The sequence below is a fragment of the Merops nubicus genome, unplaced genomic scaffold (assembly GCF_000691845.1).
Source record: "Merops nubicus isolate BGI_N331 unplaced genomic scaffold, ASM69184v1 scaffold48, whole genome shotgun sequence".
NCBI classification, from domain to species: Eukaryota; Metazoa; Chordata; class Aves; order Coraciiformes; family Meropidae; genus Merops; species Merops nubicus.
In genome coordinates, this window is record NW_008624876.1 from 10767 (window position 1) to 72600 (window position 61834).

The following is a 61834-nucleotide window of genomic DNA, read 5'->3' on the forward strand; positions in this document are numbered from 1 at the left end:
TCTTTTCAATAGAACCGAACTATGGTGTGATGTGAATTTTAATAGGAGCCCTCAGAAAATGAAAATGTGACCAGCAAAAAAAGTCCATGCACAAAGAGAAGGATTTCACAGCCACAGCCTGGACAGCAAATACCAAGAGGTGAAATACTTGTATTAAAGGGAGTATCCTTCATACCATAGCTTTATTTAACAGACTATCCCTTGCCACATCCTCTCAGTCTCTAGCTTACCAAGTTGACTATGGCACAGGGTCACATATTTACCTAAAATATGGATTTCACATTGTTTTATAGATTCAGAGTGAGAATCAAAGGTCAGCAGTTTTAAACTACAGAAAGCAGATCTAAAAATTGTTCTTTTGCTTGACTGAAGAAGATCGAACTGGAGTAGTTTTGCATTGCTTCACTCTCTTTTCCAACTATTCCTTCCTCACACTTCAACTCAAATTTCTATCTGCTCCTTATAATTATTTACTTAGTTACTGACATAGATTTTTCTGCATGGTGTCTCCAGAGGATGTTTAAATAATCTCTAAAAACATATCAAAATGCACTATTTCACACGTTTCTTTCAGAAGGTAGCAAGAGTATCCTGTAAAAATATCTGACTTAAAACTGGTCTGCTTTTTTCACTGCTTTTTTAAGAAGAGAGAGTGGGGCTGCTCATGTGAGAAGTTACCCTGGCACCAGGGGTCCCAATTAACCCTAAGAACTACTTGCGCCTCAGGCTGGCAAGAAAGCTTAATCAGGTATCAAAAAGAACACCATTTTGACAAATTATATATTCTAGGAGTGTATATGCACAGCATGCTCTGTTCCGTGTTTTGTCTTCCCCAGGTGTGAATGAAGAGTGAATTGCCCTTGCCACGGGTCACCCCCATCTATTCCTATGTCTTGCTCAGCACTGCAAGTTAGCAATGCAGCCTAACTGCAAGGAGGTTGACAGCTGGCAAGCACAGTCCGGGGGGATCTCCTGCCTGTTTGATGTAACTCCTGCCCACCTGAAGGCAGAATGAGAGAGTAAGTTGTGTAGCCTCCCAGGAGCTCAGCTGTGGCAACTTCAGGTGTCCTCACTGGAAGAACCTAGCAGGGTGCTGGACCTACACCACTATTTAGTGAGCTATTTGCAGAACAGGGGAATGCAGCACAGAGATGTGCAAATGATGAGCCATGAGAGACTGGTGACAAAAGGTGAAGCAATTAAAAAAGCTAAATTAGAGGAGAGACGTGAACTACTGTCTGAACATAACCAGGAATAAGTCCTGAGCATAACTGTATACGAATGGACAATTTTCAAGTTTCAGCACAGATATTTCTCTTGCTGTCTTAGAGCTGTCAATTTAACAGAAAAATGAGTAACTCTCATCCTTTTGTGTCTTGAAGAGACCAACAGTGTTATAACATTAAGGAAGTTGAAGTGAGGCACTAGTTCATGGAAAGCAGAGGTGAGCTGAGTCTGTAGCAGCTGCTAGGGCACAAGGATATGTCAATGACCTCGCTGTTCAAGAGTATATTAGCCCGATGCTGAAAAACTAGTTTAACTTATTACTTTAATTTGCAGTAGACTCTCTTTCAGTGTGCTTTGGCTGGGCATATTGCTCCTTGTGAGGTCAATGCAGTTTTGCTTGGGTAGCCAGCTGTGGAGGATAATCCCATGTTTATAAAAGGATGTTCCACCAGAGACATTGGTATGAGTTCCTGGAAACCAAACAACTTTTTTGTTTTATAAATTATGACATAAACCTACAAAACATTGTTCAGATTTCTTCTGTGTCACTAAAGAATTTCAGCGAATGTGGAGGCTGGAAGGTAACCTCTCTGTAAATCTATGGACCAGGTTCACCTGAGAGTAGAGGTGCTCTGTCACCACGCAGACATGTTGTACAATGGGATGAGTGGCTGTGAAGCCTTCCAACTGCCTAATAAGCTGCACCAAACCAAACTGCAACCCTGCAACCTTCTCTTCCTCCTCCTCCATCCCCCATCCCCGTTTCAAACTCTTTCTTTTTTTTTTTTTTTAACCTGTACCAATGCTTACTCCCCTACACAGGTTTGTCTCCATCCCATCCAAGTTTTGTGTGTGCATTGGTGAGGAAATAACAGCCCTGATCATCATGGGCTTAACCTGGGACCTGTGATGATAATTGCTTCATGCTCTTGGCTGTGTCCACAATACAATCTGGGAAGGAAAAAAAAAAAAAAACCAAAAGAAATTAAAGCAGGGTTTAGGCAGTCTCTGAATATGCCAGGCAAGACCCAGCAAGACCAGGATTTGCATATGCTCAGGCTGTTACCACAGAGAAGACAACAAAGGAAAGTTGGTGGGATGAAGAAGCATGTGGATTTGCGTGGGTAACAGCACTGAAAAGGTATGAGCTGGGCATGGTGAAGATGGTAGCAGTATGGGCAGGTCAAAAAGCAGCTCCTTCTCCTGAGCATTTGCCTTCCAGTCAGCACTGAAATACTTTCTAGTCAAAAATCAAATTACAAAAATGGAGCTGAAATGTGGCCAAATGCTTGTAGGTAGCCCTTTTCCTATTGAAAACAGCTGTGTGTTGATCAGTGGAACAGCAGATGAACATTTGGGAGGAAAATTTAATGCAAAATGACATTTTGATGCTGGCAACAGAGGGAATTAGGTATTAACCAACCATCAACATCTGAAATGGTGGCAAAAGAGATGCGAATAGCTAGGATGCAACCTGTGGATCCAGAATATCTAACCTCTTCTTGCAGGTTTGCTGCAGTGTTTGCACTGGTGTTAACAATAACTGTGGACTGGATTACTTTGCAGTGAACTACATGCTTTTGGTTTCCCAAGAGTGACCCAACAACAGCGATGCTGTTATTGAAATAAATGGTGACTAGTTCCACTAGTCATGACAAAGTGTGGGCTATTATTCGTTATTGCAAAGCTGTCGATGACATGTAAATCTTTGCACTGTGTCTTGTGGTTCTTCAGTGAAGTTGTGCAGTGCTCCTCAGGTGAGCAAAGACCTCGGAGCTGTGTTTGCTATTTGGCCCACAGAACTGCTCAGGGTCATGCTAGCAGCACGCGGCCCTCCCTTGAAGAGGGATTTTTATAAGAAATGTATCCCTACTATAGCTCCAGAAACGCAATGAAGAAGAATGACAAGGAAATAATTTGTATTGACCCTTTTCCAGCCACAAGGGTGTGAAAGCCCCTAATTCTCAGCCTCCTCCCCTCTCCAGAAACTGGGAGGAGGTCCCACAAAAGAAATGGGGTGAGAGTGCAGGCTGAAAGTAAGCCTGGCTCAGACAGGAAGATTAAAGGCAACTTGTTATTCACATCAAAATAGCTTTGGAGAAATATTCTATAAATATTAGAAATTTAACCAGTTTATTTTTATCATATGTAAGCATATTCCTTCTCCTTCCTGAACGTAAATGAACTGGCTTAATCCCACTCTTTTCATTTAATAGAATTATTATTCCTTTTGCATCTCCCCTGCTGCTTTATATCACTGCTGAGTATTTATTAAGAACCAGTAAAATTCATGGATTTTTCCTGCTGGTCAGGTACAGAAAAATACAGAAATCAGGCAAATGGCAAACTTCCGTGCCTACTCAACAGGGAATGTTATGGCTATAACACACTGTTAGATTATATTAAAAACATAGTAAAGTTGTTGAAATGAAGCAACAATTTTCACATCTCACAACCCGGTGTTACAAAGTACTGATGCTGCAGTTTTCACCAAAAAAATGAGATGATAAACATGAAGATGATGGTCATTTCAGCTGCACAATACCACATTATGGGAAACACTCAGGACCAGAAAACATAAATTTTCAATCATCTATTTCAGTATGGAGATAAGTCTAACAAATTTTCTTTGGAAAACAGACTTTGCATTGAAAATTGAAGCCCTTAGGCAACAGGCTCTCCTTAATCTGCCCCATGTCTGACACCAATTTCCTTTCCTTTTTTTTTAGTTTTTCTTTTTCCCCATTTTCTCATGATGTCCCCCCAAATTATTCACTGACCCCAGGGTCCTACTTGCTAAAACTCTGTTTTCTGAAAGGGGATACAGAGATCTTAGCTTCCTGAAGAAATCTGTACATTTAATTGTCATTTAAAAGTTGTGAGCATGTTTTATATTTTTAACTTCAGAATTTATAATGCAAAACTACTCTGAAAATAAATTGTACTCGTTGTGTATGAAAAATTATCAGTTCATATTACTAGTAAACATTTCTTGCAAACCAGTAGATTTTGATAATTTTGTTTCAGGTTTATGACTACATCTCAATCCTAATAAGTAACTACCTATATAAATTCTTTAACACATTAAAAAAAATCCTATTTTGATTTTTTTTTAAAACTTTTGATGAAATGCAAGAGCCATCTAAATTGTGAAAAATGTGCAGGGAGGTCTTCCATTTCAGAAATCATTAAGCATGTTTTATTCAGGTGTTAGTAACGTAAGTGAGTCAAAAGGTGTAAATCACTTGTTCAGCCTGGCTTGGTACTGCGATTACACTCTCAAACCTAGTCTCTGATCCAGAAAAAGGCTACTTTTGTCTCTCACAAAAATATTAAACTGCTGCATCAGGAAAGATAATGCTGACACAGATTACTTGAAAGATTTCTCACTGCTTCCAAAAATGCTAAGCCTCACTGTGTGCACTGTGAGCATTTTCTAAAGAGAAAGGCATCAGGTTCCTTATCCTACATGATTCCAGCAGAAATAAAGCTGCAAAAATGAATACAAGGTACTTCATGCTCGAGGAAAGATATAATTGTATCATTATGAAATGATATCCCACTGGCTCAGGAAAAAGCCTCCAAAATTACAGAAATAACAAAAGCAGAGTGAAACTCTCTAACAATAGGCTTTATGGCTCTATACTTTATTTCATATGAGTACTTTATAAGTATAAACAAGTAAATTGGCATTTTGTGCCTCAAAGTGTCTCTTTGAATCCATAATATAGGATTACTTAAAGATTCTTGCATATATTCTCGGCCTGCGTGTTTGTGTGTTTGTCTCTATGTACACATATATAAACTTATGCTACACATACACACTACATATGTATGTGCATCCACAGATATTTAAGTTCTTCCTGCCCCTAGCTTTGTGGAATGCACTGAGTATTCTTTCTTTTTCTTAGAAAACCATAAGGAGCTAGAAAGCAATGTGCAAGTCCAGACATCATATACAACATTGAATTTAAAATAGTGATCGGTCACAAAAAGAGGGAGAATGTGTATGCATGCGCAAAGTGTGACTGGCAAATTAACACTGATTCAGTGTTAACATTATTTCCATCAATTATAAGGTAGTATAATTTGTAATCTGGCACTGGTGAAAACCGATTCAAGATACTTAACAGCACAGGACATTGTGTAAGAACTCTTGATGAGTCACAGAGAGAAATTACAAGCACCACCACACTGATGGCCTAGAAAGACCCTGTAGATCTGCAGGACTCAGAGAAGATGGAAGGATGCCCTGGAAGGAAGAAGAACAACCCACATTGCAGACTGATTTAGTTTAATCCAACTGGTAGTACAAAAGTTTAAATGCCTCTTCAGTTGATGCAGAATGCATAATTACAGTATTTACCACTCTGGATGTAAACTTTTAGGAACAACCTGAGTAAGACGACTGTAGGACTAATAAACTAGCTTTTTGGAGATCATAAAAAATTAATTGTGGAGGAAAATAAGGAGAGGTTGTTGTGACATGACCCTCTCTTGCTCACCACTTGTACAGGTTATATACAAACCTATACTAGGACGTATGGTCCCCAGCAAATGTTTGTTTGGAAGGACAAAGCCTGAACACTTGTGGACTTCTCAGACTTGAATTTGTCTCACTAACTCATCACAATAACACTATGGGTTATCTGAATTGGAGCAGCAGCTGAAATACTATTTCACAAGGTAGTAAGGAAGAAGAGTGCAGGTTACAGTTGGTGTTGTGCTTATGCCTGCCTTAACTCTTCACCTAACTATTCATGGTCACAGGTGAGCATGAGGAAAGAAAACAAATTGTACAAAACCTAATCTGCCTCCTGCCAATTATTATACTAATAATCATCCTGAGAAATACCACTGGAAGTAGAAAAGGTATAGTGAAAAGTGTTTATGGGCAACTATAAAAGTGGAAACTTTATACAGAGACTTTTAAGCAAGGACTTTGAATTTGAATACTCTTGGGAACTAAGGAAGAGAACCAGAGGTGAGGTAGCAGGAAGTTGTGCCAGTCACATTTTGGTCAATCTGGAAGAATAGACATCAGAGAGGCAGATAACTCAACTCCCATAGAGGAAGGCCTTGTCACTGACAGTGCTGGAGGTGAGAGGAGCAGAGACAGTTTCAGGGGTAGCCACAAACACTGTTATGACAGGTGGATCCCAAAGTCATGGACTGCATGAACACAATAATTTTACAGGGATGGTCCATAGACTGCAGGAATGATATCAGAAGTTGATACAGAGGTTACGATGGCAGCCAACCCAAGGCGAAACAAAGAGAAGGAGAAATGAGCCTGAGAGCATGCAGATGCAGCAGAGTGAGAAGTAAATCTGAGAACACTGATACATCCAAATGGATGAATTCACTCAACAATAAGGAGTAGACTAGAGGAAGATGACAACCACAGGCAAAAAACTTGCATCACATTTACCCAGTGTGCATGGTCATAGGCAGTTAACAAAATGAGGAGCATCATGGAAATTTAATAAAAACTAGGTCATTCTCACTGTGTGAACTTAGAAAGCTTACTGCAAACTTTCATGCAGTCAGAAGTATGATATTTGTCTGGAAAATGCATATGGGAACATACCTGGCATTGCCCAAAACTTGATGCTGAAGTAACTGCTTTCCTGATTTTCTCAGGACGGATTCTTTGAAGCACCGGCATTTTATTACACTTTCTATTTCCACCAGGCATTTAAGAGTAAACAATTCACCACATGATCTCTGGTGAATATCAAAGTCTCATTTGTAATGAAGTGAATTAAAACTGCCAAAAGTTAAAAAAGCAAATGTGTAAGACAAACCTTTGCCTTTGAAATTAACTAGTTTCAAAACATATCTTACACCAAAGCAGAGCAAAGAAGGGAAGCAAAGCAAACAAGGAACCTGGAGAGACACAAGAGGATGGAACCAGACCAAAAAACAGATCACAAACCTGAGGAATCAAGTAATATGCAAATACTTGTAATCAACAAGGATAACAGGAAAAGCATGATCAAAGCTAAACTCTTCTGATATGAATGACTCCTATGGCATGTTAGAAGTGCATTAGCACCGTGTATTCACAATAAAAGAGCCCAACAAAGTAATTCGTATCAAAGAGCAGTGTGCAGAAAGAAAGAATACATAATAAAGTAACACATGGCAAGCAGATTCCACCTCTTGCCTACAATTAAGAAAGTGAAAAATGGTCTCACTGAGATGCATGACATTAAAGCAAAAATTAAGGTAAAAAAAAAAACAGCAACAACAACAAAAAATCAAACCAGCCGCCAACATTCTGCATAAAAGAGCTGAAAACATCTGAAGAGATGAAAACGTCATGAAGCATAGCAAGCTTCTCAGGAGCCATGGAACTAATCAAGTCACATTTCCTAGGGATCCTCTGTATTCCTTACCTGGGAATAATAATAAGCCCATCTCTCCAGGTTCTTATGAGTCTCGCCGCCAACATCTGTTATGTCCCCTTTACAGTATTTCGAGTCCTATCCACACTGCAATTCCCACGGTACTCTTATAGTCCTACTTCACTTACAGACCCACAGTACACTAACAACCCCTGACAACAGCCTCTCATGTTTCCCCAGCTACCTTCCATGTTCCTTACATCTTTCAGCAATACAATCCAGCATGTCCTACGCTCCTGGCATCCCCACTTGAATAAACTGTTCTTGCTCCCATGTGCCCTGTACTTCACAGTCACAGAATTCCAGACGCTGGAAGGACCTTTGAATGTGTCCAGTCCAATTCCCACTGCCAAGCAGAGTCAAGTAGAAGAGGTTGCTCAGTGCCATGCTCACTTGTGCTTTGAATACTTCCAGGGATGGCTATTGGATCGAATACCTCTTGAGGCAACCTGTGGCAGTGTTTGGCCACCTTCATAGTGAAATAGGTTTTTTCTTATTTTTAAGGGAAAGTAACCATACAGTATCTAGTTTTGTCCTGTGACTGCAATATGTCCCCCAGTGTGTTCACCTCTGAACCATACCACATTTACCTGCTGAGAGTACCCTTAACCCAAAGTCTACATGCCTTGCACCTGCATGCAGAGGCTGACATCTCCCATGCTTTCTACCAAATGTGCTTTTCTTGATGGCCAGGCACAGGCTGGAAAACACTCTGCCCCTGTTCAGGGTGTGACTGGACATAGGCATAGACAGCTGGCAGCCTTCTGGTTGCTAGACAGACAAAATATGACCATCAGGGCTGAGGTCTCTATCTTCCCTCCATGACTGGCTTAATAAGGTCTTGTCCTCTACACAATCATCTCCTCACATCTCTCTGGCATGTAATTGTCTCCTAACTTGTCTCAAAACTGGCAGTGGGTTCAAGAACTTTTGACAGCAGCTAACAAAGCAAGCCCAAACATAGATGAGAGTGTTTAGACCTTCCCATTGACAATGCTTTTAAAGTAGTCTCTGAAGCTACTAAAATCAGGTGGGAGAAATTAGGCCTAAAAGTAACATAAGCATCTGGCTATAGATTGCATTGAGAATAAAGAAAAGAGACTGGAGATGTTCTGGTGACCCAAAGAGACATTTCAGATATTCATGAAGGATATTATCACCACCTCTCTTCAGCCAGGGAAAATACTTGAGGGCAAATAATAACATCATTTCTAAAAAAAAAAAAAAGCATAGTTCAAAAATCTTTAACCATGTAATCTATTCCGTAAAGAATACAGGAGCTATATCCCTGGGCATTGATCCTTTTAATGAAGCTTTCAAGAAGCAGCATGAGATTTGAGCAAGAGAAAAAAGTGTGATGCCAAATTCACTTGATAGATCAGTGAACAGCATTGAGCACCCCTTAACTTAAGCTTAGAGACCATTTTTCCTCCTCTCAAGGAAACTGCAGAACAAAATTCATATAAAAATAGCTCATAATAAAAAAACAGATTGACTGTGGAAAAGAGAAAAACTGTTCTAAAATAGCATGTGAATCTGTGAATGGAACGAACTAATTTAATAACACTGAAAAATATTGCAGAAAACAGCTTCCAGCTGAGACAAGTTTAGTAAAGCTCCTCCTGGCTTAGTATTTTGGCTCACCTGGTGAAAATGCTGTGAGGGTCTCATCTGGAGCCTCAGCTGTGCTAATGTGCAGGACATACATTGGAAGTCCAGATACCAGATGGGGGATTTTGCTAACTACTTAAATCAGCTCTGGTGGCTGGCCACCAATTGGCAAGCACAGGGACATTTCTAGCATTTCTATCATTATGTTAAAAAGCATGATGGCAATGGGCAAAACTGAAGAGCACGACAACAAAGCTAACCCTGTTACCTGTTATAGAGGTTGTTCCTTCTATGTGATTGTAGGAGTCTTGTATTTGCCATTGAAATCTGGTCTGTAATGATCCTCATTTTAAAGGCACTGTAAATAAAAATATATAGTGCATGCTACATGCACATACATATATACATGGACTCGTAGATAAAATGCTGGAATGCAGTTGAAGCTATTGGTATTTAAGTGTTTTGGAATCCTGACTCTGAGAAATTATGCCTTTTGCTACTTTATTGTTTCAAAGCTATTTTCAAAACTACTTTTCACTGATTTTCAGTGTCCTTGCTGATGGCGAGGGGGTTGGAACTAGGTGATCTTTAAGGTGCCTTCAAACCCAAGCCATTCTGTGATTCCGATTCAGGAGCCAGACATTTAACTATCTTTGAGAAGCTTCAAATTTTTTTTAGCTTAAATTTTCTTCAAGGCTGAGCACATATTTTGCAAGGATACCACTGTATGGTCAGATGAAAACAATTGCACAGCTAAGACTAGATCCACTTCAAGATTCATTACTCATTATTTTATTGTTTCAAATACAGTTCTATGCTCTCCTATCAAAAAAACTCCCAAACCCAAGCTAGAAACCTGAGCAACTCTGAGTGCAAGTAGGGTCAGTCCATGATAGTACATACTCAGATGTCAATTCAGTTGGCTGGTAAGCTGGTAATTTAGGCTACTAAGTCCAACCTCAGTGGCAGTAACAGCAATTTCTGTTGCACTCAGCACAGTGCTGCTGAAAGCCCACTAGTTCTTCTGCAGTCTTTGATGGGAAGACAGATTTTCATTACTTTGAGGGTTTCTGAACATCCCTTGGAGGACCTCATGGACACTTTTGGTCAAGTCACACACAGGAACTAAAAGGAATCTGGTAATTCCAATCAATTTATGTACTCTTATAAGCAGATGATGCATATTGTTATTGTCAAAAAGTAGAAAATGTGATAATATATTAGAAAAATATGCTATACTGGGAAGATAAAAAAAAAAAAGCAAGCTATTTCCACATCTTACCCTTTGTTATATCACTCCATATCACCATACTTTGCTGTCTTTACTATCGTTTGCTTACTTCTATCTACTTACTACTTTACTATCACTTTACTGTATAACTATCCTTTCCAACTCAAGCCCCACGAACAATTTATAATGCGTGTCAGGAGAATTTGGATCAGGAGCCAATGCAGTTGATGTTCAGCCCCCTTTGTAACCATTGGAATAAGAATGATGAATGTCAGTGCCTGAGGCTATGGTGACACGTGGATTGCAGCTATTTCCAAACCTGAACACCAGGTTCAAGATTTTTAGAGCTATCTAGTGATATCTATCACTTCCAACTTTTAGCTTTCAGTTTAACAGAGATTTCTTGTATTCTTAGAACCAAGTTACCTTTCCTGGGAAAGGAAGGGATTTTTAATTTTAAAATTTAAGAGGGTCTTTGTGCCTCTGAAATGGATTAAACTCTTTGCCTGATAAGCAATACACAAATTGTGTAAATTTGAGGCTTAAAACAGCCATATTCTATAAATCATTGAAGAAAGTTAATAAACCAGTGTTTCAGGACAAGAACTCAAAAGAAAATTCTCTCTTTAGGAGAAATTAATAACTTTTGCTTAGAACTAGTTTTGATTTGTGAGCCAAAAGGATATAATCATGAGGAGAAGAGGCAAATAAACCTCAAATGGAAAAATTAAATTCCAGTTGATTGCAACTTAATGACAGAACAATTTTCTAAAGCTCTGGAGGTGCCTACCTTTTCTCTTTATTGAGTAAAGATAATCTACAATTACAGTGTTTAATTATTTGCAGTTGTATTTTCTGTCTCTTTAAAAACTGCTATTCTAAACTGATTTTGCATGATTATTTTTCAAACTTCAAAAGTAAACCTTTTCATGTTTACTCATTTTTATTTTATAAAGCACTTCAGTTACTTTTCCCCATATTCCACAGTTCTTACCACAATTTCATAGTCTGGGTTGGTCTTCATGGACATAGCCAATGTCTCTAAGACTGGGATGATGTTCAAGTTTGTCTTCCTGCTCACTAAAATCACTGTGCAAAGGCAAAATGGCACCACCACTGCATTTTGCCCAAACATTAATGGGACCTGTTTCCTGTACAGGTGTCAATGCAAGGTGCTCATAGTTCCATGTCTTGAAGACTTTATGGTGTTGAGCAGGGGTATGCTTTGTAAATGGAGCTGCAGTAAGGGCATGTACGTGGGTCAGGCACAGATCTGGAGCTAAAAGAGGCTGTAGGCACCCTTAATCTGATTTAAATGAGCTGCATCCCACCTCAAATTGAGTCTGGATCTAAATGGCACTACATATGAGCTTTGTAGTGTACTTCTCAATTCACATAAGCTCTCTGGAGGTGTTGTGTAGTTCTCTTCCTCCCCATGCACCCAAGACTTCCTCCAGAGAAAGTGAGGACTTGGGGGAAGACCATACTCAATAATCCAGGTCTCTTCTCAGCTATCTGTGGAGATCTAGCCCAGCTGTACCACAAAGGATCAGGATCCCAGCACAGACCACACAGCAAATGGACAGGACCCTTATCCACCCTTGGGAAAGGCTTAGCTCTCTCCACTGAGGCTCCTATCCTAAAACTGTACAGTTAAGTGTGATAAATTCAGTCAATCTTTAACTGAAGCCAGCTGGGTACTGCTCACCACCCTGTACTAGGACTAATACAGAATACAATCAGGTTTAACTTGGCCTGCCAGAGCAAATAGCCCATTTTAAAAAAACTCAGAAATTCATTAAGAAACATAGTGAGATTTTATTTAAAATGCTGATGTTTTACAGCCATTTTACACCCTGGGTACACAATTCGCACTTAGCAAAACTACAGTGAACATTGCCTTCGTGTTTACCGGCCATTAAACTGTTGGCATTTATTTATTTATATGTTTGTTTGTTTCTTTGTACAGATTGGGAGGTTTCCCTCTGTTAATCCACACATTTTTCCCTTATGTCAGTACAGATGTTTTTATTTTCAGCTACAAGATAAAAGTCAGTCAGATCATAAAAAAACCTTCAGTATGATGCATGTTTCCAAGAGTACCCAGAAATGAATTTTAATGTATAGAAATATTTGCATTTTTTCTTCCACTAAAGAGTATAATCTCAGCCTTACCCTGATTTATAATTTATGGGACTGTATGTAAAAGAACATAAATACTATTACTGCAATTTTGTACCATATTTCACGTTTGTGTTTTTTTTCTTAGTACTTCTTCCCAGTTTCATCTGCTTACTGCTTTACTCATGAAAGAAATGAGCATGTTGATATAAAATATTGCATCAAATACACCTCTGAACATGCACTCCTGTTTCCTGGATTTTAAAAAATAAAGAGATGTTTCCAAGCTTCTACTTTGCTACAGAGAGAGGGGATAAACAGCTTTGGTTAATATCTTTAAAAGTGCTGATAGACATAAAAATGTGAGCTGCATACCTACATGGTTCATACATTAAAAAAAAAGCTGAAGGGTACTCAGGAACAGAAGGAAATGGAATTAGAGGAACAGGCTTCCTTGGCAGGGTGTCTAGAAAAGTCCTGGGCTTTGGGGTTGGTAATAATACAAGAATTAATGCAACTAGCCATATTGCTATAGTCTGCAACTGTGAAAAGGGTTCTGTAAAAAAGGGAAGGGTGGTGTATGTTTTTTACATATAATGGAAGTTTATTTCCTAAGATTGCTGTTGGATCAGAAACCATATTTCACATTAATATCAGTTAATATGTTATTCATTGCCCTGGGCTCCAGAAATGAGCAGAGAATTAGGTCATGGTGAATAAATACCTATCAGTGTCCATCAAGTGACATTCCTCATCTCTTTTCCCTCTTTCTTCATTTCAGGAGGTATCAAAATCTCATTCTGTTGTTTATCAGGCAGTATATGACAGAGCAAACCTTTCTGGGGGCGGCCATAAATACATAGCTCCCATTATAGCTAGAGTCAACCTTAATACAAATGGCAAGGCTGATGTAAATCCCCCTCATTTTGATGAGGTATGTGCTACATTTGGTCAAATGAGCATGTTTTAAATGACCCTGAACTAATTACCTCTCAATGACATGGCACAAGGCCAAAGCAAGGGCCAGCTGAAGCTGCTGGAGTGGAGGGGGTCTCTGCTGCACCCAGGTCCATTGCTCCTTTTCCCTCTCCTCTCCTACAGGGTGGCCAGGGCCGATTTTAGGAAATGCGAGCTTCCAAACTGCCTTGTGAAGCCGCTCATCAGCAATGTGATAGCTGCACAATCCCTATTCTTTTTAGAAAATGATCCTATTTACTTTTTTATCTCATGTCCTTCACCTCAGACAGTTGTTGATATATTGCTATTTTGATATACATTGACATGTTGCTCCTGAAATACTTAATAAATGATTCAGGCTGTTGCAGCAGTCAATTTATAGTCTGGAGACATGACCTTAGCTCCCAATGGCTGTGGGCAGGTGACACTTCCCACCACTCGAGAGGCAGCTCCTCAGACCTCGGCACTACCCGATAATGGAGGCTTAGCAATCTACCTAATCAAAATCTTCTCAGAGCTTTAAAATTAATGGGATAGTGGAGTCTTTTAATCATCATTAGGGATGTGTAGCATTGTCCAGGTTTTTAAATCATATTTACAGCAATTCTTTTACAATTGCCTGTTACGATCACAAGGGCAAGATTAGTGGCCTGCATTCAGCCATACAGAAGTGTGGCTATATGGCTTTTTTGATGACTGACATCTGTCCTAGGCTCACCACTGGCCCCGTGGCTGCAGTGTTGTGTCCAGTCCAAGCATGGTGTGTGCCCTACACTGACTGCCAGAAATAAAACTCACCGGTGACTGCCGAGGACAGAAGTGAACAGAGGTCACTGTAAAAAGTTTTCTGGGAAAAAAGAAAAACTGTCTTCATTTCTGTGTGGTAATTTGAATTATCTGGTGAGGGGATACTGCCCTTTTGTCGCCTGGCTGGAATGACAACTAGTTTTGGCTGTACAATCTCCCAGCAGGGGAAAATTAATTTTAAATATCTGGTTAGAGACCTGTTACTATTTTAGGGGAAGGCCCTGAAGGTCTCCATCTTGTCCCTTCTATTTATGCATTTATACTGCTTTACTTTAGGCTGTGACGGCACTTCTGTCCTAGCTACTGTATTTTCCAGAGGCCATGGGATCTTTTTCAGTGCTGTAATGTGGTCATAAAAATGTGCCTTGGGCTGCAACCTGTATTACATGATTTGAACCAAAAAACAGACTCTTTTGACCAAATTAAACCTTCCCATCCCAAATAGTTGGGTTTTTTGAAGTTCTACATGTGCAAAGCATGAGTGCATTTACTGACTGGGATAAAATTTTGCTGGGCTACCTTTGAGCAAGAGTTCCCAGCAGTGCAGGGAAATACAGAGGCTCATACATACAGTCACTGAAGAAAGGTGTCTACCTTTCTTTGTTGCCAGGAAAACAGAGATAAAAAACAGCATCATGCTGACAATACAGTGTCACTGAGCACTAAACTAAAAAGCTAAGCTATGATTAACCCAGTGCAAGTATGATGGGAAGAATATTGATGGTGGTGGTATAATTAGACAGGTGAGATCATGGTCTTCCCTATATGTAGGCTTTGTGAGGTATTACAGAAGTGGTCTGTGCTCATGGCATCCATCTTTGCTTTACTTTATTCAGTTGATGCAGACAGTTTCTAGTTGTGCTTCACAGGGTGCACTTAGAAGAATCTCCCTCCCCGAAACCAAGTAAGTCTCTGTATTATTCAGGCAGAACTTTCACTTTTGCTGAGGCAAGAGTTTTAATAAAGCAAGCCAAAATCCTTTTGCCTCAGCCACAAAGGCCCTATTTTTTTAAAGAATGGGTGAGCAAACTGACGAGAAAGCAATGGTCAGGGAAGCTGAAATGAATCAATGGAAGATGTGAAGACAACATGACTAAGCTACAGCACATTAAACCACTATGTGGCTGCTTTCACTCAGAAATAAAATGTCCTTAACTGGATGTGGCTTAATCCTAGAAGATTTTCCATGATGAATACTGACTTTACAAATGAAAATTCATGCTCCTAACCTCCTCTGGGTGCCCTTGCGCAGATGAGCCTTAATGAGCACAGCTAGTGGCTTTTCTTCTGTAAGTTAAGCTCGATCTTTGCAGACGCTTCTGTCAAATGGACACTTCTTTTTATTTAACTTATACTCAGATAAGGACTCAAACTTTCTAACTAGTTGAAGTTCCCACTGAATTTTAAGGAATGACTGATCCAGACTTCAGATCCTAGTCTCCAGAATGAGAGGGGTTTTTTTTTGGGTGGCAGGGAGGAGTCCTACAGTCTCTGGGTCAGTGGCTCTAAGAATGATTAGAAATAGAAATGAGAATATAGACTTAAATAATGGGACTTATAATACTACCTGGTAAAGAAAGTCAGTAGAAAAAGCTGGAACATTGAACTGAAAAGAGCAAGATAAGCGCTCAATGAAAGTTTAAGTTTTGACTATGGCAGGCTAAAATCATTGGATGTTTCTAAAGAATTCTCTCTTTCTTGAACACAGGCAAACACAGTATTAACCAGCAATTATAGTGCCAGGGGGTGTGCTGGAGAGAGCCACCACACCTAAGTCACCTCTGAAAATACACAGCTACTCTTCAAGCCCATCTCCTGCTTGAACAAGGGTGGACTCCCTTGATACCACCCTGAAAGTCTAGAACAGCCCATGGTCAAAACAGGACAGGGAATAAGTGGTAAAGTTAGCCATGAAGCAGAGCAGTAAGTGAAAGGGTGGTTGGTTTAGGGTTCATGTTCACTCAGTACCAGTTACACCAGGTTGCACTATTTAACTTGACACACTGTATAACCACAAGGAGCCTCTCTTTTATTGTGAAAGGGATGCAGGAGATAGCTACATTTATATTTACAATAATTTATGCTAGTGTGTGGCATCTCAGCAGTCTTTTCTACACATCTGAGGATCTGAACATTTTTTTTTAGTGTCTGTAGAATTATCTAGGGTGCATATAAAATACAAGGGAATAGTGATTAAAGCTGGATAGCTGTAGCTGACAAATACATTACAGATAAATTGGTATTACCACCCATTGTTTAAAGCCACTGGACACTAGGTTTGGCAGACTGATTTGACTGTGTTCTTTTGTCTTTTCCCATGGCTAATTTTTATCTCCTCTTGCTTCAAAAGCTAACTCACTTGCTTTGAAGGACAGTAAGCTTGATAGGGTTCAAGCTAAGCTTCTTGAACTTAAATCCAGCATGGCTATCCTCCGACTGAATCAGCTTTAACTTGAATTGTATGCTTTTAATATTACACATCATTTCAATTACACACCACAGCAGCTGAGGACTATGTGAATTCTAGTGCTAAATTTAATCAAGTGTTCCTCCACAGTGGAAGAGAACGTACTTTCAAAATTAATGGAAAGAGACAAATGAAATCAGTCGCTGGGATCTTGGTTCTGTCCACTCTGCACCAGAGGACGTCCCAGAGAAAAGACCTTTGGTAGCAACTGAAGCCTGAAGTCTGATAAAGTGAGAACTTAAAACTGCAAGGTATGAAACCCATGAAGAATGGTACATTTCATCTGGACTGTAGAATCAACAAGAATTTAATAAGTTAATCAGATCATCACCGTTCAAGTGCACATAAATTTGAATTGTTTCTCCATTATGAAGTGCTTGTCTGTAAATTATTGCAGAGAAAGCCATTTTCAAATTAATGTTTGAGCTATTAGAAAATACAAAGGGCATTTTCATTAATTGGAGGCAGCTTTTCTTCCTCTCTCTTTATCATTACCTCTGCTACCCAGAATCAGTTTAGTGCTTAAATTTATTGATGTGTATGATTCAGTGATGTTATTTGTTTAGAATTTGTCCTATACCTGGTGGAATAAACTCATTAAGTGTAAATGAATAGTTATGTAGTCATCATCTAAAATGAGTCACTGCAGTTCTCTGAAGTCATTACAGTGCCTTTGAACACAGCTGGAAAGAAAACCTCTGTGAAGGTTACAGCTTCCCTCTCAGAGTATAACCACCATTAATTTTCATCCCTTCATTGACATGGCTTCTTGTTTACAGACAGTGAGACTCATTCTCCAGTAGAAGACCAAGGGTCCCTTTTCTTCATGAAAATGTATCAAGACTGCTGAAAAACACTGCATATTTCTGCTGCCACAATGCATTTGTTTTCACAGTATGTAGAAGCTGGGATTAAGAAAGAAGAATGTCATTTCAGAAAAGAGCCACTCTAAAATCACCATTTTTGGACATAAATGAGTTACAGCTTCTCAAGGAGCTGATAAACTTCCTGACATTGATGGCTGAAGGAATAAGACAGCTTGCAGATTGCAGGACACATTGTGTAGGACCTCTATTTCTGTAAGACTGCCCACGAGGATGAGTTCCTAATTTCAGGTTAGAAGTCCTGCAAGGGAATGTACTGTATGAAATTAGGGCTGACTTGGGCTTGGGTCTCTCTTTATTGAGAAATAAATACCTCCATAAGCTTTGCCTACCTGGACACTTCATAATATAGGTAAACTGAATTATGTTTTGATAATACTCATACCTTCTTAAGCATCTATTTTGATGTCCAGTGTGAGATTTGTAAGGTGCTAGCAGTAAAGCAATACACCACAAGTGAACAAGCAAAGGATTCATACTCACTTTTCACTGACAACTGGAATATCTCAGTGCACCACCAGCATATTTACATAAACTAATACAACCTGTTCCAAAGTCAAAATGCACCACACTGGGTTCAGCATAAGCCTTTTGAAAATCCTATTGGTTAAGAGCTATTCCACGGACAATGCTGTATGCTAGAAAAACAGTAAGAAAAATTTCCCACTAATACTGACAATATCTTAACATCATGTACACAGCTACGAACTGCTCAGTTACTTGAGGTTTTCATCTAAATATCTTCTATTTAATTTGTAAGCATGCTGTATATGTTTCTCTTCCCTCCTTGGTCAAAGCCTGAGTTTGTTTGTCACAAGGCCAGAGACATCTATGAAGGGAGTATCAGATATTTATGGAATTTGTAATATTGTCCTCAGGCCAGTGCATTCTGAAATACACTGGACTCGCTCCACTTGGTTTTGGAACGGTTGTGGCATGCAGGTGTGGTTGCAACAGTATTCACACAAGACCTGAGCTAATGTCCATTGAACTCAAGTTCCAGGGACTTCAGAACATGCCTAGGGTCATGGTTATTTTACTTATCACAACTTAACAGGAATTAGTTCTAATTTATTTTAGCTTTTTTTGTCTTTTTTTTTTTCCCCCCTTGAACAGGAATATAATTAAAGACTCGGGGAGACATTTGAAATGCAACCAGTGAGACATTTGATATAGCACAAATAATGTTTGCTTTAATTAGGAATGCAGAATTGTGTTACACAGCACATCAAATGGCACATTAACAGATGTAAATGCTTCCATCAAATTAAAAATGGTTAGTTTGTAGTTTGCTTGTTAAATTATTTTTTGTTACAGTAATTGTACTACTAGTTTTCTGGTTTTCAACAGCACACAGAGAAGAACTTTTCCAACTTTTCTTCTCCACTTTTGGATTCTGGAAGAGAATAAATGTAGCTTTTCTGACAGCATATACTGGACCACTGCATGTGAATGACGAATGAAGACCCTATAATCCCAGGAGAAGTGGTATGTGACCCGCTGGATGGGATCCACCCAAGGGTGCTGAGGGAGCTGGCAAAAGTGCTCACCAAGACACTTTCCATCATTTATCAGCTGTTCTGATTAACAGGGCAGGTCCCAGTTGACTGGACGTTAGCAAATGTGGCACCCATCTACATGAAGGGCTGGAATGAGCATCCAGGGAACTGTAAGCCTTTCAGTCCTGTGTAGTAGGACAAGGAGTAATGGGAACAAACTGGAACACAGGAAGTTCCACCTCAACATCTGTAAAAAATTCTTTACTGTGAGGGTGGTGGAGCACTGGAACTGGCTGCCCAAAGGAGGTTGTAAAGTCTCCTTCTCTGGAGACTTTAAAAATGTGCCTCAATGTGTTCCTGTGTAATCTGCTTTAGGTGACCCTGCTGTGGGAGAAGGGTTGGACTAGATGATCTCCAGAGGTCCCTTCCAACCTCTACTATTCTGTGCTTCTGTGATTCAACATGGCCAAGTACCAGGTCCTGCACTTGAGTCACAACTACCCAATGCAGCACTACAGGCTTGGGGAAGAGTCAATGGAAACCTGATTGAAAGAAAGGGAAGCTAGGAGTGTTGATTGACAGTCATGTGAACATGAGCCAGCAGTGTGCCCAGGAGGCCAAGAAGGCAAACAACATCCTGACTGGTATTAGAAATAGTGTGGCCAGCAGGAGTAGAGAAGTGATGCTTTCCCTGTATTCAGCACTGGTGAGGCTGCACCTCAGTACTGTGCTCAGTTTTGGGCCCCTCACTACAAGAAAGACATTGAGGTTCTGGAGCATGTTCAAAGAAGGGCAAATAAGCTGGTGAAGGGTCTAGAGCACAAGTCTTATGAGGAGCAGCTGAGGGAACTGGGGTGTTTTAGCATGGATAAAGGAGACTCTGGGGAGATGTCGTTGCTCTCTACAACTACCCAAAAGGAGGTTGGAGTGAGGTGAGTGTTGGTCTCTTCTCCCAGGTAACAAGTGATAAGACAAGAGCAAATAGCCTCAGGTTGCACCAAGGGAGGTTTAGGTTGGACATCAGGAAAAACTTCTTTACTAAAAGGCTTATTAAGCAGTTGAACAGGCTGTCTAGTTAAGTGGTGGAGTCACCATTCCTGAAGGTATTTAAAAGATGTGTCGATGTGGTGCTTAAGGACATAGTTTGGTGTTGGGCTGAAAGTGTTAGGCCAATGGTTGGACTCAATGATCTTAAAGGTCTTTTTCAAACAAAATGATTCTATGATTCTATGTGATACAGTTCATGTAAAAATTGCACGCATCATTCCCAGAAAAAAATAATTAAACATCTAAAATTCTATCCATTTTAGATACATGGTGCAAACTGCTTCAAATATTACTTCTATACTGATCATCCATATTTGAAAGATTCACCATTTTCTGAAGGTGACAAAATGAAATGCAGAGTGGTTAAAATGGTATTTGCAGGAGAAAGACAGCAATACAAAACAGGTAACCTCAACTTGGTTAAAAAATGCTGAGTTATTCCCCAAAAGGTTTCCTTGAGGAGAAACATTCCCATAGAAAGAGAGCTCTCCAGTGCAGCAGAGCAAAGCAGGAGTCAGGAAACCAGCGCAGAAGGTACTGCTGGAGCAGGAAAGGTTTGTTGCTGTGCCTCCACCTACAACAGATTACCTTGCCAGAGAGGCCAAGAGATTTCTTTGTAGTAAAGCTGCACATCAGGCAAACTAACCCCCCAGAGCTTTTTTGGCCTCCACTAGTGTCACCAGGAGAGTACGGGAAAACAAAACACAAGATACCACTGAGTTATAGAAGTCTATTCTCTGCCCTATAATGGCATTTGGGACACACTTCCCAACCTTCCACCATGGCTCCTCTGTTGAACCTAAATCGGAGCATCTGAACTTAACTTTTCACAGGGTAGAAGCTCAAAATCTGCCAATATGTCAGGTGATAACATTGCACCATGAGCCACTTGAGTTGATTACCTAGACTTTAGCCTCAAGGTCAAGTAAGGCATCTTCTTTCTAACCTCACCCCGACAAAGCTTCTCTTGCTCTTGGAGGTGCAGTTAATTATTGCAATTGCTCAGAAACTCCAGATGTAATCATGGGCCTTGGCAGAACACTGTGTAGCAGAATCTCTGGAGCATTCTTGGGCCTGGAGAAGGCTCCACCACAGATGTCACTGGTCGATCTCCAACAGCAGTGAAGCTCCTTGTCCCCAGGCCAGGCTCACCTGTGGAATAACTCGTATATCTCAGCACTAAGATGTGGAGAGAGTAAAAGCCAAGGCTGAAGCCCGAGGGATGGGTCAGGTACATAACCTCAGTCTCCATTGAATAGGGTGAGTTGGATGGTTATACAGCTCATGGCGGCCAGGACCCTGGGTGACACAGTAGGTCTGCCTTTCTGCAGACCTTGCCCCCCTGAAACATTGGAGCTGTCTTGTAGTTCTCTTAGGTGTCTGAGACAGACATTGGCAGCCCAGAGTAATCTCCTGCCTGAGCTCTGCCACAAAACAGTGCAGCTCTGGCATTACAAAGCACAAGCCCTTGTCTGGAGGACTGAATGGTTTCCTGTCTGCTTGCTGCTTCTCCAGCCCTTCTGCTCCTGCACTGACACCCACACCATGGCCAGCCCCAAGGGGAGCCAGAGAAAGGGCTGTTATACCAGTTTGTGTGAAACAGTCATGAGTCCTCTTGGCTTTTCCATTTACATTTGCATTCCCAGTCCTCCAAGTTTCCTCACACAGCCATGAAATGCTGTAATATTTTCTTTCCAAGTTATTCCGTCAGTCAGTTTTGAATGAACTCACTGCACAAAGCATCTCAGTAATATTCTCCCATTTTCTCGCAACTTTTATGTTCATTTGCCTTGTAGCTAAGTCACTCAGAAATGAGAGATGAAGAGTAAACTCATCTTTCCAGAGTATCGTAAGAGAGTTTTCATTTCCTGATTTGAAGACTTCTGATCTTAAGCAGAGGAAAAGCCCCAGCAAAACCATACCTTTGCTCATACATCTCATTCATCTCAGTGTGCAAAATTAGATCATTACAAGCTACAGCAGCTTAATCGAGCAGCCTTTGAAACACAAAGGCCTCTGACTCAAATGCAGTTAACAGAGGGTTGTTTTTTTTTTTTTTTAACCACTGCTCCCATAATGTTTAAAGTAATTCATGTTTCCACAAAGTGCTTGCTGATTATTATGAGCAGTGAAGCTTTGGATCCAGTTATACCTGTGCTTCCATCTGTTATTGCAGAAACCCATTCTATCACCATTACTTTCTTGATAATGACCTACTTCTTGAACTCATTTAAGATACCTGTTCCCCTGTGCTCTTCATTGATGGTGTCAGTGGAATAGCTGCTTTTATATTCAAATATCCTGAGCATAAAATTTGCCAGCTGAATTATGTCTGTCCTGGGTGTTGAGCTGGAGAGAAGAAAACACATTCATTTTCTACAGCTTGTAATGAACTGATTCTCCAGTTGTTGAGGCACATCATCTGACAGCAACTTCTGGCCTGGGAGGACATTTCTATATTCACTGGCATTAATGACAAACTTATTTACATGTGGATATCTGGGAAAGGTTCCTCTGTTCAGCCAGTTCTTGCTTCACTTGCATATTGCCAGTGAAAATTTTATTTGTTCTAACAATAACACACCCAGCAGGAAACTGTTCAATATCTTTCTCCTTTTTTTATGGTTTTTACAAACTGTGGTTGAGGACTATATGGGAAGATGCTTCCTCCTCTCCTACAGATTGAAGGTTATTTTTAGGTGACTTTGGACATCTTCATGTGAGCTGTAGTGATGCTTCACATTGCCCTATTGCCCAGAGCAGCTCTGTATAACATTTGAAACTCAGAAACCTGTCTCTACTCATCATCAGCAAAACTCATGACCCCATCCTCTCCGAAAGCACAATTCTTCCTCTTTTTTCCCCCCAACAATGTAGTTAAATTACTATTGTCTCTGTATTTTTAACCTCTTTCACTCAGCCTCGGGGTTTGTCCTCCCTACCCTCTCTTTTCTCCTCTGTCCACAGCAGATGAGCTTTTTTTACCTTTTGTCAGTGCTGTGTGCCTTGAACACAGACACCCTGTTACTTGTCCTCACCACTCTGCATGGAGCTTGTTTCTGAAAGTGTCAGAGCAGCGCCCAGAGCCAGGCAGGTGCAGGAACCCTAACAAACATAAATCTGCGGTAGACTCTGGTGAAGAAGGTGGCTTGATGACATTCCTAGTTGGTCAAAAGGGCCCACATATGTGTAAGACAACTCCCCTCCTTATGGCAGATGAATGTGATATGGTGGAATACAGACCTTGCTGCCTCTCACTGCTTCTCCCTTGTGCTGAGCACTGCAGCTCCTGGATCACCACTCTCCATCACGTCATACCACATGATCAAAGATATAGAAAGTAGGCAGGTGTAGGAAGGAAGATCATAGGTATTCACCAACTCCTTCAAACGCAAATGCAGTCTGTTACTTTTACTTTCCCCCCATACTTCCATTAATGTCCTACATCGACTAGAGCAGAAGGGCAATACAATGAGAGAAGAGAGCTGGTGAGCTGTTTTGCGTGGTGAGGGGACTACTGTTACATCCCAATTTACTTCTTGGACGTGTTGATTTGCAGTGCATGCGTAGACAGGAGCTGTCAATACTTTAACATCTGATGGGGGAACTGGAGTGAGCCTCACTGACTGGAATACTGTAATTGGGTAGCTGAAGGCATTTCTCCTCTCCAGGCAATAATGACAGGAGCATTTTATGTGATCTCTCCTCTTTTTGCTTTCTTCAAAGCAAAGAAGATGGCTGAAAGAAATATCTGTGTGTGTGATGGACTATAGTAATGTAGCTAAGGTCTGTAATCAGTTTATATATGCAGTCATGTGCTAGTTGCAGCTAGGTGGAAGTGGTAGTAATGGTGACGTTTTTAATGGACATTTGAAAAAACATTTTGAAATAATAAAACTCAAAAAGCTATTAATGACTGATTATTTCAGTACCATTATTGTACACAAAGTAATGGCTATTACTTTGGTGTTTTCATTGTTTTGCATTTGAAAGCAGATTTTCAATAACAAAGCTGGAATCAGTCCAAGTCAGATCATATGTACCATTAAAAGGCTACAAAATAAAAGGCAGAGATAAGACCTTTCATTGCAGATGTGCAATAGAAAGTCCTAAGGAAAAATGAAAAACTAATTTGATGTCTCTTCCGACCACCTTAATCCCCTTGTGGAGACTGTGCTTGTTTGACCTGATTTAACTAGGTTTAACTCACTTTGTTGTTCCTGGGATGTATTACTCCAAATGCTAATACCGGTACGTTCACTTTATCGATACAACCTGCACCGTGGTGACAAGGACACCAACCTCTCGCATCTGGCAGGTCATTTTTCTGTTTCTTTTTCTTCTAGGTAGGCCTATTGTTTCCTGTTTTGTTATTGTATACTTGGACTTCACAAAAGTATGAGAAAAGCAATTTAGAGTGCGTTGAAATTTCAGCATTAAGCCAAAAAACACTGAATAGGCAATGACATTTTCCTTCTGTACAGCGATGCTATTATTTCAAAGAAGCAATAGTAACAACAAATGAAAAGTGTCTTTAATCTCAGCTAGACCTGTTCTTGTAAGTCTAAAACATACTGAAAAAAGCACTGCTCACATTTCATAGAATCATAGAATCATTAAAGTTGGAAAAGACTTCTAAGATCATCAAGTCCAACTGTCAACCCAAAACTACCATGAGCACTAAAGTATGTCCTGAAGTAACACGTCTACATGTTTTTTTGAACACCTCCAGGGATGGTGACTCTATCACCTCCCTGAGCAGCCTGTTCCAATGCCTCACCACTCTTTCAGTAATAAAATTCTTCCTAATATCCAGTCTAAACCTCCCCTGGCACAACTTAAGCCCATTTCCTCTTGTGCTATCGCTAGTTACTTGGGAGAAGAGACTGATCCCCACCTCGCTACAACTTCCTTTCAGCCTTCTCTTCCCCAGACTAAACAATCCCAGTTCCCCCAGTTGCTCCTCATAAGACATGTTCCCTAGACCCCTTACCAGCTTCACTGCCCTTCTCTGGACCCACTCAAGCACCTCAATATCTTTCTTATACTGTGGCACCCAAAACTGAACAGAGTACTCAAGCTGTTGCCACACCAGTTCCAAGTATAGGGTCACGATCATCTCCCTACTCCTGCTGGCCACACTATTTCTGATACCAGTCAGGATGCTGTTGGCCTTCCTGGCCTCCTGGGCACACTCCTGGCTCATGTTCACATGGCTGTCAATCAACAGCCCCAGGTCCCTTTCTGCTGGGCAGCTTTCCATCGACTCTTCCCCAAGCCTGTAGTGCTGCATTGGGTAGTTATGACTCAAGTGCAGGACCCAGCACCCGGCCTTGTTAAACCTCATACAATTGACCTCAGCCTATCAATCCAACCTGTCCACATCCCTCTCCACTGCCTCCTGACCCCTGAGCAGATCAACACTCCCACTCAGCTTGGTGTAATCTGAAAACTTACTGAGGGTGCACTTGATGCCCTCATATAGATCATTGAAAAAGATATTAAACAAGACTGGCCCCAAAACTAATCCCTAGGGAACACCATATGTGGCTGGCCACCAATTGGATTTAGCTCCATTCACCACAACTCTCTGTGCTTGGCCATCCAACCAGTTTTTAACTGAGAGAAGATCCCACCTGTCTATGCCATGAGGCACCAGCTTCTCTAGCAGAATGCCGTGGGAGATGGTGTCAAAGGCCTTGCTAAAGTCCAGGTAGACAACATCCACAGCCTTCTACTCATCCACTAGGCAGGTAACCTGGTCACAAAAGGAGATCAGGTTGGTCAAACAGGACCTGACTTTTATGAACCCATGCTGGCTGGGGCTGATCCCATGGCTGTCCTGAATGTGCCATGTCAGCACACTCAGGATGAACCGTTCCATAAACGTCCCCGGTACTGAGGCCAGGCTGAATGGGCCTGTAGTTCCCTGGATCCTCCTTTTAGCCCTTCTTGTAAATGGGCATTGCACTCGCAAGTCTCCAGTCAACTGGGACCTCCTCTGTTAACCAAGACTTCTTAAAAATGATGGAGAGAGGTTTCGCAAGTTCCTCCATCAGCTCCCTCAGCACTCTCAGGTGGATCTGCATTTAAATCATCTCCTATTCCAAAGAAGGGCTTAGCGTCTTTTTTCTTAGGGCCTGAATGATATGGTAATAGCCTGGCAGCCAAGGTTCCTACTCCCTGGGCAGGAGCCATGGCTGCCGAGCCTGTCTTCAGAGGGTAAGTGGCAAGGCTGTGCTTTCTTTCCCAGTGGCCATCTTTTCAAACACAATTTGGGTGACCTGTAAAATCTATCTGCTCCTGTGGTGGGTGAGGTTGGCATCTTTCTTGGAAAGACTCTATGAGATGTTCTTGTCTGCCTAAAGTGGTCACTTATCTCAAAGGTGCACCACTGGCCAGTAAGTTCAACATAGGGTGCACCTGACTTTTCCCTTGGATTAGCTGTTGGATCAGCAAAAAGTGGTCTACAGGCTCCTCCAGAAATGAAGACTTGTGGGTGGGAGGTAAATCTGAACATCTGGCATAGCTCTGGTGCTGCTCAGGACAGACACAAGGAGCCAGTGGGTCAGCACAGAGCAGTCCAGCTGTGTGTAGGGTTCTCCAATCTAGTTCTGAACTGTCTAGTTTCACACAGCAAACTAAAACAACCAACCAAACACTGTTTGGAATAGGATTTGGCTAGACACTTTGCTTATACGCTTCCCAAAGGAGCTAAAACACTTGAAGTAACTGCATGAAAAAAAATCCTTTTTTTTTTTTTCCCAGTTTTTGGCTTGGTTAAGCATGCTGAATTGAATCAAAAGACCAACCGGCACAAATAGATATAGGCATGCATGAGCTCATTTTCATCTTTGTTACTTTTCCAAGGAGAAAATTTGTATCTGCAATGAGTCTGCACCTTTGCACTTCAAAATTAATCTATAGAGAGAAAAACAGTGTGTGGAGAAACAGCAAGGGTCAACTCTGGATTTACATCACTTTTTTTGGTTATGAAATGGCAGAGCAGGTAGTAGTTCACTGCATCTTTGAAGTTACCCAAACCAGAAAGAGCTTTTGCAAGTTTTTTTCTTCACTGAGGATAAAACCCTGTGTTTTCTTTTTCTTAAAAACCTGCTTTATTCAGGTTTCTCCATACTGGTATGTAGCACTTGTAACTCTGCTCAAGTTATTGACCATCTTCATAATATTAATGACTATTAAAAAGAACAAACAGCTGCATTTATTATATTGGGTCACATCGTAAATATGTATATCCAAGAAGGATGTCAGGCAATTTAGTAAACTAATGGTGATTGGGTTAATTTTGCAGTGTTTTCTTCTTTTCTGTTCATCATAATGCTGCACAGCACTACGCATAATTCTCCGTGGAAAGTACCAGGCTTTTAATATTCCCATTTCTTTACTCATTCTTAGTTGTAGACATTTAGTGAAAATAATAATAATAGAAAAACCAGCAATATCCTTCATCACCCCAGTGAACACAAAAATTAATAATCTCAGAAAGTCTGTATTCAACCTGACACAGCGAGTAATGCAAATATGGTATAAAGTCTATCTTTACATTTATTTGCAAATGTGTATAGATATGCTTCATATAAATTAATCCTCTATTTCATTATAAAGAAGGAATTATGTCTGTGGTCAAAAGGGTGGGGTACAGTTAATCTGATTTATCACAGCATGTGAAAAATTAATTGAAAGTCAGAACGCCATAGTGTTTATTATAAAGTAATTTCACACCAGCTCAGGATTAGCATGGTAACAGGTGACAATAGGTCATTACTATGTTAATTGAAAGACAGCATGCTTTTGTAAAATAAAATTAAAAAAAAAAAAGGGAAAAAAAAATAGAAGGAAAAAGAGATAGAGACAAAATGAAACTAAAAGGAAAAAATTATTAAAATGCAGTATTTTATCTAGGATTGGGCTGTAGTTTTGTGGGATGTTTCCTAGGGAGAAATATCTCCTGAAAAGGCCTCACTGGCTTTTTGGTGATAACCTTGCATTGTTCACTGTGCTGTGAAGCAAGACAGATGTTTGTGCATGAGTTAAGCTGTCCATGTCTCTTTCCATGAGAGCAGGCTGCATCTCCAAAACTGTGGCCTGACATTTTCACCTCACTGACAGCGATCTCTGGCCCAAACGTGTGGAGGCAGAGGCAGGCATGGAGGAAGCCAAGCTCATGTATTTACCTGGTTTGCCCAAAAGCAGTGTGGGCTCAGACAAAACCACTGGGAGCTGCAAGATTTTGCAGCAGTATTTAACAAAGAGAAACCCCCCCGTTTTATTCCTTGCCGAGAGGATTAATAAAACGAAAAGACTTTCAAATAAGCAATGGAAAATGGGCTGTCACTTCAGTAGCACGCTGAAGCATGAAGCCAGGGCAGCTCATCCTTCCACTTGAGCTGCAGCTCACACTTTGTCATGGCTCTGAATGGGGGACGGGTGCTCTCCTCCTGTATCTCCTGACAGACACCCACGTGTGGGCTCTTCCCACCTATGCTGTGACCTGAGTAACCGGTCCTGAGGTGCCAGCTTCAGACTGTCAAAAGGAATGAGCAAACTATTTTCCCCATCTTATTTGCATAGTAGCAAAAGATGTTAAACTCATTTTGGGGGCCAAAGGTCATTCTACAGGTCGTCCAGAATAAAAAGGGCACAATATTCACTTGTGTGTAAATGAGCAACGTGGAAAGAACTCTGTTTGAAGAATAACATGCCATTAGCAAAGGTCCTTCTGTGGTGACTGAAGTTAATACAAAGGCCCTTTCTGAAACCAAAATAATATGCCTATGTAATGAAGTTAGCTGCCTTGCCCAAAGTAAATTGAAACACAGAGGCACAGCTGGGACCAGAAAATGGGAAACTCTGATTTTGTTTCCTGGAAAAAGAACTTAGCCTTTTCAGATACCCTCATGCAGCCTGATATATGAGCTGATGAGGAGTGTGACCTTTCTGTTCACCCTGCTTCAGAAAACTTTGCAATCCAGCCTGACACAATCTGTTGTAATATGTTAATTTCGATGCAGTTCTGCCACAAATACTAAGGGTGATCCCTGAGACCTTTACATCCCAGTATAGAATCCTTCCAGACTTCACTCTCCTCTCAAAACATCCCGATTATAGTGCCTACTTATCTAATAAAGGTCAAAAGAAAGTGTAAATGTTCTTTAATTACTTACTACAAAGGAAAGAGCTTAGACAGAAGCCTGTACCCTTGCATTCAGCACACGGTGCAGTGTGATGTGGTCTGTTGAGATCAACAGCAAAATAGAAATGCTGATCCTGATCAGATCACAGGCCATCATCTGCAAATCTAAACTACTGCAGAACTAAGGTAATAAAGCAATACAAGTACCCCTGCGGGTAGATGGGATAAGAATATGCTCAGCAGTCACACAAAAAAGCAATATAATAGAAACATTTGCACATGCCCAGCAGGAAAATCTCTCAGGATAGTTAGGGCGAATCATGGCTTCAGGTCTGAATATGGCCAGGAGATATGATTTTCCTGGTGATAAGACAGAATAGCGAAGTGGAAGATTAAATGATTTGGTTCACCTCTACAAACACATTTTGAAAAGCATATTAGGGCTGGTGGGTTTCTTTTGTGTCTATGATGTAATTATTGTTCAATAGCAGCAGCCAAGCTTATTTTAATGGTTTATCATGTCTTTGCATCTCAGTTACATTAAGTGAAAATCCTGAGTAGCTCACTCAGGGTTCTGCAATAATGTACCTCTGCTCTGAAGCTATTCCCCGACTGCAGCCAGCTGGAGTTGTAAGAAGCTGACTCAGTCCAGCTGAATCATTGGCAGTAGTGCTGCACCCTAAGGCTGTCACTGAGCCACCCACTGCATTCATCTTCCCCTGGGAACTGTCAAGAAGGCCCAAAACTGGCATGTCCCCTCCTCTTTGGTTTGCTACAATGCAAGCTGCTTTCTGGTCAACACGAAGACAACACGCAATTGCTACAGGCAAGAGCCGAGCTGAGGGACTTTGAGACATCAGCACCACTGCTGCTTCAAAGTGCCACTGATTCCTTTTAGCTCTCCATTTAGTTAAAAGAAAACAAAAAAAGAAAATGCCCAAACTCTCAAGCAATAAGGATAGAATGGCAGGAAGAGTGTATTATAAATGTGATAGCAAAACTGATGAGGCAAAATAGGGAAAACTTGAGTATGAAGCTGAAGAAAATGTAATCTCAGAATGTTTCCAAAAGTAATTTTTCCCTATTCATTTGTTCTTGTCTGTGTCTGTTGTTTATTCTGCTGTTCTGTGATCTTCAGCAATACCAGTTCAATTTAAACTCTGTGCAGAAATTACTCTCTTCTCACCTTTCTGTACAGCTCAAGGATAGTTTACACAGTCATGTTATGGCTTTGCCCTTTCTAGATGAGGAATATGTTGATTTGGTTTCAGCTCATTAACTGTCTAAAGAATCTCTTCTATCTTAGCTGTCTGTGAGGCTGGAATCACCCACACTTCAGGACCAGGACTTTTTTTCTCTTCGAATTTCTGCAAGAGTGTCCCAAAAGGTGCAGGCACTACAAGGAGGCCCAAGGACCTGCAGTATTTACTTCTTGGGAAATGAGCATCCTTGCTTAAGATAATGAAATTTTGTGTGTTGCATTTGGTGTTCTGGGATTCATAAAGGTTATCAGTCAGACATTTATAATAAAAGTTCTTCCTGCTTTTCCTGGCATGCATGGGGAAGATGGGAGTGTTATCAGTCTGACATTTCTGTCAGAACTGGTATTTGAACCACTGGATGATTCTGACAAATGCCACCGCTGTCATCTGCTGCTCAGTTTTAATTATATCTGACTGAGGCTTTCAATGGCAGCAAGCAGAAAACTTAATTAGTTGGGTTTAAAGGCTGATCTTCAGCATCTGAAGAGTCCAAACAGCTTTGCAGCATTTCTGCACGTAGGCTTCCGTTTTCAGTCTGATGATGCAAGTCAGAAGAATTAATGGTCCCACTCATAGGAAGTAAAAACAGAGAAAGACTTACAGGAATATATATCAACAGAACCCACAATTTTTGTACATAACATGTCAACGAGGCAACTTCATGTCTAAGAAACTGCTGTGCTGGCTCACAGGTGGATCTCAGACAAATGGTAGCAGAATGCAGGCAAGAGACTGGGCACTCCTGGGAACATACAGAAAATGAACATCTGTTACCTGAAACATTATGGATACGTTTATTTTGCAGTAGATTGCAAGCACTGCACTATTTGGAAAGACTGAAAGGCTGGCATTTTCTCACACACCAATGCACTATTCAAACAAGCTGCTTAAGAGAAGATTGCATTAACAATTTATACCACCTCTGTGTTTGCTTTCAGAGTGTTAATATGATTATATGTCTACGCTATATCCTGGAAAAACAAGCATTAGTAAGATGCAATGCCATACTACTAATATGATGCAATTAAAAGTTAACATTACATTCACATACTAGCTGCAGGTCACCTATGGGGGATAAAAATCCCATCTGAAAATACATTGTTTTGTTCCAGAAACCCCAGCACTGTGGGTTTGGGCTCTTAATTGTGGAGATGTGGACTGGTAGAAAATGGGCTCTGCTTGTTGGTGAGGTCCTATGCACTGGAATGGTGCCGAGGGTATCCTTTAGGATACTGCTGAATTTCACCATTTGAAAGGAATGGGCTGGATTTCGTACATAAAATGCACCAAGAGCTCTGTGTCTGTGAGCTGCATCCAGGAGCTAAAGCGTTTGATGACTTCTGGAGACCACGGGACTGATGAGCTCTCACTGGCTTTGCCTGCACTCACAAGCTCTGTGCTTGTAATTTATCATTGATCACAGTCACTGAGGCTGGAAAGCACCTCTAGAAATCACCTCATTCAACACCCTGATCAAAAGGGGGTCAGCTAGAGCATATTGCTCAGAAATCTGTTCAGTCAGGTTTTGAGTATCTCCAAGGTTGGAGACTCCCCAGCATCACCGGGCAACCTGTGCCAGTGTTGGACCACCCACATAATAAAAAGCTTTCTTATTCTGTTCAGATAGATATTCCTGTATTTCAATTTTTGGTCACTGCCTGTTCTGTTGCTGAGCCCCACTGAGAAGGGTCTGGCTCCATCTTCTTTACTCCCCCTATTAAGTCTTTATACATATTGATTATCCCTCTGAGCCTTCTATTCCCAGGCTGAACTGCTATAGCTGTCTCAGCCTCTCCTCTTATGGCACATGCTCCAGTCCCTTAATAACGTTTGTGGCCCTTCACTAGACATGGTTCAATATGTCCGTGTCTGTTTGGTGTAGAGGAGCTCAGGAGTGGACACAGCACTCTCCACTGATGTGGTCAGGGCACATTGCTTGGCTCATGTTCAACTCCGCATCTACCAAGAAACCAAGGTGTTTTTCAGCAAAGCTGTTTTTCAGCAAAGCTGTTTTCCAGCCAGCTGGCCCCCACCATACACTAGTGCCTGGGGGTAGTCCTTCCCACATGCAAGACTCGGCATTTACCTCTGTTGACCCTCAAGAGATAACTTTTGGCCCATTTCTCCAGCCTGTCCAGGTCCCCCTGAACAGCAGCACAACCAGCTGCTCTGTCAACCAATCTCCCCAGTTTTGTATCATTTCAAGGTGAGGGTGTACTCTGATACATTGGCCAGGTCATGAATAAAAAGGTTAAACAGAGGACAGGACAAAAACACTGTCTGAGGAAATTATATGGCTCCTATCACTGTATTCACAGGGTCACAAATCTGGTTGAGGTCTCCCTGCCTGGATGCTGACCATGCTGATCTGATGAGTCCAAATCTACTGAACCTATACAGGTCCGTGAACCCATGTAGGAGTATGACTGCATGACAAAAAGTGTGCAGCCAGCTCCACTGGTCCTCCTCTATAAGCAGAGGGGACCTTTTGTCCATCTCTCTGCTGCAGTACCAATGGGCAAATGAAAAGATCCTCCTGCTGTGAGAGCAGCCTCTTCTCTCTCTTTCCTGTATCTCTGTGTCCTTGATGGCTCACCCATCAAGGTGAGCATAAATAAATACAATAACATCTCTCCCCATCTTGTACAGGGATTTCATTAAAGAAGCTCATTTTGCCTTGGATAATATTTTAGCCAATGGCCATAAAGGCAGTGTATTTATAGGGTATGTGATAGGGTTTTTTTAATCTTTGACATTATATATCTTAACATTTTCTAGACCACACACAATAAGCAAATACACGTTTTTACTTTCCGTTAGCAGGTGAAAAGTTGGATTACACTACTACTAAGTTTTTTTCCTTGAGTATATATAAGATGGTGACAGAATTCAGTACTCATTTGAGCAGGGGTTTGAATCCATGTAGCAGGTAGCCAGTTTTTCAGAAGCATGCAGTTTTCACAGCCTGAAGGAGTGACAGCTGACACTCCAAAACAATCAGGTCCCAGTGTTAAGTTTAAACTGAAACACATTCAGCAGTAAGCTGCTGTGCCTAACAAAGTCCACAATATTCACCAGGCACAGAACAGCCTGTATGAATTAACAGCCTCCTCAGTGCAAGTGGCACGGGGACTTCAATATGTTGTCATGTTTCCCACCATTTTGCCATCGCCAGAAGCATGTTCTCACTAGCAGGAAACTTACTGCGGTTACAGCAGGTCCCACTGTGGTACGGTGAGGAGCTGAAGTGGTTGTGGGTCTACGCTATCATTATGACAACACGACAACAGTGCTGCTTCTGGACAGCTGTAACCTCCTGCATGTAATGTGGTGTTTTGATACCGAGCTGTGCAGGCCAGCTTCATGGATACAAGAGGATACAAGAAATCGCTTCATGTGTAAGAGCTGGAATTACTACTTCCATCCTCCAGTTGCAAGACACCGCACAGACACTGCACTATGTTTATGCTTTGGCATCCCTGTGAGGGAGAGCGGCCATTACAGTATCCACTGCCCCTCTACATCCATCTATCTCCTACTGCTCATGTCCTGATCTTAGCAGTTCATAGAGCCCTTTCAATAGAGCTCTTCCCCTACCTCTCTGCATGGCTGTCACATAAAAAGCTCTTATAAAAGTTCCTAAGAGGTTTTGTGTTTCAATTCTGTTTCAAAGCCATGTTCATAACTGAAGAACTTTATGCTGTGGCATCCTGCAGAAGGAGAGGAGTAGCTGCAGAGCAGCCATGCAGAAATGGATCTGGGGGTGCTGGCTGACAGCCAGCTCAACATAAGCCAGCTCAGGACAGCTCAACATAAGCCAGCACCGTGCACTGGAAGCTAAGGGGGCAAGCAGCATCCTGAGGTGCATCAAACAGGGGATAAACAGCCAGTCAAAGATAGGATTATCCCACTGCGTTCAGCATCGGTGGGGCCTCACCTTGAATACTGTGTGCAGTGCTGGCCCCCATGATTTAAGAAGGCTGCAAAGGACCTTTCACACATCCAAATGAGAGCAACAAAGCTGGTGAAAGTGCTGGAAGGTATGTCCAACGAGGTGTGGCTAAGATCTCCGGGTTTTCTAGCTTGGAGAAGGGGAGGTAGAGGAGCAACCTCATTGCTCTCTACAGCTTCCTAAAGAGGGGAAACTGAGAGGAAGGTCTGGTTTCTTCACCCTGGTATCCAGTGATAGGAGACATGGGAATAGTCCAAAGTGGCACCAGGGGAGGTTTAGACTGGACATTAGGAAACATTTCTTTACCGAGAGGGTGGTCAAACACTGGAACAGGCTTTCTAGAGAGGTGGCCAATGGGCAAACCCTGTCAGTGTTTAAGGGGCATTTGGACAATGCCTTTTAACTTTTGGTCAGCCTTGAATTGGTCAGGCAGTTGGATTAGATGATCATTCTGTAGGTCCCTTGGGACTGTAAATATTGCATTCTATTATATTCTATTTCTTGTGCCTCGTGGTCCTCAAAAGCTTGTATCCCACCACAGACCAGCTTCTCGGAAGGCCCAGCCATGGAAGCTATCAACTGGAGAGATTCTTTTGCTGACTGCTTGCCCCATGAAGAAGGATATTATCATCAATGAACAGCAGACAAACCATACTCTTCCCTCCAATCTTAAACACCAAGTGTCCGAAGTGGCCAACCACCAGTGGGATGAAAAGGCCCACAAACTCACCCACAATGCTGGATACAGTGAAGGTGGGGACAAATTGAGCAAGGACCCAGGCAATTAATCCAGCACCAACTGTATGGCCAAACATCATTGCTCCTTCCTCTGCTTCCCAGCCGAGTATATGTCCTGCCACCACTGGAGGCTATGTCCACAAGAAGCAGTTACGAGAGGGCCCCTCCCATAACTGATGATCTTACATAGCACACCCACAACATAAATCACCATGAACCCACCCCCTACATGCAGAACCAGCTTTTATGCTATTAACGTGCAGGCAGGACACCTGACATTAATGCCAAAGGTGGGAGCACCTGGTGGTGATCTCCTAGTTGGTTCCCACCCAAGGCTGGCCAGACCCTGGGTGAAAACCAGCCAGGAAGGTCTTCTCTGCCTCGCTGTGGACATTATCCACATGTCAACTGTGATTCAGGGTTTAAAACCCAGCACTTCAGGGATGTCCCTGAAATCCTATTAGCATACATACACTTCACTGCCCACAGCTTGGACATAAATAATCAAGACTTGCTATGTATTCTACAAAACAATGTGGGAAACAGCTTTCTGGACAGGGTGTAAAATGGAGGTTATAGGCCAATCTTGGCTTCCTAAATTTGACAGATCAGAGATTATGCCCCTTGCTTCTTTGACATGGTATTTGAACACCAGCTTTTGTGTTTAGATAGGAGTCTTCAAGAAAAAAAGGGGCTCTGCAGCACCAGATGCCAGAAGCATTAAGGACTTTAAAGATGTACACTAGCTTAAACACACCTTCTTCCAGACCTTAAGATGAATAACCAATCTGGACAAAGCATTAACTCCTTAGGGGCATGTGGTGAGCAACCTAGGAACATTTGGTATTTTAATCTTTTTTTACCTGAAAAAACACATGTGCAGAACATGTTGCTCTAAGATACAGTGCTACATCCCTGGCCTGGTCTTTGGTGAATACGCAGAAAAGCAGGAAATGCTTCACTTGACTTCTGTAATGCCTTCTTCTTGAGATCCTATCCCTACCACACTCTGAACACACATGTATGCATGACCACACACACACACGCACACTGCCCTTCAGGAGAGGACATTCAGCCCTTCTGCAACTTTCCAGTTCCTTTTTTCATAAATTTTTTTGAAATGTCTCAAGAGGAGATGACAGGCTCCTACCAGATGATTTGGTAATGAGGACTGCAGGTCACTTTCAGCTTATTATTTAGAGCACTCAGATCTCAGTGGAAGAACATTAATTTCAAAAATTGTTTGAGCTTTTCTGCTCATGTTTATACTGCTAGAGTTCTTGTGGGAATGTGAACAAAACAGAAAATTCAAATAAGCTGTATATTCAAGATATGTTTTACAGTTTTTAATGACAAGTGCAGGAAATTCCTCACACTGAATTCACAGATTGCTCTTATACAAGATCTCCAGCTCCTCAGGGCCTCACAAGCTATGTGGTTTTTAAGCTTAGTGAGTTTTCTCATAATCCTCCTGCAAGTAAACCAGCAGCATCCTCTCTCAAGGAAGCAGAATTCATTGAGATTAATCATGATAAATCCACATCCTAAAGTGCATCAAGGCTTCCAGAGTGAAATGGCTGCATGGCCCAACTGTCTTGCTGAGGGTCCCAGGATGCAGTGAGTCCACTTTCTTTCTAAACATGCTCATGTAAACAGCAGTGTCCCATTTCTGCAAAAGCCTCTCATAGACCTATTCCTTTGCTTGATGACGGCTACAGCATTTGCCAGTGCAGACCCAGCCTTTTGGCTGAGCCATTGTTCTCCACCATCCAACTAACACAGTTATTTCTGTGTTATAGGCACATTATTTGACGCAGAAGATACTTGGTTAATACATTAGCTAAAGGGGTGCTGAGAACAGCCTGCTGCCTTTAGCAGGGAATATTGGATGCTTTTGTCTTTGAAAAGTCCCACTGGTCTTTCCTTTGTGGATGGTTGTAAATTGCTTACTGGAACTAAAATGCCACTTTTTGTCCAATTCTTTCTTGATTTTACCCAGGAGGTACATAGCAGCCATTGATTAAAATGCTTGGTGTTCCTTTCCGTCTAAAAGAGACATGTGACTCTCTCAGCATATGCATTCAAGAGTCCTAAAAAAAAAACAAACCCAGAAAAAAAAAGATTTTTTCCTACCCAGTTACCTGTTGTTGGTCCCTTTTTAGAAAGGCACTAATGTACTTTAAGAGAGACCTTTTTCACTTTGCTAAAGCTATGTGAAAGGTTAAAGGCACAGTCTGAATTACCTGCACAGCTGTCCTCCAGAGGACACCTCTCCTAAACAGGGAAATTAGCTGTTTTCTGGAGGTGTCTCTTCTCTATTCTTGGAACTAACTTAACCTAGATGATTAATTTAACTAGTAGCCCAACTTTGAGATCATTACAGTTAGGTTACGTGATATCCACTGAAGGCTGCAAAAGCTCTCAATGATTTTCTACCTTTAGGCAAAATCTTCTTTTAATTTTGGAGGCCAGGCAAATGAGGCAGCATCTTCTTGGCTTTAGAAAATCCAGAGGTGATAATAGTGCCAAAGCAAGATAAAAGAAGAGTAACTGTGATTTCCTTTAGAAATTTTATCTTTCCCAGACCTTTCCAAAGTTCACAATAAAGATCCACTTGTTTGGAGTGGGACCCACTTTAATCCACTTAACTCCTCGGTGAATGGGAGTGCAAAAATTAGCATGTACATTCTTCTTCTTCACACCAGCAAAAATGGTGAGGCACTCAACCTTACACTGAAAACTCAGATGCAGTAAAATATGAGACATTCTGTAAATATAAACCCTTTAATGTAAAATGATACAGATGACATAAAAGTATAAAAATTGTTACTGACATGAATAATTCACTTACTATTGCAGGGCATAAGACACCAACTAATGTGTATTACGTGTCATTTAATAGTGGATGTATCTCAAGAAATATGGAAATTGGAATACTTTAATAACTTTCTATATGAAAGATGATGAGACTGCCTAAATGATTAAGAGGAAGATATGTTATAATGAACTAAAGCCACTCGAGTGTAAGGTAATTTTAATTCAAATCTCCATCTGCTTATGTATAATTAAGACTCATTTAACAAGTTAATGCCTAACAGAGAGAACTGATAAGTTTGGTATTAAAGAGCTTAAGAGAAGTAAATTAAACTGTCGAGTTTGAGGAGCTTTCATCTGAATTCCCTGTACCTGAACCAAAACACAGTCTTCCAGGTGTATTTCTTTACCCTGACCATGCATCCAGGTGCCAAACTAGGAGAGAAAAAGGAGGTGACAATACAGAATATCATTTTTATATTTTAATTTTTGATATCATGTCAAGTCAGGAGTTTGACAGTATCTTTGCTGACATGAATATTTATACTGTTCAAGCTGCTCACTATATAGTGTCTATAAGCCATTAAGAAGACACTTTGCATGCCATCAAAAATATTTATGCATCGCAGAGATTGCCAGTGGGGTTAAATAACCTATGAAAATAGACGGGTTGCCTTTGATGTGCAAAAATGTAGTATTTTGATCTGTGGTAAATTTTATGTGATATTCACCCGCTTAACTTTCTATTTCATTCTTTCTTCAAATATCTTTCCTGCAAGGTCCAGTAGTCAAAACAGTGACTTCAACCTTTTTATCTTTCATCATGCAATTTTAATGTTCTTCTTTTGGCTTCTTATCCACTGTCAAGATGAGAGTTTCCTCTATTCACTTCACACTTAAAATTCTCTGTGCTCTCAATTTTTTGTCACTAGAGCCAGACGTCAGCTTTGATTTGTTCCTAATGCTCAGCAGTAAGTTAAACACTTTTGGGAACCTACTGGAAGAACAAAAACCGCAGTATGTCTAATGCTTATTGCATTGCAGATGTTTCCAAATGAAGTAAGGCAAGGAATTAAATCTATGAGGTTTGATGACCAACACCTGATCTCAATAAATGATTGACATCAGACATTGTTTTAGTATTTGAAACTTACCACTTTCTTCCGAGGCCAAAACAGACTTTCCTAATCTGCTTTAGAATCTGTCGAAGAGCACAAAAAGTAGGGACTGAATTGTTTAAAATACATAAAAGGGTAGAACCAATGTCTGACTTCTCAAATAGAGTTTTGCGCAATGGAGGTTCTTAAAGTTGATAAGAAAGTGAAATGTTCCTCTGCATATGCATCCATGTATTAACACAATTTACTTTTTGTAGCAAGTCTCTTCATTATAAAAGCATTTGGGATAATACGAATTTTGTATGTTACTGTGTGTCTCACAAACAAGGGAACATATGTTTTAAAAGGTCTTACTTTCCTCCAAGGCTTAAAAATGCACTCTGTACACAGACATCACCAAAGATGCAGCACTTCAGCAGAATGAGCTTCAAGTGGCATGGGAAATGTACCAAATGAAACAAATCACCTGAAATTGACTACAGATGGAAACCTACAGATACAGTCAGACAAGGGTTTCCATTTGTGTTGATAAGCTGATGTGTCAAAGGAAAAATTGCTTCTTTTAGTGAAATCTCCCTTCTAATATTTATTATCTTTCAAGTTCAGAAAAGTCTTGGCTCTAAAAGAAAGAGGAAAAGAAATAGAGTGAGTGAGGGAGGGAGGTGTTACTTCATCTTGTTTGAAAAATAATTTTTTTTTAAAAAGGGTACTTCTAAATATCTGCCTAACATTGCTCACTGGCCACACTGCATTTGTCAAGTAGTCTTCACCATCTAGACAAACTTTACAGCAGAATAATTTAACTTTCTAACCTCACTAGTATCAATGTTTTGAAGCACTACACAAATGCCATTTTTTCCAGGCTTAGCACCAGATGATTTTGGCCAGGGAAGTCAAGATCCTTAACTGCCAGGAGCAGGAAATGCTTCACATAGCTGAAGGCTCTTGCAGCAAGAGCTGGACCCTTTCCCCAGGAGAACAGGAACCTCAGACTAGCTGCCTTGCCACGTGCATCCTAAATCCCCAGGTTGCATCTTGTCTCTGAGATACCATTCAAAGCCAGCCAGCTGTCCATGTAAGAGTTGACATTAGGGCAAGATTAATGACATCTGAAAACCTGGGCAAAATCTATACGTGATGCGGCTACCTGTATCTACAAAGTGGAGCAAAGTCCTCAGCTTCACAAAAGCAGCAATGGTCATCCAAGGAGAATGCTCTTCTTTAAACAAAGAAACATGCTTCAGAGCAAAGACGTTTAAAGAGAAAAAAACTCAAACTGCTCATGATCCCTCTGCAACATCCTTTCTCCTCCAGCAGGTATTATTCAACCAGCTTCTCTCCAAGAGTAACACCACCAGGTTTATGACAGCTGCTCTGTTTTGCTTCGGCCAAATGCCAGTCCCTATCACGTTCATTTTATTTTGGCTCCTCAAGAGCATGCAACACTCTGAAAAAGCAGCAGGTCCATAAAATGGATATTAATAGAGCACTTAGTACATACATGTTTGTGATTAGCAGCTTAAAGGTTAAAAACTCAAGTAAAACAAAACCTGGAATAATTCCAGCCTTGAGCCAGGAAGCATTTTAGCACTGAAGCTGTGTCATTCACCAAGGGTGCTGTTCTATAATTTCTACCAAGAAATGGGGGTTGGAAATGAACATTAGTTAAATTTTAAAACAGGAAAAAGTCAGGCATCATGGTATTAATGAATAATTCAATCCCCACAAGTTCAGAAAGCCTCATGCTGAAGTTGCTGTATCATCTCTTCTGAGATCCGTGTAGCCCTCTTACAGGGCAACACATCAAGCACAGACCAGATTTCATCTCTGATTGCTCTTGTTCAATTCAAATAGTGTTATCAGTTTCTTTCTTTTGAAAAACATAATAACCCAATACAGTAGGTTTAGTTTATTGTCGTGATCATACCAAAAATATAATTTTCCCTTTAATGACACTTACATTGGAGAGGAAGATCCAGGAATCACACAGCTTTAAAACTTACTGATGCTGAGCAATGCTCTTAAATCAGCTTGCAAGACAGTTGTTAAGTGACACAAGGTAACTCCTTTTACAAGGCCATCTTGCTGGCTTTGTAGGGAAAATTACCTCCCATTGGTCTCAGCTGGGTAGCACTGTTGGTGGAAGGATGAGTGGGACACTAACTCCCTCCCCAGCAGTGATGTGGCCATTACAACTCATCTCTGCAGTTCCTCTCCCCCACCTTTTACTCTTTATCCCAGAGTTGCAAGCAACCCTCTTAAGCAAAATCTGGTCTTGTTCCAGACAGAAAGCAATTTTATCTTTATGTTCCATCCTGTGAAAAAAAAAAAAGTTTTGTAACAAAGCAGAATTTTTTTTTTAAAAGACAACATGAAATTTATTTTGTTTCTTCTCTTTTAATTTGCTTTGGTGCTACAATGTTACTTTTCCTCATTAAAAATTACGACATTTGGCAAAAAGTATATGCAGGAATAAACTGCATGTGGGATGTCAGCCTTGGATTTCCCTGATAAAGAACTCATGGGATGAGGGAGCACAAACCTGAGTCCTGCTTTGCAGAGACACTAGCTGAGAGCAGTGAGCAGCAGAACACTCACCTGCCATTCAGCCCCTCTGCAGCACCACCCCAGCCAGGCAGCCTCACAGCTCCAGTGTTTATTCTCTGTGCTAGCTGGAATGATGGAGGCATTTCACCAGGGCATAATACATGGTTTTCCAACAGACTGCTTAGGGAAGAAGGGAAAATTAAGACAAATAGGAGAGAAACCCATGGGCAGGCAGAAACCCCCCAGATTAAGGACTGGGCAGGGGTGTGCTGATTCCAACAGGCGAAGAAGGAGGGAGACGGTGGCTGGGCTTTAGCAGGTGTGCTGAGCTAGAAACCATGTCATGGTGTGCCACCATCAGTCTTACTGTGTTACTTCTCAGTCTTCTCTTTTTCTTGCACTAGATTTTGACAGATCTCCTTAGATTTGGATACATTTCCATTTACAGCCTATTCATATATCATCGCTATAAATACCGTTTATTTGTTTCTCTAATTATTCTCTATTATGTAACACCCCTACTTCACAAACACACACCCCCACACCCCTGTTAGGTCTTTTCTCTAATTAGACATGGATTTTCCTACTTTTATTTCTCAGTGATGAAATAATGATATTTCATTTTCTGAAGATTCATGTTCTCTGAATTGGGTGTCATAACAGTTTGAGAGAAGCTCTGAGTCATGATTTAATAATGGGAAGAAAATACTACCGTGTTGAAGGGAAAGGTGTAAGAGCAGTCACTATCTAGAGCTGGTGGCAGCTGAACTCTGGTTAGGAATGAGACATTTTTTTACAAGTTTACTTGTTTTAGCATGATGTTTCTGTGGTGAGAATTTTCTGTTTATCAAACTGTGAACTGTCAGTGGCATAATTTTCCTAAGCACTTGGGGAGCAGTGTTCTTACAGTATTTACATGCCTGGAGACGCAGAGAGCACTGCCAATACCTACTGGTGCCAAAAGTAATAGAAAACAAATGATTGACTTCCAGAATTAGATAATTTGGAAATACCATAATGTATCTTTCTTCATCTTTAAGCATATCTTTCAAAGCCTGATGCCAAGTGACTTCAGCACCTAATCCTGCTATCAAAAGCACTTCAGTTAGTTAGGAACTGCTATGAGTCATGCACAAGGACAAGGAAAATGGGGCTACTGGGCAAAGTCTTCAACCCTGCTGACAGCCCAAGACTAGTCATTTTGGTTTGCTGTACGTCACTGGGCTGCCAGCAGCAGGAGCTAAGAGGATGCCCAGTAGCAGCTGAGGTGCTTCTGTTGCATGGAGAGACAAGGGCTCTATCAGGCACCCTATCAGACAGCAAGTTGCCCTTGTTCCTGAGCCCCAGCCAGCTCCCAGCGGAGCTCTTCTAAAAGACTTGGAAGCTCCTCAACAATAAAGTTAAATCCTTAACTCATTTAGTTGCCTTTTTCTCTGTTTTTCCTTCACTCATCTCCTATGAAAATGTCAGTGGCAGCCACTACTAGTTTTTCTTGCATGAGATTTAGCTCCAAGTTAGGCATATGCTCTGTTCATGTTTTCTATGTGTAGAACAAACAGCAAGCTGAGGCAGGTCCTTTCAGACTGTCAGTAGTTAACCTGACAGCATACAGTACAGCAATATATCGATGAATGATCTTTCAATCAACTAACAACAGCCAGTGAGAATATGCCAGAAAGACCCATTCACTCCTATGAGTTCTGCAAAATGAAAAGCTCATTTGTAAGAACTAGTCTATGGAATTGTGTCCTGTGTTCTTGAAATCTCTATATGCAGTAAACAAGCACAGTGAAATGAATAATCATTTAAAGGCAAAGGCTCAATTTAAATCAAAGAACTCTTTTTTTTTTTTTTTCTTAAAGATAAGCAATAATTTATTTCTCTTTCATCTTCACAATTATCACATACTGCCCAGCTACATGACCAATGCCACTACATAACACAGGAGAATTGCCCACCTACACTTAACTTGGACAAATACAATTGCAATTTACAGATTAAATGTACTGTACAATGTGCAGTTGGAAAAATGTCATTGTCTATATGATGGGATGTGGCATACGATTTATAAACAGATGCAATCTAGGATGTATAACTTTAAAACATGTTAAGCCAAGGATACAGTATAAAGCATTTTGGTTTGGTATTGTATTTTTACTAAAGTAGAAAGAAGAAAGCTAGAGAAATAAATCCAGATCTTAACTTACAGGATAAGTATTAGGTTAAGAAATTAATTGGCTTCTCCACTTTTTTTTGTTTTGCTTTTCTTTTTCTTTCTTTTTTTTTTTTTTTTTTTTACAAATGAATAATATGAATATATTGCAAGATAAAGAAAGACTGCCGGATAAAGAAGGTACCATTATATGAAAAACAAATGAAAAATTACCAGGTAATTTTGCTTACAAAAAAGGTCAAACTATAAACAGTCACAAAATATATAAAAATGCCACATTGAACGAGGCAATCGTACTCTACCTAAACTGGTAGTATACTCTCTGAAGGAAGTTGCGTTCATACAGTAGTAACTGATAAAAAGGCATTGTGCACTCTTGTGCCATCTGGAGACTTGGCACCATGTGTCATCAGTTCTTGGATTGTCATCCAGTTGTCCAAGATTTTCTTGTTTCTCTTTTTCATCATCTTTTTGTGACTCAGTTCAATAATATTAATTTCCTTTTTGCCCTCACTGCCACTCTGCGGACTTTCCTTAAGACACTCCAGCCTGCTCCTCATCATGAACTCCCGACGCCTCCTCTGCTCCTTAGCTCTCACCAAATGCTGCTTCCGCTCTTCTTTGCTCCAGTAGCGACCCATCTTCATCTCGCTCATCGTATCATCATCTGTCGTCATCCCACTGCGCTCCTCTTTAATTTTTAAGGCACGTTCCTTCAGGATTCTGTCTCGAACTGGTCTCTTTGTGATGTACCTCGTCCCATCACTCCTTATTTTCACTTTCCACTCCATCTTGGGCTCCGCACACTTCTGCGAGTCTTTGCACATGCTCACCAGGCTGAGCTGGCTTTGGGCGTACTCCACAGCAGACTTCTGCTGGATCAGTTGCATATAGCTTTGATAATGCTTTGCGTGAGCAGGTATATTCCCATACCTGTAAGAAGAGCTGTGATATGGAGACAGGTAGGGAATGTGCTCACTGCTCTGTTTTTCCTGGTCTGTGAATTTGCTGCTTTCTGGTGCCAGCGCTGTGTTCTCAGCAGCACTGTTTTGCTCAGCGGGTTTGGTTTTGGCAGAGGTTGTCTCCCTGTTGCTTTGTCCTGAGGCTGACTGACTAGCCACGATTGTGCTTCTCAGGTTTTTCCTGTTGGTTATGCTGATCATCCTCTGGAGAGAGTTGTCAGGGGATCGCTCCACTGTCAGCGGAGTGCTCCTGCAACTTTCAGCTGTGTTGTAGGCACTGGAGCTGTCCTTGTCAGACTTCTCAGGGTGCTCCATGATGTCATCTAGTTTGCCTCTTTGTACGTCTATGCTGGTGTTATAATTCCTGAACCCTTTGTCATGTAAAGCCCAAATGTCTCCGTACTGATCCCTCACCTTTTGGAGCCGGTGAGCTTGCATAATGTTCTGACATTCGAGTTCAATGTTCCTCAGTTCCTCATTGAGTAGCTGCAGCTCATGCTCGACTCCATCTTGCTCTCTTCTGTTGCACTCTATCATGCTGCTCGAGTAATATAGGTCGTACTCCCCATGGTTTCGAATCTTGCACTTCAGTTCCAACAGCTGCCGGAACCTTTCACATTCCTCCTCTGGGTTTCCTATGAAATCAGATTCAATGTATTCCCCAGAAACAAAGCTTTCATTGCACTGGAGCTCAACACTTCCTAACGTGTCTTGGCTGTGGCCCAGCTCCCGTGTGCCCTGCAGGGTAGCGCTGTTCTGCTCCTCAGGTGCGTTTTCTTGCTCTGAGCTCTCATCGTTACGCAGACTTTCATCTGTAGGTCCCACCCCACTATCCTTCTCATGATTGTTGGATGATGAGGTTGCAGTGTCTGTAGTGCCATCCTCCTCTTCATGTTTCTTTGGCTAAAAAAATGAGCAAACCCAAATGATTATCAAATGCACACTGTAAAACCTGAGAATACTTTCCAGTTCTGTTTTCCTTAAACAGCTGGGATCCGATTTAAGCAAAATTAAAACAGATCACTAAACATCAGTCCTACTGCTCATAGCTTTTAACTATTTCTGAGAGTCATGCTGTGGTGGCCATATGGAGTGAAGTAGATGAATTACAGCACTAGTGACATATCTTCTAAAGTTGGGAAAGAAGTCTCTCCCTTTCTAGCTAAGCCATCTCTTTGCAGTGCTTCAAGATAATGATCACCAGATGGGGCACTGTTTTTGATTCTGGATTATGGCCAGAGACTGGTGAAGCTGAATCTTCTCAAATTTGGCAAAAAGCTTCAGTTCCAGTATCACTTCAGGAAAAAGAGCCATCTAGCAATGACTCGTACAATCTAAGTGGGTGTAAAATTTTTTTTTTTTTTTTTTAACAAGGGAACTCCTTGTTTGCACCACAGAGACAAGCAGGCTCAAAGCCTTCAGAGGGTTAGCCTGTTCCACTACAACCCCCACAGCCCTCTCTCACACTTTCTGTTTTCCAAAAGACTGTTCATTTTCAGTACTATGATGTTGCTCAAGTAGACCTCTCTTCCATTGCATCCCTGGAGACTATTTTGTTCCCTAGTGAGAGTTTATGTTCCTTAGAAATAAAAACAGCCTTTTACCATTAAGCGTAGAACAACACTGAGTGCTCACCATGGGCATAATGTCAAGCTTTTAGGCTGTTGGTTTTTAATTCACACTCCACTCATTGTACCAATCCTATTTATACTCTCAATCTATTTATATTCTCAAAGAATGTGAGATAATACCCCTCTGAAGAGACAGACACTTCTTATTTTTCAAACTGGATAAGCAAAGAAACATACAGAGTGCAATTTATATGGCCTGTCTGCCAAATATATAAGCGTACATAGTACCAATCAAACATTTCTCTTTTAGGAGGTATAATTGCATAATTCTGTGTAATGGCAGTAATAATCAAGGGAGAAAAAAGGTACAGTGCACCTAGTGAAAGGAAATAAACTCAAAGACACACTTGCATAATTCCCTTTTTTTCTGCTTTGACAGACAGGAAAACAGGATGAAAATGTGTCTCCTATCTCATTCTTTCTCCTCTCTTCATGTGCATGTCATGATCACATATCCTTCATCTGGTTTTCTTTCTTCAATTGTTAGGAAAAAATAATGGCCTGGTCTCAGAAATAACAAAACTAACCTGCACCCCTTCCAATGCAATGCAATATCGGAATAAGATAAATATTGAAAAAAACACAACACCAGGAAAATTCAGTGTCTATGACAGACCATATGAAAATATCTGAAAAAATCATCTAGTAATTTATCAGACAACACCTGCAAAGAAAATCTTCTCTTTACAATCACAGCATACATTTTATGCTTATCCTTTTGCACATACAATGTACATTTGATCACAAAATGCACAACAAATACATAATTCTCGTGTAGCTTTGGCAACCCCACAGGCAATGAGCTAATGACTATCTCTCACTCTCCCCAAAAAGGGAGAAGCTCTCCCCATGAATTTAAATGTCATGGGACAAAATACATTCAGTATTATTCAAGGGATCATGCAAAGGTTTGAAGTTTCTTGATGTTGTAGGGCCACAGATTTCTAGAAATTAGATTTTGAAACTGCAAGGGACAAAGAAAGACTTCCATGAAAATTCTGCAAGTTTTAAAAATTCAGTGTCATGTATTTTCCTCATTTGAGATACTCACTCTCAGATCCTTCTACTTATCTGCTTAAAAATCAAGGGTATCTTCTTGTCACTGGAAGAAGCAATAAGAGCAGTACCAATAACACTAAATACTATTGTAGAGTTGTTCTGTAATTATCACTTATCTATATTATCTATATTAGACAATTACCATTACATATTTATTTTTCTTTCATCAGTTTATGCATTGTTGTGAAGATGTATAAAGTATATTGGAAGATTTTGTATTAAAGCTGTTATATTTTCCCAAAGTGGCTGCAACACTTCAGTTCCATTGTCAGGAGTACTGGAAAAGTGGTGGGAATACAATGTTTTTCTACATCACCTGCTTTTTAAGAGTTCAAAAATGTCATATTTCACACAGAGGATAAGCTCCATGTCTAGAGAATTCCACAAGTAACCAGAAAGGAGAGCTCCACAACCAGCCAACTGGCCAGGATGTTCACTAGGAATGCTGGAGTCTTTTTGCATTTCCTATTTCCCTAGTTCACGTCCTCCAGGTGAGTGCCACAGCATGAACTGTTCTGGCCCCTTCTCTCACCTGCTCTGGATCTACTCCAACTTGTATTGACTTCTTCTGCCCCAAAACCTGCCAGCAGAGAAGTGACTCCAGTTTGAGTCACCTACACTGCACCCTGGCTGTTGCACCACGCAATTTAAGTTTTCTCAACACTCTGGAAAATATTTAGCTACTGACATGAGGGAGAACAGATCCACCAGACACTGGGAGGGCTGCACTGCAGAACAAACAGGAATTTGGGTGCCTGTCCCAAACGTAGGGCTCCATTCACATTTGCAAATAAGGAGGGCCTTTGAGGGTGTGACATAGCACAATTTGCATCCACATGACTAAATCCATCTTAATCACCTAAAAAGGGTGGCTTGTCCATAACCTGTTAGCACAGTTAAAAAGCTTACAGAGCTGAGCTCCATGATGCTTCCTCAGATGTTTCCAGTGTGGTGCTGCTCCACCAAAGGATGAACTTTAGCACTTCTGAAAAAACTCCATAATGTATCTATTTGTACAGGTCTTGAAAACAGATTTTAAAGTTTGGGCCCACATAATTAGTACTTTTGGAAATAGTCACTTTTGGTTTCCACACCACTTTTATCAACAATTTAAATATTACTCCTTAAACTTCTACTTGATTTTGACTGAGTTAATATAATAAGCTGCTATCTCCCCAAGTTACGCTATCCATAACTAATATACACGCACAAAAGATGTAAACAAAGCAAATCCCATCTTTTCAGTCTACCAGAAATCAGACGGGTGCAACTGACTTGACCAGATGTAAGAGTCTATTGTACAGGCACCTGAATGCCTGGTAGTCACATTGGGTTCCCTCCCTCTAAGGAAGGAACAAGTGCCTGTATAATCAGAACCTTCTCAACCTAAAGTAGATATCCATATCACGTTAAATCTTTCTCCAGTATGTGAGTACATCCATCTTGTTCAATCAAAAAAATGGAAACACATACAGATGTATTGTACGTCACTTTTTTGAGATGTGTTTTTTAAAAAGTTCACTGTGACTCAAGTAAGGTAGCCCCTGGCATTTCCCTCCTGGACTTGTCATGCTTGCCAGAGCTCCTAAATATGTGCACACTGAGCAGTATTTCACAACTTGAATCACAGAATCATAGAATTGTTAAGGTTGGAATAGACTTCTAAGATCAAGTCCAACCATCAACCCAACACTACCATAGCCACTAAACCATGTCCTGAAGTACCATGCCCACATGTGTTTTGAACACTTCCAGGGATGGTGACTCCAGCACCTCCCTCAGCAGCCTGCTCCAATGCCTCACCACTCTTTCAGTAAAGAAATTCTTCCTAATATCCAATTGAAACCTCCTCTGCCGCAACTTAAGCCCTTTTCCTCTTGTCCTATCGCTAGTAACCTGGGAGAAGAGAGCAACACCCACCTCACTACAACCTGCTTTCAGGTAGTTTTAGAGAGCAATAACGTCTCCCCTCAGCCTCCTCTTCTCCAGACTAAACAACTCAAGTTCCCTCAGCCGCTCCTCATAAGCCATGTTCCCCAGACCCTTCACCAGCTTTGTTGCCCTTCTCTGGACCCACTCAAGCACTCTCTGGACCCACTCAAGCACCTCAGTGTCCTCCTTACACTGTGGTGCCTAAAACTGAACAGAGCACTCAAGCTGTGGCCTCACCAGTGCCAAGTACAGGGGCACAATCACCTCCCTACTGCTGCTGGGCACACTATTTCTGATACAGGCCAGGATGCTGATGGCCTTTTTGGCTACCTGGGCACACTGGTGGCTCATGTGCAGCTGGCTGTCCAGCAGCACCCCCAGATCCTTTTCCCCCAAGCAGCTTTCTGGTGACTCATCACCAAGTCTGTAGCATTGCCCGGGGCTGTTGTGAACAAAAGAGATTATTTTAATTTTAGTTTGAAAGGTAGCAAGCCTAATTCCACGTTAAGTCCCTTCTGAAAAACAAGAGATAGTCTCCAACTGTAAGGGCATTGCTTTTGTCAGTGTTATCTATTCCAAACAAAGTGCTTGTTTTCAAACAAATTGTTGTCAATCTCTTCTACAATTACTTCTGTTTGAAATACCAAAGGGCTCCTTAGGCCTCATCTTTGCAGTGAGAACTCAGATAATGAGAAGGCAAACCTGGTGGTGCATACAATCAAGCAATAAATGAACCTCAAAAGATTCTGCATTTCATCTCCAGCAAGCACTGATGCCTATAAAATGGCTAATCTTGCAGGAATTCAGGCACTTTTCTATTCTCATTTTACAACGTATGATGTATATTGAGACTTAAAACCCAGACGGCTACTAAAGTTTGAAGGCAGTGAGATTCAGTCCAAAGTTTTAGTAAACATAGCAGCTGGGCTCCCCATTCCATTTATGACAACGAGAGGAAAGCTGACCACACTGAGAGGAATCTTCAGTGGCAGGCTAACCACAAAGGACACCAGCCACAAGGGAAGACTGGGATTGTTTTCAGTGGTGAACTAAAAGGGAAAATGCTCTTCTTCAAACAATGGTGTTCTTTTAAAATAGGCCTCCCTCAAAAAAGAATTTCCCCCAGACATTTTCACTGCATTTCAGCTTTGAATGAACTAGAATGATTTTTTTAAATCCAATTCTTTCTCTTCTTAATAGGTTTTGATAATTTCCATGACACTGGTAAGAATTTCTGCATGGCAAATGTATGGTATTCTTCTCAAAGTTATCTCTGCTGCAAAATGAACTGTGATGTTGTAAAGGGAAAGGAACACAATGAGTAATAAAATACGGAGAATTACAAATTTCCTTGAGGTTTATTGGATTGTTCTATACAAAGATGATACAATTCTTGATTGAGTTCTATAAAGTGGGTCAAAAACATGGAAAAGACACATCTACTTCATTCTTCTATTACAAACTGTACCAAATTTTTCTGTGACATCTCACACTACATATTAAATGGCATTCTGTAAAACAGACTCATATTTGGAAGGATATTCTGCTATAGTGTGTATTCATTCCTGAAGCTTGCAAGATTCATGATGACAAATGATTATGAAGCCAGAGGTTTATGTTCTGGTTCACAAAAATCAAGGTTAGTGTTGGAGTGAAATCTCCACGGTCAGCTGGGGAGCTTGAAGATACTCCGTTTGACCACTGGCAGCTGCAATAAGAATGGTTTCACTGCTCCGATGGATTATGTGATACACCTCAGGAAACTGCTAGGTTACCCAGCCTAACAATGAATAAAGAACCAGGCTTCTGACTTGCCGAGTCACTAGATGGAGTCTAAAGAGACAACAGCTGTCACAAATTACTGACACCCCATTACACGCCAAGCTGCATTTGGTTGATTCGATTACTCATCAGAAGGGCAAAGAAATGTCTAGCTGTCCTAGAATTACTTCAAGTAGTCCAATGTCAGATGGAAGAAGAGCAAGTGGCCATGATTTTTTCAAGTGTAATTCTTCTACAGTAATATAAAATTTCAATAAGGGAAAAAATAATTATCCTTAGTATAAGATCCCAACGGGGAATGAACAATCTCAATGGGTTCTGGGAAACCACTTCACACACCACCATTGCTCAATAATTAACACTATCCACAACCCAAATTCAGTGGAAAACCCAAAGCTTGACAAAAACTTCGGAGTGGATGGTCACAACTGTGAAGTGATTTCAGAGGTCCTAACAAGTCGTGTGTGGGGCTAGTAGACTTTTGTAGTGAGGCCGGTAGGCTACATAGGCCTGCTCAAGAATTTCTACCAGAAGCAGGGGTTTGTGTGAAAATGTCACTGTCCAAAGGAAATTGCTTTGTGAAGAACAAGTGTTCTTTCTGACAGGAAATCTTTTACTATCCATGATAAAATTTGTGGTTGAAAAATAAACAAGGAGGCAAGTATCATTTCAAAGTAGCGAGCAGTGCAGTAGTTACCACATAACCTGGGAAACTGAGTTTGGCTCACTGCCTGGAAAAGAGGGTCATAACTAAAAGGCCACTCTAAATTCTGTTGCAAGGCTCCCTTCACCTCTGACCCTGGAGTTATTCCACTTTGTGTAAATAACTAAATGCTTATAAGATCAAGGATTTGTAATCTGATTTATCAGATTCCAGACAATTGACTTAATTATTCTGTCAGTGTCTGTGTCCCAAAGAATATTTATGTGCAGTGTACAGTCTTAATAGGAGCTATCACCTAGTCAATAGCCCAGCATCAGGACTGAAGAGGAGATGAGGAGGAATCAGACCAGATGCATGTTTAGGGCCCCAGTGTGGACCAGGCAGTGAGGTATTCAAAGCCAGGTCTCCTGTTGGCCAGATAAGCTCCCTGGTTTCTAGAAGAAGGAAGCCTCTCCCAGTCTTTCTCCTTCACTTCAAAGGAAAATGTCTCAGCCTCTGCTTCCCAGCAATTCAGAATGGGGAAAAAATTGTAAGTCACATATTTCTGTGGGTGAAAAAAAACATTCCTCCCTAGTTGCATATATGCAGAATCCAAGAGATGGAAGTTGGGTTTTATTTCTTTAGCTCCACACAGGTGTGCATGATGACAGATCACCCAATCTAGGAATAAGGTCACCTACATCTTCCACAATAAAGTACAACTGAGAAGAGCCATCCTCTGACAAAACTGTATGGCTGGTGGTGCACATGCACCTTTGCCACAGTTACACTGCTTCCAGTACATATGGGCAGGTAAAAGTCGGGACAGCAGCAAGCTGAGACTATGCAAACACTATGCTTATTTGTCTCCATTAACGAAACAAATGTCGAGCTGTGCGCTGTTGGTGTAAGAAAAATACACTTGTATTACCCAAACACCTGTTGTTTATTTTAAACACCTCTTCCATCTTGTTTTGCAAGCTCTCTGGTGCAAGGGCTGGCTCATAACTTGCATGCATACAAAGAGAGGGGTATCAATCCCAGCTTGGCGCTCTAGGTGCTACACTGATGCAATTCATTAAAAAAAATCCTTGACATAAAATGTAAGAACATAAAGGCCAAACACTTCAGAATAAAACAAGGAAAGCAATACTATTCTGAGAGTTCAGAGAAAACAAGAAGCCTGCACATATTACAGCCTCCTAAATTGTTTGCTAGCTTGTCATACCATGCCTAAGCATTTATGGTTCTCCTTTTCCTTACATACAGCATGCTGGTGTTTACAGCATTTTAGAGACAGAATTCTATCAAAGCTTTTGACTCCATTTTATAGCACACCATTTCGTCCTCTATTAATGAAAAAGTTTACCGAGCAAAATTTCAAATGATATGTTTAGTAGCAGTCCTACCTGCTCCACCTCATTGGCTGTGTACTGCATGGCTTCATTGTGCTGCTCTTCCAACATTTCCAAATTTAACTCCTCTAAGAATTCATTCCTTTCATCATCCAGCCACCCTTCCTCCAGCTGCAAAGAATACATTAGTACATTATATTATGTTAGCAAGGACATATGCTAAAACAGGGTAAACCCAAATGGCAACAGTTGACTACTTCTTTCTATCATAATGATTCTCTTCAGAAAGCCTGGCGGTAGGAGTTCGCATCTCAAAAAGCGAAGAAGAAAAAGGATGAAAAAAACGGGACTCTTAGGCCTTTTATCCGATCTTGAAACAGTATGACTGATTTTCTCTCATAACGAAGGAGACTGCACAGCACAGACATTATTTCCTTTCAAAAGGTATGAAAGGCACAGCACATAATCCTGAAGCTGTCATGTTCATGACTGCCCATGGCCCCTGCACGGAAGAGCAGCGACGTTACTAATGGGGCCAGGAGGCAACTGGGCTCCTTCCAGGTCACAGCCCCCGCCCCGGCGTGGGGCCCTGCTGCCGACACCTCACCAGAAACCACGTCCTGCGCTTCGGTCACCCTCATTCCATTGATTTCCCAGGAAAGCAAACAAACAGGAGGGTGACAGAAAGATGCAGTGACTTGAAGGAAGGTTATTATTGTTCTCGCAGAGTGCCTGGAAGCATGGCCACCCATTTGTTTGTTTTTTTTTCCCCCAGTTGTAAAATAACAGTTTGACTTTTGGTGAAGCGTTGCAAAAGGACAGGAGGGGATGCTCTTTTCTGTCAAGTGAGTGTACCCTCTTCCTGCACCCACTCTGCACCCTTCCTATCTTTCTAAACTGATAAAACAGGCATGCCTGACCTAAAACGCTATTCCTCCCATTTTGTTCCTTGTGCACATGTGTGCATGTGGCACACACCCATCTGTATCTGTAATCCCTTGCCAGATGGCACACTGCAAAAAGGAAAATACCAGACAGTGGCACTCCTGGCTATAATGATGAGAACTCAGCAGAAGGAGACACTGTTTTGTCATTAGTGAAGGAATCAGAGGAAGAAAGTGACAAGAAGATGTTAAAAGTCTCCCCATTAGGCAATCACAAAAGTACCAACTATTCACATCTCAAGATAGCAAGAGCAATTTAACATGGGCCAACATCTACAGCAGAAGTATCACCACTGCCTCAGAGCCAGGAGAGCAGTGGCCACAGATGCTGGTCAGAAAAGTTAGACCAAACCAGCAAGTAGTAGTTCAAAGCTACACAAGGACTGACTGCTGCTGTGGATACTGGTAGGAAATCACTGTTTCCTTCAAAAACTCTGATGTGGTTTTGCTCATGCCAGTGAAGCTTTTCCTCTTATAAAGAACATAAACCCTTCACAATTTCCCTTGGCACAACCAGCCTCTAGCAGTCCAGGATTAGGAGGCTTTTTTTTTTCTTAAGGACATGTAAACTTTATGTTTGTCTTTAACAGGACTTTCAAACCATTCTCTGAAACATCTGTTAGTGGCCACTCATTTTGTTTACTTGTCCAGTTTGCTTTTTTTCCCCACAGAAAGCATGAACACAGCCTTCTCCTACCATAAAGGACACAGCTGAATTTCCCTCATTTGAGGAAACTGCAGAGATTAACAAACCTGGAGGACAAAAGCTAAATCTCATTTGGGCAAATCTGATGCTTTGATTGTGGCAGACCCAGTACCTAACTAAATGGAATGCTTATGTTATGTTACAGCTTTTAGAATAAAAATAATATATGACTCAGTCTACATGTGTACTACATAGACTGTGTGCATACATAGGTACGTGAATGGGCACACCTATGACATTTGTTTGCACATTAAACATGCTGTGTGCTCCTGTGGAGCTCTGTTTCAAATCTTAATCATTCATGGGTATGCACTGCACAAATAAATGGTCATAAAAAGGTTTTCTTCTCTGTTACCAAATGAATGTGCTCAGCATTCACCCTTCAAGATTGCAATGCTGTCATTACCATTTTCTATCTAGAAATAAAAGCCTGCTTAATCCTGCTGTCTTTTACCAGAATCAAAGTAACACAACTAGCAGAAATCAGTCAGTTTGTGGACAGACTGAATTCTGTCACGCTATGCCTTTTTCTTCAGTTTTGTAAGAGTATGTCCTTAAAATACATAAATTTAACAAAAACCTCCACAACACAAAAGCCCCATACCCAAGCCAAAACAAGATTTATAATTTGAAAGAAGGTTCCATATGGGAAGTTATATTGGTACAGCTAAGTAATTTCTTATCTCATTCTGATATAATTTTTTCATGTTGACCAGTCTAAACAAATACAAAGAATGAACTTTCTCTGGCCATGCATTTTACAAGTGGCTGGGTTTCTGTTCCCTAGTGAAAAACAAAACCTTAGTGAGAACCTGTAAAAATAATATTGAAGCAAGTCTTTCAAAACTTTCATAACTTCCAGTGAGGGCTACAATTCTGCCATATAAACTGATGCATGCCTTTTTTTTTTTTTGTTTTTGTTTTGTTTTTCCTGTATTATGTGACCAGTTTTATAGGAATTTTCTAAATTCTTGAAAAACATAAAGGAAAAGAATACTGAAGTTGTGAATCTTTTATAGCTACTGTATTCAAGTAGAGATTCCAAATGCCATGTTCTGTTCTCAGTCTCGCTAGCTGCATACTCTACATAAATTAAACTGACTAAGAATATCAGATCAATAGCGTGAGAGATAAATGGCAACATAACCTAATCTGAATTGTTGGCAGATGGAAAGAATAGTGACAATATAATGTCTATTTGCTTTGCAATGGTCTATAAACAGAATATAAAGGGAAGTACAAACAGCATTCTTCTTCCTCTCTACCTCTCCTTTAGTCTGATGATCGCACTAACATCTGGCCCCTGTAATGATGTAAAAAATTCTTGGCATGGCAAGTTTCTTGGCATGATTTTACTTTTAAAACCATGGAAATGTCTCTAAAAGCCTTTGAAAATGCACCTCCCAAGATACAATTTGTAACATACAAGCAGGTTTTTGTTACCAGGATGCACTGAAAACAATTAGAACCATGTTTGCTGAATGGTATTGTAGAGAAATTTCCATAACTGGTACTTAAATAAACACTTTACATGCCTGCTTATAAGTGCATCGGACAAAAAGACCCATCAACAATGGCCAACTACAGCTTTGCGTAAATTCGTATAAATGACTGAGTTAAGTACAGGTAATTTATCCCCAGAACAAGTAAGAATCATTAAAAAATAATATATAGTTTTCAAGTTCTACTTCATATTTTACTAATGTGGTGTTAGTGCTGTCAGCTCTATTTGTATACCTGTGCACTCTGTCTGCTGGGAAGGAATTGCTTAGTTTGGGGAAAATAAGCCCTAATACTACCACGTTATTTTCTCTGTTGGTTAAACAGGGGCAAATCTCTGCAACTGACTGTTTCCTCCTTTTGTCAGGAACTTTGGCGTTTCAGTTTCTCATCAGTACACTACTTACAGTGGCCGTGAACGTATGGAATAACCTAGGTTCTGGCCCAGTGCATCTATTTAGTCTAACCTGCATCTCTGGTCTTGCAACCAGCAAGACAATTTTCCTGCATTCTTCGCTGGAGAGCAATGCCACTGCCTCTTCCCGATTCTGGACATCTTGGCCGTTTATCTAGAAAACAAATGAAAGGGGCACATTAGTTTCTATTTCCACAAAGCAACACACAATAAAGGGCAGATATCAGCTCATTTGTGCTGAATGTATGGACAATGAAACTCGCACAACGGGCTCATCTTCAGCCCCTCAGTGGTAAGTGCCTTCACTCAATTATGCGCTTACTGTAAGAGCAGTATCGATCGTTGAAGGATGGTGGACATCAGAGGAAGCAGTTATGTTCATAAATGTCCAACCTGCGCCCTGGTAACATACATCTAGCAACACAATTAACCAGCCCCTGACAGGTGACGTTCATCTTTCTCCGTTCAGAGTAATGGAAGTGTCACTCTGAGATAATAGTGCTGGTGGAAGCAAGACTGGTAATGCTACAGCTGAAATCAGTCACACTGTATGCTGGTAGAGAGCCAATTAGAGAGCTACAGTATTATCTCTCACCAGGCAATACTTACAGGCCACTGCTTATTGCTGCTCCATTTAATCATTTCATATTTGTGTGGACAGCTTAGTATCCAGAACCACACAAAACATATGTATCCCCCGTACAAAGGGATGATCAAAATAAAAGTGATTCTCCAAAGAGAACGTGCTTTTCTGGCTACCTTTCTCCTATTCTGTCAACTAATTAAAACAGCCACGTCCCTGACTACATGGTAACAAGCACATTTTGCCCTGTCCAAAACCCTTTATTGTGGCAATCAAATAGAAATATTATTTTCCATACATGTTTGGTTTTGTCAAATTACCAGCACAAGAAGCGTATTATTTGTGGCAACAAACCCCCCCCATCCTTGGTCTATTTGAAAACAGCTGCTCCAGTGACTCCTATCAGCTGAGCAACTGCCCCTCGCAGACCCTGGAGGTGGCATCCCTGCTGGCCCCACACAGCTCAGAGGTGCCCACTCCACACTAGCTGCACCATCATGGGGCACGAACAGGAATTCAGCCTGCCTCACGGCATCTCAGTCAGCACTTGTCAGCCTGGAGGCTTACAGCCAAAAATAACAGAAGTTTAGGCAAGTCTCAGTAGGACTGTCCTTATAAAAACTTTTCTCTTGACTTTGTAGCAATAAGTGTAAAATGCTCAGGATGTTCTCAGATGCTTAAGAGGACTGAGAAGGTGATGAGAGAAATGTGAGACTTCTGAGAAGGGGAAGGGGAGTTTCAGCTTCAAAAATGAGGAAATCTGCTATAATTTCGTGAGGAATACACAAAACAGAGCATCCCTCCCCAGCCTTAACTAATGCCATCTGCCACTCACAGAAAATGCCCCCATGCTCAAGGATCCAGCCTCAGTGTAATCCCCCTGTAATGGCACTGTCACCTTCTATTTCTCTGAGTTATCTCATCAATAAGAGTAGATAGAGGGTCAATGTGTTTTCAGATATGAAAGTAAACCCTACATAACTCTATGGGTGTTAACTTTAATGATCAAATTCATAGCTATATATCAAGACTGACATTTAAGTAATGCTCCAGTCTACAAAAAGTACAGCAGATTTACCTATGCTTTTCTCTTGCCCCTGGAGTCTTTACTCACAAAGAAATGAATTTCATTAGGAGCTGGAGAACATTTGCTTGAACTGCTGTTGGCTCACTACTTCACCCAGAAATTTTAGAAAGTGAGGAAAGAAGCAGAAAATGGACCTACACTCTGTTTCCTTATTTTGAAACACATAAGTAGGAATGGAAGTTGTTTCTGCTCACTCAAATAAACTGGTTTTTTTTTTTTCTCACTTTTGAAAGTTAAAAATGTCATTATATCCTGTTTTCTTTTTTTCAGTAGGTGTTCTACAGAAAGATGCAGAAAGCAGTGCACTGACTTTTCCACTCCTAGCCACACCCCATGACGTGGTCCCATCACTCCAAGTACCACCAAGGAGCTCACTGCCTTCACACCATGGCATCTGTGTCTTCTGCAGGGGGGACATCACCCATCCTGTGACTGTTTTCACATTCCCAACTACACAGAATAAACCAGCACCCCTTGAGTGAGCCCTGACATTAAAATGTGTCTTATTATTTCCTCTTTAAAAGAGGGGCCTCTTTGGTAAGCCAGCTTGTAGATTCTGTTGTGTTAGCTGGACTCCCACAGATGACATCAGGGTAAGAGATACAGGTACAGGTTTCAGTAAAGACATTTCCTGCAGAAATGAAAAGACTGGAGGAAAGGAATAGGCTGATCTTGCAACAACCTGAAATCTCATGTGCCTAAATTAATGAAGGGCAAATATGGAACTGGTTACAGAAAACTGACTTGTCATACCAGAAACCACTTCTGGGGCTTCAGTGAGAAAAGGTAAAAATACAAGGGAAATTGCCTGCGAACCAGAACCAAAATGCTACAGTACAGCAAAGACATTTCAGTCTACTGATTTTTGTTAGCTGTTCTATGATTTTGTCACTAGGGCAAAAATGTACTCTTCACTGCCAGCTGAAAATGGAAACCCACTGCCATTCTAGCTACTCCTCTCTCTGCATATCACACTTCTCCTGAACCAGCAGCTGGCCACTCTCACCCACAGGGCCATGCTGTATCACACACACTTATCTTGACAGCAGCTCTTTAAATGAGTGGATCAATAGAAATGAAGAGGAAAAAAACCAGCCGAGATGGTGGATTAAAAAAGAACACAGAAAAGCAATGTTTATTGTTTAAGGAAAGAAAATATTAACAAAACCTTAATGAACCCTCTCCTCAAGTATGTTCGTCCTTCACGAACAGCACATTTGTATAAAAACTCTTACTGTCTATGCTCAGCACAAGTGAGTTTTACTCAAATTTATGCAATTGTTGAATGATCAGCAAGTCTCTGACATTCGTACTTATAAGTCTGCAGGATTCCTCTTTAGAACTTGACACTGAGATGAACAGAGTGGAAATGAGATTTGCTAATAAATATGGCAAAGAAAGAGACAGGACATAAGGGCATGAGCCAGAACGAGTTTGTCATTCTCATTTTTCGGTACACGCACTCTAGCTCCTGGCTATTGTGTTAAAAAACAGACAGACATGAGTTTTCTCATCTATCACAGTAACAAAGAGAACTGCCTTCCCTCATTAACAGTCCACAGAGAAAACAGCACTGTGTGTTTGTCTGAAGAAAGAGTTTAAGGAAGAGTCTGTTGTCACATACTTGCAAAATGCGGTCTCCTTCACGGATCCGGCCGTCTCTGGCAGCAATGCTGTTTGGATCAACCTGCACAGGACAACAGCCAGTAACTGAGCATGGGAAGACTTTTAGTGGAAATCATAACAGCTGCACAACTGCACAGTTTGAAAAAATATAATTTTTACTCTGCACAGGGGCAATCTGAAGTTTCTGATAGGGTCCTATGAACTCAAGCGTTCTTTAAATAATCATATAAACTTGTTTCAGATAAAAACCTAAAGACAGAAAAGGTTGTGAGCATTTGATTTACAGATGAATACTTTCCTATGCCACCACCAGGCATTAACCTTCAGCTATCAGAGCATTAAGAATTAATTACAGAGTATCTCTTCTCTGGAAGTTCGCTACGGACTGAGGTGCTTCTGAGGCAGTTGATACTTCTACAGAAATGGTCCTGTCTTTGGGAAAAGAGCAGGTTGACATTTATTTAATAGAAATATTTACTATGAAATGTTTATCTCAGTTATCAATCTGTTATTTCCTCTGTAATTCTGCAGCTCGCAAGGAAACAGCAAAAAAACCCAAAGAATCTATACTGTATAGATCACTCACAGGTACTGTGTACTGTTCCTGGTCTGAGTCAGTTAATTTTAAGTTAGTTTAACCTAAATAGATGTTTAGGGTTCCATTAACAGTTTATCAAAGTCACTATAGCTCATCCCTGAGCAATGACCTACTGTTCATTGCGGGGCAATTCGATCTGTCACCTTTCACTTGATGGTTATCTTAAATCATTTATTTTGCCTCGTCATGTCATAAGCTATTTTTTCAAACCAAACACTTCAGTTGTGCGCTTGGTTTGCAGGTTACATTCTCTACAGTTGTTGATATTATTTTCTTCCTGTGCATTGTCATTCAAAAAGAATATTCTGAAGCACTTAATCAAGTACAAAAGACAATATAATTACATTCACTTTAAAAGGTCTGAGAAATTTCTACCACGTAGGAAAATCAGCATATTTCAGATATAACCCTCGAGTGTATTAAGACATTCCTGCACTTTCTTTGTCCTCACAAGGGCAGACAGACATTAACAGCAGTGCTTATACAACTGCTGGAAGACTTGTTCTTGAGTAGTTTTGTATTTATTATTATTATTATTTATTAATTCCCCATTCTTGTTCCAAGGCTCTGCTTTTCAGCTTGACATTGCTGCTGGCCTGTGAATGTGCAATCTTGCCTTCATGCCCTTTCACCGATATGCAGGAGAATTCTCTGTGCTGATCCTCTTTATCCACGAGCTTCATTTAGAATTTAGAATCACAGAATCATAGAATATCTCAAGTTGGAAGGGACCCACCACAAGGATCATTGAGTTCAATTCCTTGCTCCTTTCAGGACTACCTAAAACTAAACCATATGACTAAGAGTGTCGTTCAGACTCTTCTTGAACTCTGACAGGCTTGGGGCCATGACCACTTCACTGGGGAGTCTGTTCCAGTAACCAACCATCCTCTCAGTGATGAATCTCACTGAGGTTTCGGCATTGGGTCGGGGGACCTCATTGGGTCAGGGTAATCCCAGGCACCGATATAGGTTGGGCAGGGACTGGCTGG

General features: G+C 40.9%; 1 protein-coding gene across 1 annotated transcript; it reads right to left on the reverse strand.

Moving 5' to 3' along the window:
* Window positions 1–43856: 43856 nt before the first annotated feature.
* On the reverse strand, window positions 43857–60305 carry PDZRN4 (PDZ domain containing ring finger 4; the record flags this gene model as incomplete). Its single annotated transcript, XM_008945465.1, has 4 exons — window positions 43857–45884; window positions 53438–53554; window positions 57001–57102; window positions 60243–60305. Coding segments are annotated over 4 exons (1809 nt in total), but the record flags the coding sequence as incomplete, so codon positions are not given.
* Window positions 60306–61834: the final 1529 nt, after the last annotated feature.